This window comes from Dysidea avara, chromosome 3 (genome assembly GCF_963678975.1).
Source record: "Dysidea avara chromosome 3, odDysAvar1.4, whole genome shotgun sequence".
Taxonomy (NCBI): domain Eukaryota; kingdom Metazoa; phylum Porifera; class Demospongiae; order Dictyoceratida; family Dysideidae; genus Dysidea; species Dysidea avara.
In genome coordinates this window covers 6,677,851-6,733,212 of record NC_089274.1, presented here as the reverse complement: position 1 = coordinate 6,733,212, position 55,362 = coordinate 6,677,851, and the positions used below count along the sequence as shown (strand labels likewise).

At 36.6% G+C, this 55,362-nt stretch overlaps 5 protein-coding genes across 11 annotated transcripts; all 5 read left to right on the top strand.

The window, feature by feature from the left end:
- The first annotated feature begins 1,045 nt into the window (after positions 1-1,045).
- LOC136249104 (TNF receptor-associated factor 3-like) lies at positions 1,046-3,151 on the top strand. Its single transcript, XM_066041033.1, has 4 exons — positions 1,046-1,251; positions 1,304-1,355; positions 1,793-1,885; positions 1,951-3,151. The coding sequence occupies exons 1-4, from the start codon at positions 1,094-1,096 to the stop codon at positions 2,920-2,922; spliced, it is 1,275 nt and encodes a 424-aa protein (XP_065897105.1). The 5' UTR covers positions 1,046-1,093; the 3' UTR covers positions 2,923-3,151.
- Positions 3,152-9,531: 6,380 nt separating this feature from the next.
- On the top strand, positions 9,532-22,765 carry LOC136249120 (probable ubiquitin carboxyl-terminal hydrolase MINDY-4). Of its 4 annotated transcripts, none has more exons than XR_010698054.1 (18): positions 9,532-9,626; positions 10,796-10,859; positions 11,057-11,717; positions 13,557-13,635; positions 13,980-14,167; positions 14,849-14,934; positions 16,885-16,959; positions 17,081-17,132; positions 17,185-17,250; positions 17,843-17,907; positions 18,337-18,400; positions 18,479-18,562; positions 18,612-18,686; positions 19,985-20,085; positions 20,265-20,338; positions 20,390-20,465; positions 20,711-20,835; positions 22,573-22,765. XR_010698054.1 is itself a non-coding variant. In XM_066041057.1 (17 exons), the coding sequence occupies exons 3-17, from the start codon at positions 11,451-11,453 to the stop codon at positions 22,619-22,621; spliced, it is 1,401 nt and encodes a 466-aa protein (XP_065897129.1). In that variant the 5' UTR covers positions 9,540-9,626; positions 10,796-10,859; positions 11,057-11,450; the 3' UTR covers positions 22,622-22,765. The 4 variants fall into 4 exon arrangements, 1 of the variants encoding a protein (XP_065897129.1); XR_010698057.1 differs by having other exon boundaries at positions 20,680-20,835; XR_010698055.1 differs by lacking the exon at positions 22,573-22,765 and adding an exon at positions 20,886-21,035.
- Positions 22,766-24,612: 1,847 nt separating this feature from the next.
- Positions 24,613-26,498, top strand: LOC136249103 (TNF receptor-associated factor 3-like). 2 transcript variants are annotated; one of them, XM_066041032.1, is made up of 5 exons: positions 24,613-24,899; positions 24,961-25,012; positions 25,066-25,158; positions 25,251-25,418; positions 25,477-26,498. In XM_066041032.1, the coding sequence occupies exons 1-5, from the start codon at positions 24,739-24,741 to the stop codon at positions 26,389-26,391; spliced, it is 1,389 nt and encodes a 462-aa protein (XP_065897104.1). In that variant the 5' UTR covers positions 24,613-24,738; the 3' UTR covers positions 26,392-26,498. The 2 variants fall into 2 exon arrangements, with proteins under 2 accessions (XP_065897104.1, XP_065897103.1); XM_066041031.1 differs by having other exon boundaries at positions 24,946-25,012.
- An 8,060-nt stretch (positions 26,499-34,558) lies between these two features.
- LOC136249102 (TNF receptor-associated factor 5-like) lies at positions 34,559-42,124 on the top strand. Of its 2 annotated transcripts, XM_066041029.1 has the most exons (7): positions 34,559-34,799; positions 35,047-35,302; positions 37,277-37,328; positions 37,522-37,617; positions 38,972-39,136; positions 39,191-39,265; positions 40,911-42,124. In XM_066041029.1, the coding sequence occupies exons 2-7, from the start codon at positions 35,160-35,162 to the stop codon at positions 41,817-41,819; spliced, it is 1,440 nt and encodes a 479-aa protein (XP_065897101.1). In that variant the 5' UTR covers positions 34,559-34,799; positions 35,047-35,159; the 3' UTR covers positions 41,820-42,124. The 2 variants fall into 2 exon arrangements, with proteins under 2 accessions (XP_065897101.1, XP_065897102.1); XM_066041030.1 differs by lacking the exon at positions 34,559-34,799 and having other exon boundaries at positions 34,925-35,302.
- Positions 42,125-46,098: 3,974 nt separating this feature from the next.
- On the top strand, positions 46,099-50,874 carry LOC136249118 (TNF receptor-associated factor 3-like). Of its 2 annotated transcripts, none has more exons than XM_066041054.1 (6): positions 46,099-46,310; positions 47,784-47,835; positions 47,990-48,085; positions 48,861-49,025; positions 49,083-49,157; positions 49,490-50,874. In XM_066041054.1, the coding sequence occupies exons 2-6, from the start codon at positions 47,806-47,808 to the stop codon at positions 50,408-50,410; spliced, it is 1,287 nt and encodes a 428-aa protein (XP_065897126.1). In that variant the 5' UTR covers positions 46,099-46,310; positions 47,784-47,805; the 3' UTR covers positions 50,411-50,874. The 2 variants fall into 2 exon arrangements, with proteins under 2 accessions (XP_065897126.1, XP_065897125.1); XM_066041053.1 differs by lacking the exon at positions 46,099-46,310 and adding an exon at positions 46,331-46,892.
- The last annotated feature ends 4,488 nt before the right edge of the window (positions 50,875-55,362 follow it).

Sequence of the window (55,362 nt, the reverse complement as noted above, 5' to 3'; positions counted from 1 at the left end):
CAGAACATCACGGAGACAGCCACTAGATTGAGGCCATGAAGAATTTCTATACATATAATGGTGGCAATGAAATTGGTATTCATATGGACTATACTGTGCATATATCTAGTGGAATTGCATATAACTAAATCGGTTCAGTATGGAACAATAATTCCAAGGATTTTATGTCAATGCATGTAGAACTGAAATTGAGCTATAAACTATATTGCAAGCCTGCATGGTTGTAGTTATATAGTTAATTATAGTCCAGCGGCGGAGGAAGTAGTTGATATGAGGGGGGGCTGGGCTGAGGTAAGGTGAGACCAAAAAAAAAAAAAAAAAAAAAAAAAAAAAGGTCACAACCAACTGACAAGAGCTTTCCACCGCACCAGCTACCATTTCTAGCTGATAAACTACATAAAAATCCTTACATAGCTCGCTACACACCGAATACTTTATTAGAGTGACTGCTCTATTAGAGTATCTCGATCTTTATCACGGTTTTCAGCCCCACTCCAAGAAAGATAATTTCGGTGTGATATCATTCTGAGGGGGGGCTAAGCCCCCCCTCAGCAGACCGAAGGGGGGCTTTAGCCCCCTAGCCCCCCCCCCCCCCCCCCCCCCTTCCGCCGCCTATGAATTATACTGAGGCCAGTCTGGGAATATATATCTTGCTTGGCCATGCAGCTGGGTAGCTAGCTACCGTGCACGGGGAACTTAACGATCAGAGTTATGTAATCAAGACGAAAATGTTTCTAGCGGGGTGATAAGTCCCACTCCCGATGAAAATGCATGCAAAGGCGAACAGAAATTTACCAATATTCATCCTCTACAAACTAGAGTGCAGTTACCACATGCACAGATCCTACATGTCTAGGTTTTAGAGAATTCAGTGTACTCTGCTTGCTGGACTAGCATGCTCCGGCACTAACTGGATTCAGTATCAGCTAGTGACTATATTTGGCTTTCTTGTAAGGCTTCTATTTTACCATGAAAATCGTCACATCCTGGCATGCGGTCAGTGATACCATAATGGTGCAACTGACCGGGCTATATAAATACAGGGGAATACGAAGTAGCGCAGGTTTCAACCAGGTTTAATGTGAAATTTGTAATGACCACTTGGCATGTGGTAACACAAACTCCGCTTGTCCATACACTGGACCAGCGATTACAATGTGTTCGTTGTGGCTTTTTACTAAACGGACCCCTTCAGCTTCAGTGCGGCCATCGAATATGTACTCCGTGTGCTATGAAACTAAAGCAACAAAGGTAATAACCAGCTTAAACAAGTGATATAGTTGATCTTGTATATACTACGTAGCTCACAAACCTTCTTCTGTGAAAAATGTCAAAGAAATGTTGATTTCACTGGGGTAAGCGGCTAGCTATCGAATAACTTACTTGTATGACAAGGGGCAGTCACCTCCACACCACCAATTGATGCACTTGCGACCGGGATCAAGATTTAATCAAGTGATCAAGGGGTATTTTTGCAGTGAATCAAGCGATTAAGGCGTCCGTAAAAGTGGGGATCAAGCACCTTTGGAAAGCTAACTTTGGGTAACACGAGAATTTACTAAGCTTATACGGTTGACGATCAAGAATCAAGACTCATGGAAAGATGAAATCAAGTGATCAAAGCAATATTTTGGCAATCAAACTTTTTGATCCCGGTTGTGAGTGCATCAATTGGCGGTATGGAAGTGACTACCCCTTGTATGAATATAAATAACTGCGTACATTGCCACTTAAATGTGTGCCATTAGATCTGTTAGGTTTGTAACCATTGAAATATCTTCTTTTTTTACAGTACTTCCATGACAAGGCAATAGCCAAGGAAATTGATTCCAACATAGTCACCTGTCCTCATTGTAGCTGGACTGACGAGTATCGACACTACCAGGTATAGCACATTGTACTAAATTGAATGCATCAAGCGTTTGACTGTATTATATGCTGTATTTACAGAAACATTTGAAGGAAGAGTGTCGACTAGTCGAAGTATCACGTCCCAATGAAGGTTGTAGTGAAGAGATCACAAAATTACAACTTGATGATAACTTAGAATGTTCTTTTGGTTTTTTGGGCTGTCGCTTTAAGGGCAGGAATGATAAAGAATTGGCAAGACACATGGACGAATGCCAGAAGGATCATATTCTCCTAGTTTGTAAATATCTATCTTCCCAAAAGTCTCAATCCCCTCATTCGCTTCAAAAGCCAAATGGCATCACCAGTATCAGTAGCCTTAATAGTTTGGAAGATATGGAAAAATTAATGCATTCAGAAATTAGAAAACTAAATGAAAAAGTAGACGGCAGTAACCACAAAGAACATGTTTTACAATTCAATGAAGTTCAAAGCAAGCAAAAAGACATTACATTCAGATTAACAGGAGTTGAAGATCTACTAGCCACCCTGCAAGCAAGCATCAATGAGATCAATCATACTTATGAAGAAGTGTCTCTCACCTTGCAAACACTTCAAGCTACTTCATATGATGGTCACTACATATGGAAGATACCAGATATCACCAGACGTAGAAGGGATGCTCTACTAGGAAAGACTGTCAGTTTATATTCAGCACCATTTTACACCAGCAGGTTTGGGTACAGACTGTGTCTACGTGTGTATTTAGATGGTGATGGTAGTGGCAAGGGACGTTACATATCTTACTTCCTTACCATCATGAAGGGAGAATATGATGCTTTACTAGAATGGCCTTTTAAGCATATGGTGACAATGACATTAGTGAACCAGAAAGGCAACAACAATATTGTACAGTCATTCCAACCCAACCCAACCAGTACTAGTTTTCATCGACCAAAATCAGACATGAATGTGGCATCTGGTTGTCCTAAATTTGCTCCACTATCAATACTGGATAATCCTGAATTTGTTGTTGATGATGTGGCATTCTTCAAGTGTGACATTAAACTATGACACTCTTATATTTATTATTTTGAAATGCATATACGTATATTATATAGCTAAATAAAATTCATCAATGAAGAATCATTGCAGTATTATATTATATCATGTATATATATATGTAAACTGTACTAAATGAATGAAGAGAGATTTAATTACTTATAGCTATGTATTTATACTACATTTTTATTTTTGTATGTACACTTAAGAAATTATTATTATGATTATCATTGGAAAGCCACCACAGACATCTGCATGACTCTCCTACTGATGAATCCCAAACTTTTAGTTTGACTATGGGTGAATGCATGGCATTGTAAGGACAAGCCTACTTTATTATAGTAATCTCTTCTAGCCTTATGGTATTGTTTGCTTGCAAGGATACAGCTAGGTATATGTGATGTCTTATTCAGTACTGACAGTTTATAGACATTCTACAATGTAGTATTCTCACTGCAAATAGTTTGCAACCATAACATGAAGCCATGCAATAGCTCATTTAATTTGAGAGTTTGGCGCAAAAATTACTGAGTGACAATATATTTTGAGCATATCAAATTATATCAACACACAGGATGGCATGTATGCATGATAAATCAGTCAGTATCTCAGGTTGACAGGCCAGAGTTACATGTACCAGCGTATATAATATCAAGAGTTTATAATGGCCCTACACCATTATAAACTCTTGATAATATGTATAATTGCTAGATATCACTAGTGGATTCATGTGGTTGTATTAGATAGATGGCATAGTGGTTGAGATGTATATATATAATATTAAAGATCACACTTAGGTGTGTTATTGTAGAGTTGTAATATTTGGTCTACGATGATAATATAGTTTTATCCCTTATAAGGAGCACAGTACATTCAAGGCAATCAAGCAAGCACAAAGAATAAGTAAGTATAATATGATTCATCACAGCTATCCTCACATATGATGGAGTTCGCTAAAGCTCACCCCCAATAATAATAATATAGACATGCACAGCTACCTTTTAGTGTAGCTAATTGTAATCTGTGATCACACTATAAACACAGTTTTACATCTACCGTATACCCAGATTGTGGAACAGCTTACCATTAATTGACTTATCCCAAACCCTCCTAACTATCAAATTCAAACTCAAGAATTATTTTTGGAATCATTTTGTTAACAATTTTGACAGTAATAACCTATCTACTTTTTATTTCCGTTGCCCCTGTTCCAAATGTTTAAACATTCCAGCTCCTACAAACTATTTTATTCTTTAACTTGTACTCTTTATAGCTACCCCTTGTAATTATTATTTGTAGTTATATAGCTTATTGTAATTTGTAAGTAATTAATTATGGCTACCAGTGCAAGACACTGGTAGACCTTCAGTTCTGTAATTTAATTGTTATAAGCTCTTAAATATTGTTTAATTTTGTTTATTGATCTGTACAGTTCTGTAAAGTATTAATAATAATAATAATTACATGTGTTACGTAGGTCAAAAAGTGTCTTGAGCAAAAGTAAACTAAAAATAGAAAGATGAAGCATATATAACACTAAAAACCATGCAGTAGTTAGCTGGTTACTATAACTACAACTACTAACAGAAAAACTGCAGCTCTAACTAGTTATTCACTGCATTTCAACTGTCATCATTAATGTTGTCTGAGAATAGTAGCGGAGGATTATTTTGAAATGTATCAGTTTTCAGAAGGTAACTGATTGCTGCCAAACCAACCTAGAAATTAGTTCAAGTTATCTATGGTGTCCCACAAAGCAGTCTTGGTTATACTTAACACTATCATCATAGTTTTGCAGGTAGTGCAGGGGCGGTGGAGTAGGCCAAAGAGTGAGGGGGTCAGGCCAGCTGTAAGTTGAAGACCAAAAAAAAAAAAAAAAAAGGTCACAGCCTGCTGGTAATAGCTGCTCTCCACTGATTATATCTCCTTATTTATAACTATACATACATACGTAGCTAAGTTACTTGCTACACTGCTTCTCTGAATACTGTGACTGCTCTATTAGAGTATCTCGATCTTTTCTTGCAAACAGTGTCCCATAAAAGTGGGGGGCCATGGCACCCCGTCTCCACCGCCTATGAGGCAGTGTAATCTCACATTCCTTAGCAATTGAGAAAAGTTATAGCTAAGTGTTATATCGTCCATGTCAGATGGTAGAAGCCATCAATCAAGTGTCTATCATACAAACTTGAAAACTGTATTCTAAAGTCAGTTGATGAAATAACATAGTTTAAACATATTCCTAGCTGGACACTGAAACCATACTCTATGTATTACCAACGTCTATCAGCAGCGTGAGTCTCCCAAACTGTCCCTAAACTAGAATTTTCTCCTACAGTCAGTACTAGAGCCAGAACTGAAGATATCCAAATGGTTGAAATGGTTCAGCACAGTGCAGCATGCTAGTACATATAACCCTAGTGTCACCACAATTGTTTCAACTCAGATGGGACAATCTACAAGAACAATGATCTAAGACTTGTGTCATTCTTGTTTATAGAATTGTAAAAGAATAAATTATGTATAACATCCAATCATCACGAGATAACCTTTAGTGCCCCACAATGATAAAAGAAAAAATACAGGTTGGCAGACGAGACTATGAGATCACAAGTAACATGGTCACATGCATGCAGTTTACGTTGCCATGTCATACTATAATTGTAGCTATGCACAAAATGTGTGGAAAGCTTGTATACTAATTGAAAATTACATAATACAACTATAGAGCTACAATTCTGAGGGTCTACCAGTGTCCTCCACTAGCAGCCCAACCAAATGACCAGGCTGGCTGGCAAGACTAGTGGTCTCATGCTGACATGCATGAATTTGATTTACTATCACTGTGGCAAGGGCAGGGGCGTAGCCAGCCAATATTTGATGGTTGGGCATAACATCAACTTAACTACACACACAAGAAACACGCTCACTTTCATGTGAGACATTATCAAAGAAAAAATTGAAAAGTGTATGCACACAAGGCCGTAAACAAATGCTGCTTGCATGCATGCAAACATTTACTAGCTATATGCTATTCTATTAAACTTGTAGGGCAGGCATCCACCGACAATCGTCGTAGCCGAGCATCACGTGACATCAAACTGCTGAATCTACAAGAACCAACAATGTAAACAGTTCATCACATATTTACTACAATCAACTGGCAGTATAGCTTACAGACCAACCACCACAACGATATGTAATGCATTTTAAAGTAAACGCCACATGGCCCCAAATAAAGGCCGGGGGTGCTAATTTATGAACTATAATGAGTCTTATCACAAATATCAGCATGCCAAGAATGCTTCATCCCAGACTTATAGCAGCCAATGTACATTTTGCATGAATCTGGTGCCAACCACAACTCGGTTAATCAGTACAAATTGTGCACGTGACAGTGGTGACACTTTATAATGACTTGACCTTTTCTCCATTTCCAGTCGTCTGCCATTATTGTTATCTAGAAGAGTAGGCTTTCCCGTTTCCTTTCATCAGCAGTAAGTTAGGCTATACGGTACTTTCCTTATTGTATTGTATCGGTGCTTTACAGTGACCAGCACTAAAGGTCTGACAGCAACATGTGCTGCAGCCTTAGGATTACCTAACCTAATTTCAAGGACTTAGACTTAGTGACTTATAGCTGAAAAGGTGCAACAGAAAAGGGGCCAAAGTAAGGAAAAAAATCCCTCCAACCCCAGGATTCGAACTGCAGGTCACCCAATGTCTAGTCAAAAATAATACTGACGCTTGACAAGTCCACTGAAACGAAATCTTTTGCTGCCAGCACCATCCACACTGAATCCTACTGACGACTGTAGCTTAGAGATACGGTCATGGTTCAACAAATGAGGTACACGTTTACGCTTTACAGTATTAAAGTAGGATTGTTTTGTGTGCTGCTGTGAATCCTCGCGTGAATCTTAAGCTACTTGTGATGGTTGGGCAAAAGTTTGTGATGGTTGGGCAAAAGTTTGTGATGGTTGGGCAAATGCCCGCCCATGCCCACCCTTGGCTACGCCACTGGGCAAGGGTTCTGATCCATTTCAGTGTATATAAATGTAATATATACATGCATTCTTGAATCTTCCTGTTAGAAAGCCACATTATGGAATTCATAATAAGGCCAATCCAAATAAATTCTCCGTTTCCCGTCCACTGCCCACATCTGGTTACTGCCAGCTCTTAATGTTCCATTATTCCATGTTCTTCCATTATTTTCCGGTTATTCTTGCATACTGATAGGCTCAGTATCTTGAAACAGTGTCAGCAGTGCTATCAAGTCAGTACAAATTTCACGTTTGAGTTATTTTTGCAACTTACAAAGAAAGGAACAAGCTTAAGCATGTTTTTATGCAGCCTTTTTGGCTGTGCCAGGTAAATAATGGCTTGAAAAGCTAGCCAATCTTATAATGAAATAATGGAAATGGACCGCCCACCCGCATACAAATATGCCTGAGTCCAGGACGGGAAACAGATAATTTATTTGGAGTGGCCTAACCCTGTGTAAACTGTAGCTACATACATTTGTGCATGTGTATGGCCACCACATAGTATTACCACTACTACGTGTTAAATGTAGTCAACATCCACATGAGCGCTGGACTAGGGGTGATTCTAGGAGGATTGTATACGAATTTATTTACTGACTATCATTTCACTATTTATGCAAGTCTTGCAGCTAGACTATTAGCTATTTGTTGGAACTACTAAATGAAGACAACTACAGTGCCATATTGCCAGCTGCAGTGTATGCACCCACACTGTAACAATCTGCATGCTTTCATATACATATATGTCGTATGTGGAACCAGTTTATGTGGACACTTAAAAAATGAACACAACTGCATATTAAATACACAACTCAGGTTTCACTGTATAACGGTATACATAGTGTGCTGCTGTACTGATTTCGTACATGTGAAGCCCATTTTTGACTAACTAGATGGCTGTGATGCCATTGGTTGTCTGCCTCGGCTGTTGTATAAAGCAAAATTGTGTGTGTGTGTGTGTGTGTGTGTGTGTGTGTGTGTGTGTGTGTGTGTGTGTGTGTGTGTGTGTGTGTGTGTGTGTGTGTGTGTGTGTGTGTGTGTGTGTGTGTGTGTGTGTGTGTGTGTGTGTGTGTGTGTGTGTGTGTGTGTGTGTGTGTGTGTGTGTGTGAGTGTGCCTGTAGTAAGTATGGTTAAGTATGGTTAAGTTGTGGCATCTCATGTTGGAACTTCGTGTTCGTCCACATGCGCTTATCAAACATGATTAAGTACGAGTAATAGGTACGTATGTGCTTAACAGGTAATATATATGTGTGCTTAACAACCAGACTCTACGGTAAAATTTAAAATCATCTGCTATTTTGACTTTTGGTAGATGACAAACTATATTTGTGACCGGATTTCATATAACAAGGCTTCCACACACACAAAATCAAACTTACGATTTTACCAGAAATGGATTGCTGGTCTAATACACTATCATATTTCACACTGTACTTCCTTCAGCACTGGCAAGTCTGGTTTCTGTAGCAGCTTTCTTCCGACCCTGTCAAAGCCACGAGTGTGAGATTGGCACCATTAAATGGCCATGGCTTTGTGATAATGGTGTGTAGTGAGCTGGGACTTCACAGAGAGCTCGCCAATAGTGTTCTCAGTCAATTTGGAGTAATTTGAGGGCCATGGAGAGCCCAAACTTGGCCTCTGGACTCCAATCGTCTTCTTACTCCATTTTATACCCGTATATTAAGACCACCGTCCACCCCCACCCTCCCACCCTTAGTACTACCCCCACCCTCTCACCCTTAGTACTACCCCCACCCTCCCACCCTTAGTACTACCATCTGTGATATTATTACCCGCTCGAAAAAAGCTGCTCAAAACGGCAAATTTTGGGTATCAGAAATGTATACACCCACTCAGTGATAGCTAGTGAACAGATGAACAATTGGTGCAAATTTTGTTTGCACAGCTGTAGGCACTGGGAAGTTATTACACAATGATTCCTTAAAATCGCCATATCTCCTAACAAAGCTTTGTGCGTCGAAGCCTTGTTTTGTCAAATTCAGTCACATTTGTGGTCTTACTATGAACCTATCAGTTTCATTCTCCTAATTGATGCATTAGGCACATGAATTTTGGATAGGGACCCGCCGATTATGCTGGCATAATATTAAATGAGCATAATAGGTGCCTGAAAGCATTGAGCATAATGCTAGCATAATAGGCAGAACACTTGTGCATTACCATAAATTCTTACTTATCAAAATACATATCACAGAAAAAGATCGATATACTCTAATAGAACAGTCAGAAAATAAGACAGCTGACTGTTCTATTAGAGTATATCGATCTTTACCGTGACATGGATTTTGACAAGCAGGGATTTAGAGTCTATGCTTCAGCAACTTACTGTTTTCTCATAAAGTGCAAATTTACTAGAAAAACACGAGAACTGAGGTATAAATATTGAGCATAATTTGAGCATAATAGGTAAATATTGAGCATAAATTTTAGCATAATAGGCAAAATTTTGAGCAGTGCAGCATAGCATAATAGGTAAAATAATGAGCATAATCGGCAGGTCCCTAATTTTGGAACTTGTCTAAAGTAAAATGATCAAGAACCACAGAAAGCCTGTGCAGTACATTACCATAACATCACTATAATTCTCTAGGGCCTGAAAGCTACCTTAGCTAGCATGGATGCTGAGTGCCCTAGGACTGCAGAAAGGTAAGATCTTGAAAGAAGGGTCTCAGGGGCGGATCCAGAGTTTCGAAAGAGGGGGGGCACCTTTCTGAAAAACAGTTGAAGACCAAAAAAACTTGCTGAAAACCAGTTGAAGACCAAAAAAAAAGGTCACAACAATAATAGCTAGTTATCCTTACCTACTATATCACGTCTGTTATGTAAAATAAAATCCTATTTGTAGCTTCATAGGTAAGCTACACTGCCTCATGAACATTGTGACTGCTTTATTAGAGTAATTGACTGCTCTATTAGAGTATATCGATCTTGTATGCAATTTCTTGAAGGGGGGGGGGGGGGGCATTTGCCCCAAATGCCCCATCCTGGATCCGCCACTGGGTCTATCCATGTGTATACTATTTGTCATGTACATGTTAATTGTTATGTTTTCTGTATTGATCAGTAATAATAACCACATGCCATCTTTGCTATCACTGATGGTACATTACTGTGTTTTATTTTTATTTATTTATTTAAGGCTTTACAGCATAAGTGCTGAAGGTCTGTAGGCATCTACAGACTGGTTAAAGGTGTTATATGAAAAGCTGAGAAAAAAAATAATCCATAACTGGACCTGGGTATAGTCCACATATCCACACTTTTGGTTTAATACATATTTATTACAAGAAACTTTATGAGTTACAAAGTACGCAAGGGATTTTTAAGCACCACAATTTACACATTGTTCATATTTGAAGTTTATTGAGAATCGGGACACTGCACTTCAATATAAACAAGTTTTGTTTATATTGAAAGTTGTTTTAATTGATTTTAAAAGCTTACACACAGGAAAAATTAGTTATAGCTACAGTTTTGCAGTTTCTGTTGTTTATACAAACTATGTGGTTACAATTCCAACCAAAAACAAAGCAGTTCACAAATAAGGAATCTGCGATAGTCTTTAACATTCATTCGTACTCATAGTATTGTGGTGCTCACATGCACTGACCTGTAACTGTGTAATTGTTTACTGTATGTCTTTCTATATGTAGAAGTTGTCACTATGCAGTAAGTGATATGGGTCTTATAGTTGCACTAGTTAAACATAATGAACACTGTACTGTGTGTGTGTGTGCGTGCGTGTGTGCGTGCATGTGTGCATGTGTGGATATGTTGTTTATGTAGACAGGTTGTTTACCAATTTCGTTTTTCAGCATCAGCAGCAGAACACTGCTATGTAAAGAAATACATTTGGAGCGTTTGATGAAGAAGAATAAGGTATGTACCATGGGTATATTTTGTTATTGTAGTGTAATATTCAATCAAAAGAAAATTTCCTCACAATTATCAGTTCTTTGATACCTGTAGGGAAATATCACACTTGTGCAATAAAATTTATGAAACAACAGTTTATTATTACCTTGAAATTGATTGTTGTATATTGATCATTAAGCAATGTTTATTTTTTTGATCAGGAACAACCATCCCCCTTCAAAACCATCATAGAGGTGATCGTAGGGTATTTCATGGACAGGGGGAAAAAGAGTGAAGAAAAGAGCATAACTGAAGTGAAAGCAGTTTTAATTGAGAGACCTACTCCACCTCAGGAAGAAGAGACCACTATTAAATCTGGTCTAACTACCAATCAGACTTTGCTTGATAATAAATTAATCCACTTAACATCCACCAACACAAGCCATGCACAAAATATAGGTGCTGTCTATGATAGCTTGCTACAAGAAGAGACTGACAAGCCAATAGCTATTGAAACTACATCTGACCATAGTTGTTATCAATCCCCTAGAGAAGTCTGATCCTAGCAAGGCTTTAGCTACATCATCAGTTCGTCATAGTAACAGACCCAGGGATATGACGGTGACTCGTACTGCTCAACCAGTTATTGTTAAGAGCAAGAGAACTAAACCATTACGCATCTCCCACAAGGTAAAGGACAGGATAGAACAAGGCACAACAGTACCACAATCTCCCACGAAAACATCAGCAAGCATTCCAACAACTGGTGAACCTGCTGTGTTGATCAGTAAACAGAAGGGGTTGACTAGGGAAGACATTAAGCCAACAACTGTTGACAGCATGGTTAGCAGCAGTGCAACTGCTGTTGGACAGATGAAACAGGTATAGAGTTATGTCAAAACATGTTATCATATGACAACAACAGTGTAGTAAACCATCATTCACTCTGCAATAGTGTAGAGTTTCTTAGAACCTAAAGCAAAGTGTTGTTTACTCTGTATGGAGATGCATAATATATCAGTATAGTTTTACTTTCTAGCAGCAAAACAACAATTACTGTACTCACCTATGATCTTTGACATTTCCAATCACTGAAGTGATTACATGACCATCACTGAAGTGATTACACGGCATATACCACAGTGTGTGTGCGTGCGTGCGTGTGTGTGTGTGTGTGTGTGTGTGTGTGAGGTCCTTGTCTCGTTTAGCAGTGTTGAGGTCATTGTGGAACTTTGGGTTCTGCGATCTCTCCGTGAGACCTGGACAGTCCTCCTGTGAATTACTAGCCCTGCCCCAGGAGGATTTGCCTGCACAAGGCTCAAGTGTCTGAGTGGTACAGAGGCATCCCAGTGCTGGTTCGCTGGGCGGCAATAGCTGTGTTTTGTTCAGCTGCTGTAGGCTTTTTGTGTGTGTGAGGCAGTATAGCCAAGTGGCTAGAGCATCGGCCGGGTAATCAAAAGGTTCCCGGTTCAATGCCCGGTTGTGTGTTGTTGTTGTTTCCTTGAGCAAGAAACTTTACTCACATTGCTCCAGTCTACCCAGCTGTATATTGGGATGGTGTCATCTGGGGAAGCATATTTACTGGGAGAGCAAATGCCCAACTGTCCTTGCCTTGCTTAGTAGTGTTGGGGTTGTTTTGGAACTTCAGGTTCCACGACCTACCTCCATGAGACCTGGGCAGTCCTCCTGCAGGTTACTAGTCCTGCTCCAGGAGGATTTGCCTGCACAAGGCTCAGGTGCCTTAGTGGTACACAGACATCTCAGTGCTGGTTCGCTGGGTGGAAATAGCTGTGTTTGCACGTATGGCTGCTGTAGGCTTTGCTTTTTTTTGCTTTGTGTGTGTGTTGTGTGTGAGTGCGCACATACATGCATGTTTCTGTGTACCTCTAAAATAATAGTAATGTACGCATACATACATGGTACGCCTGTATTATGCAATTGTTCACTGTAGTAACTATTTGTGTTAGAGAAATCCCAGGGGGATTGATAGGTTATGAAATCTTACTGCAACATTTCTCACTGCATTGTGAATCCAATACCAAATGTATTGCTGCATGTACAGTATACTAAGTGTACTCAAGTTGAATCTTCACAGTAGGTAGTTTTTGATAGGAATCCAATTCTAATCTGTTAAAACTATCTCCATGAATCAGCAGGGTATTATACAGTATGAATTTATAAGAAGTACTATAAAGAAATTGCTTCTATATCTATTCTAAGGTTGACACTCTATGCATCCTATCAATAATGGAAACATTGAATATTCACTTATCTTTTTTATTCAGTGTTTTAAGTGATAATAATTCTGGTTTCTGGTTCCGTAGTGTTAGTAATATGTAACACTAGGTTTTGTAGTGTTAGTTAAAGTAAATACATGCACAACACAAACTCAGTTACATACACACACCTTATTACCCTCATTATTTGTATCAAATAATAGTGTACAATACAATGTACTTACGATATAGTAATTTTCAAAAAATTATTGTGTCAAATTATTTATGGTTCTCATTGTCATGTCTTTTTTGTTGTAATTGATTAACCATTGCATCAATGTGTTTTACCTCAGCTTATATTTGTGGCCAGAATTCATTCACAATAGTATGCAAATTAATGTAGTATGTTGTTGAGAAGTTACCTACCCTGGCATGTTTATACTTCTATGCTACAACCACACTGTAGCTACCCACTACATGTAGGCATGTACTCTAATTCCTGTAGCTTCACAATTGTGTCATGGAGTTGTCGCTGGAAGATGTTGATGATAGTGACATACAGCATCTCTCTACTGTGACCACAGGTACGGTTTTTTCAAGGGGTTATACATTGGCAGCTATCTAAGATCATTTTCTTGGATACCTTGGAATTCAGAACTCGATCAAAATGGCATGTTAAAGTGTTATATGCATAAAGATCCTGAAAAAAATGAAATTTTCCCCTTTTGACGTTTTACCCTCGAAAACAATCCACCGTTTGGGATTAAGTCATCTACATTTTTTGTCATATTTGTGTTTCCTGTTTTACATTTTTGGAATTCTGTTTGTATGTAATAACTCTTGTTTACATCCTTGTATGACTTATTTATAAACAACTGGGGATATTTCTGAAAGGTGTGCTATTTCTTTGAAATGTTATTTCATGCAGCTTCCTTGGTTCCTTCTCGAGAAATGTTGACATCGTCAGAGGGGAAGTCAATTACAAAGGAAACAGTTAAGGGTTTAAGAAAGTTATTGTTTGGCTCATCGAAGGGATCTTTTAATGATGAATGGACTGGACAAAATTTTGTGTTTTCGTCAGTGCCAGGTTTGGAATATGGCCTGGTGCAGCATAAGGTAACGGATATCCTGCAATTTTATTATTTCCTGCATGTATATATTTTATAGTTATAACATGCGATTGAGGCATATGACTAAAATATATGCAGGATTCATGAGAGCGCGCATATAGTCATATCCCCAGTAATCGTGTTATAACTTTTATATTCTACACCCCAGTAGATGAAATGATTATAGATAGCAATTTATAGTGGAACAGCACCTGTTGAAGTTGGAAATCAGTAGACTTTCTTGATGGATCAGACATTTTAGACTCTTAACGGTGCCATGCCCACTTAGTCGCAATTAGTGAGTTATCCATGAAGGAGACAAGAGTTCATTGAAAATCGTTCCAGTAGCTGAGGTGAATAATTGATGGTTGATTTAGGCGCTTGTTATTAGAGATTTGTTTACTGTTTAGATAAGGATTTCGCAGAATGTGTGAAGTTACACCATATATGGTAATCGTAGCCATGAAGCATGGTATATCAGTTATATTCCACAGCACGGCACTTTTGATCTCAACCACAGGCGTGGTACACACCCCTATACTGTTTACCCACCAAAGATAAGAATGGAATCATAGTTAAAAAGTTGTGTTAATTGTTAATACAAGAATAAATATTTACCAGTCTGTGTGAATGTTGTGTGCTTATTTCTTTACAATTACATATATGTATTGTGTTAACCATTAAACAGGGAGGCCCCTGTGGTGTACTCGCAACTGTGCAGGCTTTTGTTTTGAAACATCTGTTATTTGTGATTGAGAGCAGCACTCCCTCAGTGTAAGTAAACCTGCACAATGGGACTGTTTATATGTATCTCCATACGCTACTACACATAACAAAAACTTTCAATACATATTAAAGTTTGTGTGGCTATCTTTCATGGTGGCATGCATATCAAACCAAGCAAATCATAAAAGCAAGAGCTATAAGCCCCAGCCTGAGAAGTAGAAGCACCGATATGGTTATTACTTTTCATAGTTTAGGCCAAGCAAAGTTAATTATATGTTTCTGGACCTCCCGATTCCCCAAAATTGACCAGGTGACCAAACTTTTTTTTGGAAACTTTTTTATGTGGTACACTACATTTGACAAACAGTACATGGAATTATAGGGAAAAACAAAGTTAATGCCGGTATGAAGTTAGTGCATCTTTAAAAGAGTGCATACAAAATATGAAACCTTTCAACAGATATAAGATATTGTAAATTATTGTATGTTGGGTGATTGCAGAATTCATTCAGCAAAAAAAAATTACCAGGAAGGGAACCAGAAACATATAATTAATATTTCTTGGTCTTACATATCATATTTATTCATAATGTACATATATCCATGTGCAAGAAATTTCTTTGATTTTTGATTGTCGGACATTTTGTTGTTTACACCAATGTACAGTATATATTAATATTTATAATTCAGGATATTGGTTATAAATCATCAATGTAATCATAAATCCACATCCTACATCCTGATTGTTTTGTAATGACCAGATGGTGCTGGAGTAATCAAAATGATCCTCCATTAGTGTGCTTTACACTTGGTACCCTGGTAGTAAAATAACAAAAAAGGTACTCTATTCTGTAGGGGCATATGATATCACAGATCAAGGGTTAATTGAATTTTATAGCAATCCGTCTTACAAAAAAGCAATGGTGCTATTATAAAATTGTAAACGTGTACTATATATATGTGTGTGTGTATCTATTCACTGGACTGGACATAAAGTTTGAACACTTTTTAACCACTAAAAGTGATTAGCTGTAAGACCATTACTTTGTATACCACACACTCAGCTTGTCTTGCATATTGCAGGCATATATTGTAGTCTAGTTTTAGGTGTCTATTAAATGGTGTGAATTCATAATTAATAGTTTGAACTTGTTACACTAAATGTAAGGCCACCTTATTGTGTGCATTGGAAAGCGTTTCTCTGGTTCACTAACGCTGCAAACTCATTGCTATTTACAAACGTTATAAACCAAAGGGTCAACAAATATATAGTGAATACATAGACTGCTGAAAGTTTTGGTGATGTTATATCCTTCCTTATGTTACATATTGTAATTCCATGGTGTAAAACTGGCTGAATTTTTGTTTGTGATTTAACAGAAGTTGGCTAGAGAAAGATGCATTGGCACTGCTAACCATACACAGTGCTTGTATTATTTTTAGCAGTAGGCAAATTATTTTCAGTAGTGATTTATACTGAGGTTTTAGTGCTGTCTTCTGTGGTTAAGTCTGGCTATATAACAACAAAACAAAACAAAAAAACGTTTGAGTCCAGTAGTCCAGTAAAAGTAGTCCAGTCAAGTGAATGGATATACCTTATATTGCAGTCCTAATGAGTTCATATGCCAGCTACTCCACTGTGAAGCATTGTCATGGCAGAAACTCCACCTTATGAAATAATGGATGACTTGTATATGGTTTCTACAGTGACCTACTGAAGTCAGACATCATGTGAAAACATTTGACCTACTTTGTAATAGCAAGTGCCCTTAAGGGGTAACTTGATCAAGATTTTGTATCAACTAGGATTTAGCCATTGCTTTAAAGTTTGACCTTTAATCCTACTAATACTACCAGCTGCAATGCTTGACAGAATGCTGCTTGCATATGGTAACACTGTAGCTTTGTACTTAAACAATGCAACTAGTCAACATATGTATGTAATACATGTGATATGTATGTAATACATGTGATATGTATGTAATACATGTGTTCCAGGAATGATGCTTTAGTTAGTGGCATGGTGGATGTATTATGGAAAGCCAGGTCAAGTACCTATGCTATCGTGGCACTGTGAGTATGCTACAGTAGGTATAGTAATACTAAGAATCCTAGGACTAGTGTGCACACTGTATGTTTGACAACGCACAGACAGAGAATACATGCATGTTTTGTATTTTGTTCATTCTTATAGTCCTAGTGTTGTTCAACATTCAAGTGGCTTAGCTGGAGATGTGATAGATGAAGTACATTAATCTTTGTAACACCATCACATGAACATGAATGTGTTTCTTTTAGCTAGTACTTCATGAAATAAGAAGCAGAAATGAATTAAAAGTCTTCCTTCAAGCAAACCTACAATTTGTAAGTAGCAATGTTGAATAAGATATCCTGGTCACCTATAAACTAATATTCCAATTTTACTAGCAGTAAAACTACTGCATTGTGAAAAATGACTACTAAAATAGGGCTGGAAACTGAATAAGTGATGTAGGTTTTCAATTTTGGAAGTATATTAACTATTTTGACCTATGTGCACTTCTGCTTTTTCAGTCACTGAAATTCACATTGTTGTTTAATTAAGGTCACTTGTCATAGACATCCTGTGTCTATAAGAACAAGACCTTTGCATCCTTCAATGACCTTTTTGTGTAGCCAACATGCATTTGATATTGTACTTATCGCTAATGACACACTAGTAGTACACATTGTATGGGTTTTTTCTAGGGGGAAACATTTCACAAATCACTATATACCATCCCAAAATTTTGATGGGGGAAATTTTATCTTCTTCAGGATCCTAAATGCATTTATAATGCTTACACAATGCCATTTTGATTGAGCTGAAAATTTTGGAAAACTTTTGCTTAATTGAGCCAATCCATGAAAAACATAATTTTCCCCTCAGAGAAAACCTGCTGTGTAGTATATTGTTTTAATAATTTATTGTGATTAGTTCATTAGGCACTCTGGCTGCATATTACTACTAGTTTCTGTAATTTTAACACGAAAAATACAATGGTATGTGCACACAGTGAATAAACTGTACGCATAATAAATTGTGTATCAATTTAGCAGGGTATTTTAGATGTATTGGATGAGCCTTTGTGTGTGTGTGTGTGTGTGTGTGTGTGTGTGTGTGTGTGTGTGTGTGTGTGTGTGTGTGTGTGTGTGTGTGTGTGTGTGTGTGTGTGTGTGTGTGTGTGTGTGTACAAGTACATAAGTATGTGTGCATGGTGTGTGGTACTTGTGTAGCCGTTTATTTAGATCATGTCATGCATGTACGATTGGTGGTCTAATATGCATTTAATTTGAGATTTGTATGTGGGTATTTAGTTTACTAATTTTGAGAACACACACACATGTTGCTTGCTACGCACACATGTTGCTTGCATATTGTGGTGTAATTGTTTGATGATATGGTCAGCTTTTATGTATAATGCATCATAGCATCATCAATGAGATGGATGAGCCTACTAATAAACTCATTGGACATCACAGCTATTGCACACAGGTTTGTACAAACAGTTTGTACACACCTAGACCACCCTGATCATAAGTACATGTGTAATACGCTGTATCGCTTTTGTAGGATCTAGTGAATTTGTTTCTGGTAGGTAAAGCTGTCTCCAACACTCATGATGGAGTGATTGCTCTGGGAACTGGTAGTGACAATGTTAGTATCTGTACATTTTGTTGATGTTTTTATTATGTTTGTACTACAGACGCAGCTCAAGGGATTAGACTGCCAAAGTGAAATTGGATTTTTAAGCCTTTTTGAATACTATAAGAGTTGTACTGTAAGTTTGTGTGCATGTGGTGTAGAGTATATCTTTGTATTAGCGTAAGTCGCCTATTATCAAACAGTATGTATTATCGAACTTAATATACTAAGTGAGTCACACAACGGATGAAGGCTGATAAAGGCTAACTGAAGACTTACTGAGCTGTAACAGCCAACAATACAACATTTACCTTCAGTGGCTTCTATTGGTAAAACACTCCAGGGGCACTAGTGGATACTTGGTGGCATGAATCGAACAAAATTTCAATCAATCTAACAAACACCTGTAATTTCTCATCACAACAACATGCATACTTCCGGTTTGGACCTTTCAATAGAGTGATCTTTGTTCTTCCTGATTCCCAAATTTTAACTCTGTAAATTTTCATTTACAGATTGTTATCTGGTAGTTAGATATCCCATAGAAACCTCAAAGTGGCAGGGTAATTCCTTAGTGAGTAATTCATTGGAATGTGTGAACTAGCTGTTTGAAAATTGGTCATTGAGTGAAGTACTTCTGTTCGAAAATTCGTATGGGTGTTCGAGAAATGGCAAACGATGAGGTTTGTGGTTTAGCCCATAACTCCCAGCGTGCTAGTGTAATTTACTTACAACTTGGTACCCAAAGAGACCAAAGGCTGCTCTATCGAGTAGTCCAAACTGGAAACCTGTTGCAACTGAAGACTCAGTATACCAAAATGTTGTTCCATGATGAACATGTATGAGTAATTCTGTTATGTTTAGTATATGGTTGTGTATGTACTGCACTTACATACATATATGTAATTGTACTTTTCACTTCCTACTATAAGCAATAAATATAATGACACCAACTCAGTATCCATGTAAGCCATTACCTCCATGTGTGGTCGCAACTATACTAGTGCTCAGCAGTATTGAAATTTGAATACACGGTGTTAGTAACAGGAAATATCGTGGTATATCGATATAGTTAACTTGTTATTGTATCATTTCTTGGGCCTAGTATGAAGCAGTATGCATCCCAAAAACCAAAAAATATATAGTTCAGTACAAGTAGGCATGTGTTGTAATGTGAGAACCTCAAATTTTTGTTTAGGGCATGTCCTGGGTTAAAAGCAATCCTATACTGGTATTCATCGATATACTGGTATTTCAATATATTGGTTATGAAAGAATGTAATGGTATGATAATCAGTTATGATAATTTATCATGATAAACGTTTATTACCAGTATATCGCAGAGCACTAAACTATACCTTTGTGGTTGATATTGTCTGAGTTGGAATGCAATGTCAAATATGCTGTGTTTATTGTAATGTTGTCTTTTTACAGGTAGGCAAGTACTACAAACAACCTAGATATCCAATATGGGTTGTGTGTAGTGAGAGTCACTTTAGTGTTCTCTTCACCCGTAGTAAAGATTTCTTTGTCAGGTATACAACAGGTTTATTATGTGTACATATAGTGATTGCAAACATGCATACACTGTATATGTGAAGACTCAGTATATAGAAAACAGAATCCATATGTATGCTCATAAGAGGATATACAGAATGTAGAAAGGTACTTGTTGCTGGTAAGGATTTATGTGCATTATGTCTGTTTGATATAGGCAACCTGCTCACTTCGACTTGCTATATTTTAATGGATTGGGAGAGCAAGATGAAGAAATAAGATTAACTATTGGTATATCGGTTTATTATATATCTAGTCATATATACTATTGTACACATACAGATACTACTCAAAACACAGAAATTGTTACTGAAGCTGATGATCTTGTGTCCCCATTGGAACTGTGTATTAGAACTTGGTTAGTGCTTATATACATTAGAATCATTGCTGGTTTTTGCTTAGGCCATAGGCCCAATTGACCCATAAATTGAAAATTTCTCATAACAAACTAGATATCATTATACTGTAGCATGGGCATTCAAAGATGCCCCTCACCAGTTAAAAGATACGATATGCTTTGACTCGTTATATTGAGTGACACTGAGTGTTTAATTGTGGGTTTTGGTCTACAGATTATGCTAGTGGTCCCTAAGTTTCGACTAGTTAACAGTTACTAAATGAAGAATGATCAGTAAAATAATCATTTTGGGAATGCAAGGATGCATATTTCTACCCACCATGTGTCAAGCATTGAGCAGATCACGGAACAACACAAAGAAGACATATAGGTGAGTAACTTATGGTTCTAACTACATATAATAACTTACTACCCCAATAGTGAAGTTAGTAGGTCAATGTAGTACAAAATCCTAAACTTAAAAGAGCGTATATACCCCACAATTGCAAGTAAAGCATAATGACATATGAACAACGTTCTAATGGCTAGTAGCCCACACTATTAAAACCACTATCACTGATGTATAAAAGAAACAGTGTAAGTGCTCTGTAGTTCTTGCACATATCAGGTGAGTGTGCCTAAAGTGTATATATATATATATATATATATATATATATATATATATAACTTATACCACAACTGCGTTGGGTTTTGCTGACATATACACCCCTAGCCCTAGGGCCTGTGGCCCTTGTGCTTTGGGTGTATATATCAGCATATCCCTCACAGCCGGGTATAACTATTAAATAAACTCTGTGCACAAGTTTTGTAAACACAAGTACACCAAAAAAATTGGAATTTTCAACTAGAATAGGGACCATAGCACATCGATAAAAAGTGCTGAAATAAGCTGGAGTAGTGCACGATAGTGAAACAATAAGAAGTGTTATATCCCTACTGTGCATTTCCATTATGGTATCTTGAGCACAGTAGGGATATGACACTTCTTATTATTTTACTGTGACTAAATATCGTGCACTACTCCAGCTTGTTTCAGTACTTTTTATCAATGTACTATGGTCCCTACTCTAGTTGAAAATTCGGTGTACTTGTTTGTTAACTTCTTTTGTAAATAATTATTATGACTGGTGTACTCACGCATACCGCATCTGTAATGGCGCCGCGTGCCCCAACTATACCAATTATCGTCTGAAAAGTTAAGTATCCATTACCCTTCGTTGTCAGCTATGTTCAACCCATTACACAACATTACAAATCAAGAACTATTCAAAAAGCACCTCTGCAATCCACTCATATACCAAAAGAAAGAAATGGTGCCGTGCGCCCCAGTTATTTCAATTATCATCTGAAAGTGAAGTATCCATTACGCTTCGTTGTCGGATATGTTCAACTCGTTAGCAGTATGAATCAAGAACTGTTCGAAAAGCACCTCTGTAATCAAAATAGCCACTATGAAAAACAAGGACGATTTCCGTTATGAAGGAAAGCCATCATGTGCTACTGCCAAATCGACACTTTTCGCTTTCAGCAAAAATGAATGAATGGGACACAAAGGAGGACACTTGTAAGTCCATGAAGAATGCATTGTACGTACTGCGGTATGCCAAAGGGCCAAAGCAACGTCGAACAGTGAAAAAATCAAGCCCATAGCCTAAGCTGTTATTGAGTTATACACTTGTCTGAAGGCATTAGTCAGTTACTTACTTACTCAGTCAGTAGAAAATTCCGTTAAATAATTAAAAAAAAAATTCCGTAGCAACTTTTTGAAGACGTTTCGGGTTGGTCTGAAAGCTTGTTTGGGCTTAGTTTTACCTAACCAATACTGCTTCATCATCTGGGAAAATTGAGGCTGGTTTTTGGGTGATGTTATTTCATGGGTCACGCCTACTCCTTTGTGGTCCCTACTATACAGTACTATCGTACTGTATGAACTGTATGATTAAAAAATGCTACAGATGCAAATGACAATGCTGTTTTGACCCCTTACGTACTTATATTTAGTTATTTCTGCACTCCTTTTTTGTGTTGATTTCTGTTTATATATTTATATACCAATCAACCAAGTAGCCATTTCTGAATATTTTGTTTTCAAACTCATTTACTGTAGCTGGAAGAATGCACGTGTAAATTGGAATGGATCAGAGCCATTGCTGTGATAGTCAGGCGGTCATCTTAAACTGAACTGTACTGACGTACACATGATGTCACACTATGCAGTAACCATAAAGGCATATTTGATTTTAATTTTTTTTTTACTGCATGTGTCTATGTTGAAAGCTAAGTGCTTTCTTTTGAAAGGACCAAGGACAGAAAGGTTGTGAACAACTAAGCAAAACTGGTGAATGAAATAGTGTGTATGGGTTGTCTGGCAATACTAACTATTTCATCTGTTATGTACAAAATCTAGTCATGCACTATTTATGTAGCTAATATATTATATACATGATAACATTGCGAACAGCTGTATATGTGTGGCGCAGATTGTCACTGGTGCAACTTTGGCATGTGGATTTTGATCACACGCATATTTTTTCTTTAAAACTACAATATTAGCTATCTGCATGCATGTACATGGATACATGTGTATCACAGAATTTTTGTCGGATTCGGTTAATAACAGTGCCCACAATACAATATAGCTGCATGCATGGGTGTGGTCTGCAAGGGCAGCTTATCTATAGCCTAAGAAAAATTATATTACAATGTCAAGTGGAAACTTTATTATGAATCCTCCGAATCCTCACTTAGCTAACTGACTCTCCGTCACAGGGAACGACCACCCATTAATTGATATGCAGATCACGGTATATATTATATAGATTTGCGCATGCATGGATGATATACTACAGTCGTGCCAGTCACCTCTGTGAGTAGACTGAGCCTGGGCGAAAACTGAATTATACTGCATGGTAGCTATAATGTCTTGCATGGTGATGACTAATCATGACTTGTATATTTGAAACATAGCTATAGTTCAGGTCTTCCTCAACAATTCTGCTGTTTTCTATAATACCAGTGATTTTAAGAGCTCTGGCTATAACTACTAAGGGAACAAAGTTGTTCAACTTGGTTTGTAGTCTAGCTAGCTATACGCTAAGAATTTAAATATTTGGTGTTGTTTCAGCTGTCATAGCTAGAGGCACACAAACTGTCATGCATGCAGCAAACAAACAAACAAAAAAAGTCCCATTGGCTGGGACCCCCAGTGTGTGAGCCCAGGGTCGTAGCCACTGTGCTATAGCTAAGTAGCTCCCAGGTATGCACCTCATTTAGTTTCTTTTCTGTCTTTAATATATGTCTCTGAGTAGAGTAACTTCTATATATTGAAGACTAACAAAGGTGAAGAAGAAACCAAAGCTGAACCTGAGCCTATAACCCTAACGGCTGTAATACTGCTAAAGAGTGGATAAAGCAAAAGTAGACCAAACACCGAATGATTCACATACTAGGGGAATAAAATCACCTCCATCATTGGTAACAGATTCTAAAGTATAGTGCCCTAAAGTTGAATGCTCAGGGCAACTACTAGTAGCATGCCCTAAAGTCGAATACTCGGGGCATCTAGACGTGTGCCCTAAAGTTATTATTATTATTGTGTACAATTGTAAACCTCATATATGCATGGGTATAATACAAAATGTTAGTTAATAAAGTTTGTGGTAACACTTTGAAAAAGTCAAGAGATTGTTATAAGGCTAGGCCAAGTTGATTCACAGTTTATCGTCAGGGATATTTGAAAAAGTCATGCGGGCAGGAGGTCATTTTTCATACTTCCTAACACTTTTAACATGGAAAAACATGATAGCTAGCTACATACCTTAACAATAATTTGATTACGTCACTATTTATACTTACTCGTTTCATACAATCTCTCGGCTTTAGAAATCCATTTTATTGAAGGTTCTAACGAGTCCCTGAGGGCTGGGATAATCGTTACGTTTGTTACATTGTTGCACACACCATGTTTCAATATACGAAAACGAGTAAGGGAGCGTAAACAATGATTATCACGTGAGAAATAAAACCCATGAGGGCGGTGACGATAAACTGTGAATCAACTTGGCCTGGCCAGGTAAGAGGAAATTACCACATAATGACGTCATTAAGTACCAGTGTATAAATATAGCTAGTTCGAAAGCGCTGACTCATTTTAGCTTATTGGTTAACCACACTAAAGGGTAAAGTTGAGGCATATAGGCAAGGGGTATTATCTATTTCATCATAATTTGATTGCGAAATCGCCACAGCGTACATATAAAAACTGAACTTTCACATGTCCGGGAATGCAGTGACTAAGTCACCACTTGTCCAATTGAAAATATTGGACGAGCGTTTGCAGTGTATTCAGTGCCATTTTTTACTGAACGGACCATTGCAGCTTCAATGTGGTCATCGTCTGTGTACTCCATGCGCCGTGAAACTAAAACAACAAAGGTATGTGTAGCTATAGCTCATATTAATGTTTTGTTGATCTTCCCAGTGAATATTTCTGTAGCTCTCAAACTCTCTTTTGTGATAAATGCCAGAAATACGTTGAATCCAGTAAGGTGAGGTATACTCTCGTTGTATACGTGCATGATATGATTTTGCTTTCCAATAGACTTTCCACGACAAGGCAATAGCTAAAGAAATTGAATGCAGTGTAATTACTTGCCCTCAGTGTGGCTGGACTGGAGAGTATCGAAATTATCAGGTAGAGCTATAGCTGCTGGCTATATCTGGTTGTATTACGTATGTATAGATGCCAATTGCTTAAAGCCATATAAATTTTATTCTATATCATAGAAACATTTGAAGGAGGGGTGTCAACTAATCAAGGTGTCATGCCCCAACGAAGGATGTGGTGAGGAGATTATTAAATCTCAACTTGATGAACACTTACAACAGTGTTACAGAAGGCAACTGTGTCAACTATGCAAGAAAGAGAGCTGTACTTGCCGGGACCAGCACAAGGTAACTAAACATTTTCAATAACCAGCAAATGTCATTGTTATAATGTTCTTCTTTGTAGATGGATCTTCATCTAGGCACTCAAAAACGCAATTCGTTTGGTAAAAAGCAAACACTAATGAAGGATTGCGAGTTTCACTTTTTAAAGTGTTGCTTTAGGGGAAATGATGTAGAATTAGAAAGACACATGGAAGAATCCCAGAAAGATCACCTCCTTATGGTTCGTAATTATCTATCCTGTAAATCACCTCAGAAGCTAAACGGTGTTACCAGTATTGGCGACAATGGTCTCAAACTTTTACTGTACACTAAATTAGATAAGATAAATGAAAAATTAGGTCGTAATGAAAACAAAGAGAACGGGTTACAAATTGCTGAGCTGCAAGGCCAACAAAAAGACATTACCTTTCGGTTAACTGGCGTTGAAGATCTTCTGGCCACTTTGCAAGCGAGCATCAATGAGATAAATCGTACTTATGAGGAAGTGTCTCTCACCTTACAAACACTTCAAGCTACTTCATATGATGGTCACAACATATGGAAGATACCAGATATCACCAGACGTAGGAGGGATGCTCTACTAGGAAAGACTGTCAGTTTATATTCAGCACCATTTTACACCAGCAGATTTGGGTACAGACTGTGTCTACGTGTGTATTTATATGGTGATGGTAGTGGCAAGGGACGTTACATATCTTACTTCCTTACCATCATGAAGGGAGAATATGATGCTTTACTAGAATGGCCATTTCAGCATATGGTGACAATGACATTAGTGAACCAGAAAGGCAACAACAATATTGTACAGTCATTCAGGCCCAACCCAACCAGTACTAGTTTTCATTGTCCAAAATCGGACATGAATGTTGCATCTGGTTGTCCTAAATTTGCTCCAATATCAATACTGGATAATCCTGAATTTGTTGTGGATGATGTGGCATTCTTCAAGTGTGATATAAGTGTTAATAAGTCATGATTAAAAGTCGAAACTCATCATTAATTTATTTGCAAAATTAATATATTTTTGTATTTAGCAAACATGTTTATTTTTTACAAAGCACTTTATCATTTGTTAGTGAAAGAGCTATATAGATCAGACAATGTTTTATGAACTAATTTCATTTCTACTTTTGTACAATCATGCTATTATGCATTAATTTAGCAAATAAAATTGCTCAGATACATACATTAAAATTTAATGTTGATAGCATCAAACATGCACAAGTTGTGATGCTGGCTATATCATTGTGTAATGTATACTTCTCATGCATGTGTACACAAAGGAATCCTGGTATGTATATACCCATAATGATCCCATGCATTAGTTATAAATATGCTCATCTGTTTTATGTATTCTGCATGTACTTACAGCAGCTACTATAAGTTGTGTTTGTGTGTTTATGATTACTTCACATATAGAAACACTTATGGATGGCAGGTTTTATATATATGGTAAGTTTTCAACCACAGTGTTTATCAACACTATAGTAACCAGTGGATATTAAGGTTGTGGTTGTTGATGACCACACCTAATATCTGTATTATGTATCTTGTGGTATTAATGGTGGTCTGCAATGTTTGCCAACAGATATCCACATACAACATTAACACTATACATTCCAACACTACAGTACTGATACCACAATAGTTATTCATTATAACATACAACTTATGCACACATAGATTAGAGTTTAATTGTTTATTTATGTAAAGGGTCATATGACATAATGTCAGAGCAAAATGTGAATGTTATTATGTGGTATCCCTGTACATGGTTATGTGGTGGCCACACAAATTGTAACAATGTACATTGACACAATTATATATGTGGTGTGAAGTATAATTGGAACCTGCATTGCTATAAAATATAGTGTCCCTTATGCTTACATCACACTATTTTTAGATGACCTTTTTGCATTGTTTATTAGCTGACATGTCATGGTAAATACATTTTCAGTTACTTTATATGGATGTGTGACATAGCAGACTAGATAGACGTAAACAACTATATGCAGATAGTTTACTTAAAAAATTAAAGTTGCTAAATGTGTGCAGTGAAACATGTCTAATTTGGGTTGTGTTAATTTGGGCCAAAATTTCTTGACTCTATAATCAGGTGGCATACACAAATAGCACATTTGAAGATCATTACAATGTAGACAGTTATTATGCAGTGACCTGATTAGGCAGTATTGTTACATCACTCTCATGGCTTTAATCACCCAACATAAATGAGGTGTAAGTAGGTGGATTTTATGCAAATTTATTTACTGAATATTCTGCCATTAATTTTATGCAAGTTTTACAACTAGAATGATACTTGTTGGAACAGTTAGTTCGCTTAAAATGATTTGCCAGCTGCAGTTAATGGAGTATACAGTAGGTGGCTGGTATGACTGAACTGGTAACTATATGCATGCATGGCTTAACATAATAGACATGCATTCACAGTTTACATGTACACTACAACCAGAGAGGCAAATTGTTAATTGCTTCTCTTTGATTTGGAAAGCCAGATGTTTTATATGATTTATTGGTTGGTCACAAGATATCTCGAAAAATGGTATATGCAGTGTGCTGTTATCGTTATATGATTATTTGTAAAGCCCATTGTCGACTAACTGGTTATATCAAACCATTGGTTTGTTTGCTCTTGTATGAAGTTCAGTTAACAATGGTATGTGTGCACATGTGCATGTGAGTGTGTGTGCAATTTCTGTGTAGCTATTTATAAAATACTCTAATAAAGCAATCACTTAATACTTTGATTGATTGACATCTTTAATTTTCAATAGTTACAATAATTATTACATTTTGTATAGATACTTTAAATCATAAAACGTTTTTTGCATCTTATGCAGATTTACTATACTGTACTATGATGGTTTGCTAGAATTAATACTTTAGCCCAAAAACAAAATTAAAGCACCAATAAGAATTCTAATATATATATGAAGAATACATTACAAAATTCAACTTTGGTTGTTTGGCACAATGCATGGTGAGCTAGGGGTCAAGAAAAAGTGGTTGATGTCAGCTTATATACACTTCCTTAGAGCCTAACAGAGCTATCTTTTGTACAGTCTATTAGTCTAAGAGTACTTGACTGTTCTATTAGACTGTTTTGATTATAACAACACTATTCTAATCATCACTCCAAAAATTAGCTACCAACTCTCATTGATTCTTATAAGAGCTTAGTCTTTTCCTTTGTTTCTGTACTCAGTTTTAGCTTCCTACCTTGCATGCAGTAAAAATTTGAGATAGGGGTGCTAAAGCCACTCCCATCCCCAAAAGCCCCTTATGATTTGTCTAAAAATCCAATGCATGTTACCTTATAGATGTATGTGACAGCATGTTGAAGTTGACCGATTTGATTTGATGTATTAGCACTATATAGCAGACCCAACAAGCTATAATATAAGTGTGAATTGTTGGCTATCCTACTACAAACAGGGTAGTCCACAAAAAAAAATCTATATAATGACTGACCTGTCTGGTATGAGTTTGCTGTATTTTGTGATCGGTAGAAGATCTAACTGAAGTCCTGGAGATCATTGTAATTATGACATGGGCAGCATTCTTTACCATGTATGTAAGTATTGTATTACAAGTATTCTGTGAATGCTATCTCACTAGGGACCTGTGAGAAGGCCTAAAGCCTGTTAATACAGGGAGTCAGAAACATGTATATAACTAAGACCAGAAAAAATCCCAGACCCTTGCAGTGGTGACTTGATCCCCAGCAACATGCAGCTGTAAAACATGACTGCATCTCAACAAAAGCCTCAATACTTATGATAATTATAAATATAACAATTATTTGTCGTATTTCTATACCAATCGTCAGCAGTTTTTTATTCCAGTCAGAATTTTATGTTGGAGTACTGTGCATTGCCGACAATTGCAAAACTTGCATGCAATTGTTATGTCACAACTTAAAGTGAGCTGCGACATGCTAGCTATATCAAGAAACTTTATTGACTATCACATGACTATTTATAATTGCTGACTATGTGGCAGCAATTATAAATATTTCAGCATAATTAATATATGTGCAAGAGACATTTAGAAGACTGCATCAAAATATATCTAACTTTAATATTTATATAATTATATATGTGCATGTGGAATTTTGTTTGGGCTGGCCCCTAGCGTAAGCTGCATATTTGTGCAGATATTAATTCAAAGATCAAGATACTCTAATAAAACAGCCAAAATTTATATATATATATATATATATAGCAGCCAGACATATTTTATTTTGTGAGCATAATACCCTCATTGACTACCTTGGAATTAGGGAGCAGAAATTGCCTTAACTTTTAACTGACTCACAATAGTATGCACTTATATTATGTTGCATCTATAAATCCAGTGCCACCAGACAATTTGACAAAGCCAATATTGAATTTAATTATATTCTCAGATCAGGATGGAGTACAAGAGCCATTAATAATGCAAATGAGATGAAAGAGGGAATGGCTCATAAGGAATTAGCTTTTTTTCATGCAAGATCTATCCACCTTCTTTTATACATGCCATAGTTGAAATAAGCTGTGGAAAGTAGTGCATATATAAATTAGCTCAGGAGCAGTGAAACAAAGCAGGTTAAAGGGTGAGGGGCCATACCAGCTATAAAGGTTGCAGCAGAGTTTGACATGAAAGATGTTATTTTGGTGGAGGCCTTAGGGAATGCTCCCAGAAAATTTTCAGATTAATTTCTATAGGCAAGGGAGCCAGCCACTTTTATTGATCAAGGCATGTCACGAAGATTGAGATACTCTAAGTTAGCAGCTAACTACGCTAATAGAACAATCACATTTTTTATGTTTGTCTAATTTACACAGTGTTTGTACACTTGTAAAACAGGTGTTAAATAAACGTATGTAGTGTTCACTTCTGTGCTATAGTTGGATGTTGAAAACCAGTGCTCTCACCCATTGCTAAAGATCTTTCATGAACCACGGTAGTAGTTTTATGTTTTTGGCCAAAATCCTAATTTAACACTCACCTAAACACCACCTTAGGAAACTCCCCCAACCACAAAAGAAGTCTTAGAAGTTAATTTGGAAGAAGTATGGGTCCACTGGAAAATATGAAATCAAAAGGAACCAATAGGAAGTACTTTTTAAAATAACTGAAATATTGTTAACTTTTGGGGGATAAAAACTATATAGGTTGCCTTTCTATGTCTTTCTTCTTGCCCATAACCTATTTTAAACTGCATATTGCAATGATAACACCCAATATGTGGCATTCTCAAGCAAATTTGCTTCACCTCCTCATTGATCTGATTTAGTCTCTGCAAGGGTAACCAACGTGTTATAATGTGTATTCATGATAACATGTTCATTTGGAAACCCTATATATCATTACCTATGTTTTAACCACAGTACAATAAGTTCATACCAGAGCAGCGATGTTGTTGTGTACCACTGCGTACTTGACTTATTGTGATATATCAGTTGGATATATCAAGGCTGAAGTATACATTCAATTGTAAGGAAACAGTACATGTATACTGGTGTTTCTTAACTCTATAATAATTCTTAACAGCTGTGTACTGTAGTACATGATGACTGACTCGATAAACAGGTTTAGTACTGTGTAATATCATGCACCACCAGCACGGGTGTATCCAGCATTTTTCCAAAGGGGTTTCCAGATTTGGTAGTGAGTTTGATACAGGAGTCTGGGAACCACTGACAGATTTTGAACAGGAAATGCCTCAAAATTTACTAGCTCATGCTCTATGGATAATACAAACTATTATAATACAAACTATTAATATTAAGCTATCTTTAATATAATTATGCTTAATTAATTGCTTAGCTCCCTTTAAGTTAGTACGGCTGGTCAAGAGTATTGTTAAAGTAGTTATCCAAATAATAAAATTTTATTTTTCAAGCTAGTACTAGCATTATTCCTTACTAAAACTATACCTGCAATCTGTTATGAGTGTTCTATTTGAGTATTTTTGACTGCTCTATTAGAATACATCTGACTGTTCTATTAAAGTATCTTGATCTTAATAGTTAAATTCATACTATTTTTCTCCCTAAAATCTTTTAGACAAGTTTCTTATCACATGCACTATAGCTCTGCTCTATTCCCATCTTTCTGTATATTTGTGCAACCAAACTATGATGGTTTCACTTTTTGCAAGCCCACAAGTTTAAATTTCAAAGGGGTTCAGGAAACCCCCTAAATATGCTGCTACATATTATCAAGAGTACATAATATAAAAAACAACATAAATTAGTATCTAAAGTTCGACATTCTTTCTTTTTTATTGTTATGTACTCTTAATATTATGTTAGCTATCCATAAATGGATTTATAAAAAGTAAACCAACTAGTGAAAAATAATTTTAAAAATTAAAACATGGGAATAGAGTTAGCCGAGAGTCAAACAAGCCAGCATGTTAAACACAGAGATCTCTCTTTAGACTCAAATAAACATAAAGTTTATACAGAAGCATTCTCAGTACATATATATATCTGTCTCTGATTTATGGAAACTGCTGTTTTTTTCTTTGGTCTCTACCATATCCATTGAGTCTAAATAGAGATCTCTTTAACATGCTGGCTTGTTTGACTCTTGTTTCTTTCTTTACTTTTTTCAGCGATCTCACTCTATTCCCATGTTTTAATTTTTTTAATTATTTTTGCACTTCCGCGTGTGGTCATGAGTGACAGGAGTTCCCATAGTATACGTAGCTAAATTATGTGATTTACAAAAATGCACGAATGAGAAAAATCAGTGGTGTGGAATTTGCTGTTGGTTATATAATATACCTAGTAACACCTGATGGCTTCCACAAGAATCATCAGTAATTTCTACAGTCAGTGGATTGATTCTTGTACTGGTCTTCAATTGTAACACTGCATATGGAACATATATTCTGAAACAGGTTGTAGGACCAAGTGTCCTATACAGACCTTCAGCACTTGTGCTGTAGAGCCATAATAAATAAATGCCTGAAAATGGAGCAGAATAACCAGTTCACTTTTCAGTAATTGATAGTCAGCTGGACACATGTTTGATTGCAATTTCCATAACTCATAGTTGGAGCACATGTACAGCCACTCAATTGACTTTCTGATTCTTTTTTCTTTATGCATAGTCATAAATCAATTCAAAAAATACAAACAAGTGTAAGGAAATGTTGCTCAGGAGCTCTTGTCTGATAAGTGTAACTGGTTTGAAATCAAGAGTTCAGATGATTATAACTTTCCTGGGACAACATATCCTGAGGTCATAGAAAGAAAAGGCAGTGAACCAAGGAAGCTAGGTCATCTACATGCCTCAGGGAATTATGATCCAATTTTTAATCATTATTCTATCCGAATTTCTCCAAAAAAGTTATCATTATGCTCTTATTATTCCCAAAATGTACTCATTCTCAAAATTATTCATAAAAAATGTTCAACTTGTGCAATTTACAATGTTTAGCAGTAAATTGGTACAATAATTATGTTGTTCTATTAGAGAGGAAAGATAGCTTTTAGCTGCTAAGATGCTTAGTCACTGTTGCAATACAGTAAACAGTGGCGGATCCAGGATGGGGCATTTGGGGCAAATGCCCCCCCCCCCCCCCCCCCCCCTTCAAGAAATTGCATACAAGATCGAGATACTCTAATAGAGCAGTCAATTACTCTAATAAAGCAGTCACAATGTTCATGAGGCAGTGTAGCTTACCTATGAAGCTACAAATAGGATTTTATTTTACATAACAGACGTGATATAGTTGGTAAGGATAACTAGCTATTATTGTTGTGACCTTTTTTTTTTTTTTTTTTTGGTCTTCAACTGGTTTTCAGCAAGTTTTTTTGGTCTTCAACTGTTTTTCAGAAAGGTGCCCCCCCTCTTTCGAAACTCTGGATCCGCCCCTGGTAAAGAGTATTCCGCTGACTGTTCTATTAGAGTAGGTGACTGCTCTATTAGAGTATCTCACTCTCAACTTACTCTTAAATCATTTCACAATGCCAGAATAATTTCCTATTCTTTTATCCCATCATTATACTCAAAATTATGCAGGCATAATTCCCTGACCCCTACGGCTGCAGCTATACTAGTAGACTTAAGCTGGTTAATAGCTGGTAGTGTTGTGCAGTGGTGTGTTAACTGCTGAGAGTACTGAACACAATTCCTATAATTAGTAGACCTGTTATCTTACTCCTTCAAAAATTTTATTTTGAAAGTCTTACTTTAGTGCTAGCAAATTGGGTAGTGTTTCCGTTGTACTGTTGAAGCTTATAAGCTTCTAAGCTTACATTGAGAAGCGTGAATCAAATTTCAAAGAGGATTTTCAAAAATGGGGCGACTCCCACAGAAAAATTCATTATTCCTGTATGGGAATTACCATGGAGATGCTGTAATTCCCATTTGAGAATGCTACAATCCTCATCATGTGTATGTGTGATTCCCATGATGGGATTTTCACAGTGTTGGGGCAATTACTTTTTAAAAGTAACTGATACATATTACTTGCAACTACAGTGAAACCTGTTAATCAGGACACTTGAAAATGAGGACACCTGTGTAATCTGGACACTTGGCAATGGTCCCGAAGTATCCCTTAGCATGTAAACTGATCTGAAAAGCAGGACATCTTGATAATCAGGGCAGTTTGGTTAGTCCCAAGGTGTCCTTAATACACAGGTTTCATTGTAAAACTATTTAGTTACAGTTACATATTACCCATAAAATAAAGTAACTATAATAATATTACATATTATTTTACTTTGTGTCCACAGCCTTAAGCTGTCACGTGTGCAACTACCTCCTTATCATGTGACATGATAGCATTGTTGGACAATGTGTAAATCTTGATTATAATTGTATTGAAGTGAAAGTAACTGATCAATAAGCTTCATTCATTAATTCGAGGTGGGCTTAGTTACTTCATTGTTGCTATGTATTACTCAATGGATTAGTAATGAGATTAGTAACTTTGTTATAAAATTACTTAATATTCGATTTGTTACAGCAACTTCATTAATAATAGGATATAGCTACACCCAGTAAAAAACTTTAAGGAGTGGGTTTAGAAAGCTTCTTGTTAAATTGATTGGTGACACTGAGCTGAGCCGGGCCTATATAGGTGTGTTGCTTTAAAATCTCAAGCCAGTTAAATAGTCTCAATCAGGTCTCCACGCGCTCTCATCTACAGTATAGTGAGTAAATATTTAGATTCTGGATGCGTTCTTGGTAAGATAGATTTGCTGTAAATTGTGGGGTATCAACTTGATTTTGTAGCACCGCGGTGCTGAATTTTCTCAGTCATGCTAGCTACCCCGCTACTGACTGAGGACGGTGAGACGACTAGAAATGGTGGTACGTGACGGCTGAGCTATCTAGATTACGTGAAGATAAAAGGTGAACTACTCAGAACTACTATAGTTTCGTATAGTTTAATAAGTTAGTTCTAAATACAGCAAAGTATAGATCATGTGACATACCTTAGCGGGTCACTGGTCACGGCGTTCTCGAACATACCCCCCGCTTCCGGCACCTGTTCTATTCCTTTTAGGCTAATGGTCTATTCTTAGCCGCTCTATAATAAAACATTGAGTAATAATTGAGCCGGTATAAAAGCACGTGTGTTCTTGTACTGATTATGTAGAAAAGATCAAGAAGTTACTGAACCAGGCTGAACTAGTTTCACAGCTACATAGCAGTTGCACTGTTGCAGATTTTTTACTGAGTTAGCCACAAAAATAGAACAGACCGAGGACTATGGTATCGATAATCAGTTCACTGCCAACATCAGAGGAGAGATTTCAATGTTCAGTGTGTCACTACCTTCTTAGTGGACCCCTCCAGTTTCCTTGCGGCCATCGGATATGCACCCCATGTGCTAGGAGGCTCAAACAACAAGGGTAAGTTGATCAACGGAATAATTGTATTGATAGCCTACGATACGTATCAATATGAGCAGCTATACAACAAGCTTCAATTGAATGTAGCTAGATAGTTAATCCATGCACAGTTTGCACACTGCCAACAACCATATGCTTAAAAATTTGAACTTGTAACTTGCTAGCTATATAGTTAAGTAGCTATAATAAATACCTACATGTTGATGTTTGTTGCTAGTTTAGATATTGTTTGCATATCACAAAATTTGTCAGGGTACCCATATGTTAGTTTCATGGCATTTATATGGCTTTGCATTTGAGCTTTGTGTTTACCAATTAGTTTGGGAAGATTATTATTCATGACACATTAGCGAATTGATTGATACCTAAACAGAGCAATTACCTGTATGAATAGCGAGATGAATAGATATGTCTACAAAATTATGCTTTTTCCAATAGCAGTTAACAAATTACTCAATAGACAATTGTATATAGCTATAGCTGGTGTAATATGTTATTATCAACGACCAATTTCTGTTTGCCATAGCAGCGTTATCAAAATGATTTGGGTAGCATTAGAAAGAACAATGAAAGAGCTTCGTTTTATAGTGTAGGTTGCTGTAGAGATTTGGAGGAATAAGGTCTGTAAATTTGCATTTTATAACAATGGAAATACAGCTGATCTTTTGCTGTGGTGCATCGGCATGTAAAGGAAAGTTATGCAGTAACACCTATTACAACAGGTACATAGAGATAGTAATTGTCAATTTCCGCTTTTTCTTTTTGAACTTGTGAAGTAGTACAATGAGTGGAAATTGGATTCTATCTTTTGTTTATGCTTTCTTGTTGAAGGTCATGCATGTGGTACACTGCATTTTAAAAATTTGCTTTGATTTGCTTGATGGCTCTCAATTACATTTTTGACATGAGATGGTGCATTCACATATAGACTGGCATTTTGGCTTGTCATTGAAACTACAATTGGCTGAAACCATTCACATAATTATATAATTGCTTATCAACCTCTAGTTTCGTTTAGTCATATAATATACCAAAAAGTTTAAGGGACTGTACCACCTCAGATATAGGAGTTTGCACTTGTTTGACATTCACATAAATGTGTGTTTTGATAGATGTGTTTCATGTGGATCTGTTAGTGCTATGGTTGCTAAAACAATCGTGCATGGCAATTTTCAAAACATGTATATCTGGTTGTTCTGATAGTATATTTCCTATTCTTGGATGATTTAATATATGTGACATCATTATAGAATTGATGTATATATCAGTGTTGTCATCCGGGCCAACCGGGTCACATTTTCTCTGGGTCATCCAGGTCCGACCCGGTTTACAAATTATCCGGGTCTGACCCGGATTGGATCATGTGAGAAACGAAATTGTTCGTTTGACGATGTGGAAACTTATAAACGCTATCGCATAGCTCTTTCGTGAGCCACGCCATTACAAACATACGCTCAGACATGCCCATTTATTAGTAAGTACAGTACATAGCATGAAACTGTGTCCGTTGGCTGTCTGCAAGCTTACATGGAGCCACGCCCACTAATCGATTATTGTAAGAGTTGTGTATAGTCAAGTCTTGCAGCAGGATAAGTGCTTTTGTGAACCATACCCACTTCAATATATTGGGAAATTGTAAAACTGGGTATGCACGAAGCCACACCCAATTGCTGTCTGTAAACTCGCAGTAGCTACGTGGAACCAAAACCCACTGACTGATTTTAAATTATAAACTCACCAGCTTAGTTATCACATAACTACTCGTTTACTCGACATGAATCGAACGCTCAAAACGTAGTCTCGCTCACTCGAGACTAGCCGAAACATAGCTCTTATCGCACGCCTCGGCTTTAATTAATCCGGGTCAGTGGGTCATCCGGGTCAGCAGTAGTGACCCGGTTTCAACACTGGTATATATGTTACAATTTGTGTAAACATTTTGTGCAAGCAGGTAATAGTTTATATTATATACAGTGTCCAGATATTCTTCTGTGAAATATGCAAGGAAACAGTAGCTTTGATAGATGTAAGTCAATTTGATTGTAAATGTCAACTTTGTCATGTGTACATGTTTATTCTTTGCATGTCCACAATTCTGTGATTTTTTTGCATGGTTGCAAAGTATAATGAATGATTATGCATGCACTAATGTATACATTGCCCATTGATTCAAGCTCTAAATGATACTGATATATTACTCTTTTATTTTCTCATTGTAGTGCTATTGTGACAAGGCAATATCCAAAGAGATAGATAATCTGATGATTTCCTGTCCTTACTGTAGTAATTGGACTGGTAAATATCATCATTATCAGGTATACATGATTGTCACTGTCATATGCCATGCTATTGTAATTGGTGTCAATGCATGCATAGATCAATTCATAGGCGATTCTAAGGGGGGGCCAGGGGGGGCCAAGGCCCCCCCTGTTAAAAAATAACTTTTAAAAAATCTTGGGGGAAAGTTGCTGTATAGAGTGGCATTGTTATTTTTAGCATTGTTCATGTTTTTAGAACAAATTTTAGGCTGTTTTCAAGCCTTTAAATTGCAAAAATCCTGCAGCTTCTGGGGGTTGCACCCCCAGACCCCCCTGAAAATTCTACTTTATACTATAGCCAAACAACAATAGTTATGTTGTTCCCTACTGGGCCCCCCCTGTAGGTCAGGTCTAGAATCGCCACTGGATCAATTAGACTAAATATTGTTGTCCTGAATTGTGAGAACTATACAACCTTACTGATGATTACATTTTTATCATCAGTAAGCGCTATCCTACCATATAAGGATTTGCAGGAAAGGAGCCTGTATATGCAGGGAATCAGAATCTTTATTTTGAGAATATACAATAAAAATACTCTCAAGTTTAATTGGCTGCTCAGTATCTAAATCCTGTTGACCCCTTGTCTCCATCTCAATAGATCCCTGTCTCTGGGGTGATACAACAAAATATAATTATGGTAATTATTTTCCCATAGCACTATGAGTGTTATATCAATAGTAAAGGTTGGAAGTGTAATGAGCTTGTTTCCACTAACAATGGTAAACCAGAGGAGGACATCAAATAATTAAATCATTTTCGCCTCGAAATCTAGGGGAGTTTACAAAACAAAGCACATTTTCTTATTCCTTATGAAGTACAATCTTGATATTTCCCCATTTGCTAGTTTTTGTATTGTGACTTGAGGCTCACGTGAAATTTCAAGCCAAAATATGCAATTAACGTAATATTTTAAGTAGTGCTTGAAGCACTTCCAACCTCCTCTGGTGGTATACATTTGACTTTAGTGATGTCACAATATCTATGTTTCAAGAAGCTGTAAAGGTAGTGATCTAGACTTTTGAATACATACCTTAGATCTTACAGCTCCCGAGCATAGCGAGGCTACCACAGCAAAAAGCTTTTGGGTTATCCGTAATAACTTTGTGTTTTACGGTGCAGAAGAATGTCTCATATTGACATATACAGAAACCTTTACATGCATCATACTATTATAAGGAAACAGACGGAATGATAATAGAGATTTGGCATATGCATAATGTGTATACACAACAAAAGGAGCAGCTAATTTCCATAGAAAACATTTGACTGTCATGATGCACATAATATATAATAATTATGGTATACCACACCTGAACGCTAGGTTAGATGTTTTAAACTTTTGATACAGGATCATATAAAGGAGGAATGTCAACTGGTAAAGTTTCCATGTCCCAATGAAAGTTGTCATGAGGAGATCACAAGATCACGACTTGATAATCACTTACAACAGTGTCAGTATAGAAAACAATCATGTTATTGGTGCAAGGAAGAGGTCCGTTATGATCAACAGAAGGTATTTATATATTTACCACACTATGATGGATATTATGAACTTTTTTTGTTACAGGAACATGAAGGAAAGTGTACTGGTATTCCAATCAAATGTCCCAGTGGATGCAATAGTTCTGTTCCTAGGAGAGAAGTGAGTTGTACTGTATAGTTGAGATCAGCTGTATTGTGCAGGTGAAGTAAAGAGTGAACCTAGCTTCTGTGCATGCTATACAGTTTAAAATGGGCTTTTGTTATAATTAGAACACTACTTATGGCCTATCTAATCATATCAATAAATGGAGCTAATCAAATCATCTCCTGTTGAAGGTACAGTATAGAATTTCTGTTCAAACCCAGAGGTAATATTTGGTGATAGGTTAAAAATTTACAGTTTCTAACAGAATGATGTAAATGTTATAATATATATAATTTAAGTGCACATAAATTCTAGCATCAGAGTACGTCTCTTCGTTTTTTTGAATAGTTGTATTGTGTGTAAAGCAGCATTGAAACCAAGTTACTACTGGTGACCTGGATGACCTAATGACTCAGATAGCAATCCTCAGATGTGACTTGAATTAATTAAAACTGAAGCATGTGGCAAGAGCTACATTTTGGGTGCTCCACAAGTTAAGTAAACGGGTAGCTAGTTTGATCAGTCAGTGGGTATTTTCACGTAAGTTTGCAGACAGCAAAATACGTCTCTTATAAGTGGATGTGGCTTTATGCATACGTACAAGCTTCAACACTGATAAATTTGTGTGGCTCCATTTATGCACAAACAGTATCATACATTCTTGGGCATGGCTCACAAACAAAAACAAGGCTGGAGGTCTAGCACTGGTAGCCATACTTATAAAATTTCAATTAGCTAACTACAATATATGAGAGGTAGAAAGGATAGAAGATAAAGAGTAAAATAGTCTGTAGGAGCTGGGATTTTGGTATACATGGAAAGGGAGAATAATAATTGTAATCAATTAGTGGGTGTGGTTTAACATACATGGATTTGTACATACCAATACACATGCTGATAAATGGTGTGGCTCCATCTATGCCTACAGACAGTGGGCATGGCTCAGAGCTACAGTAGCTCTTGACTATGACAAGTTCCACATTACAAAACTGATTAATTCTGTGATACAATCAGGGTCAGTCAACAAAGCGGGTCAGACCGTGACCTGCATGACCCGGGTAACCTGACCTGCTTTCTGTGCTGATGTAAAGAGCATTATCTCTTGATACAACATATTGGAGGATGTTACTAAATTGTGGACTGAACTGCTGGGGATAAGCACTGGGTTTGACTACTGGACATACATAATTGAATTTTAAAGTTTCAAAACTTTATAGTTGAACTTGTTAAAAGTCATTGTAGTCCTGGATCTAGATCTATTGCCTGTATATAGTATTATGCACAGTGTTTCTTGCTATATATTAAGTTTGTTTTCTCATGTACTGCTACAAGTAGCTCTCAGCACATTAAGCCATAAAGTATTAGACTACAAAATATCAAGTTCAGTATGCTAGTAGTCATGTCTATCATTGAACAGTTACAGCAAATCTTTGTTCTGCTGGACCCATTCTCCTAAAATAAAAGTCAGTCATACAGGCTTATAGTGAAGTTCATCCACATCAAGGTACTTGTCAATGAGATGAATTTCTGGAGTGCATTATCAAAGGTAATCAAATATACGTAGCTGCATAGAAGCTGGGTTATAGTCAGTATTCATATGGTGTACTAAGGTGTACTATATATATATAGCTATGTTCTAATGCATTGCTTTTAATTTCAGATGGATCTCCATTTGGATCCTAACAATGAACGTGGTTGTCCACTGGTCAGCAAACAAAAATGTATTTTTGCTTTTGTGGGCTGTCAGTTTGAAGCAAGTGGCATGCAATTGGAAACGCACTTGAAGAAATATGTGAAACATCATCTGTTGATGGTGGGCCAGTATTTGTATGATTTCCATCAAAAGAAACAAACTAGTGGCAGAATCACTGGCAAAGATTATGAAGAAATAAAGCAACTGTTGTATAATGAGGTGGAGAAGGCTAATAAGCAGTTAGAGACATTTAATGACAAGGACAGAGAATTGGCTTTACAAATCACTGAATTTCAGGGCAAGCAGAATAACATTGGTTTCCGATTAACTGGAGTTGAGGATCTTTTAACATCCTTACAAGCTAGTATTATTGAGATCAACCATACTTATGAGGAAGTGTCTCTCACCTTACAAACACTTCAAGCTACTTCATATGATGGTCACTATATATGGAAGATACCAGATATAACCAGACGTAGGAGGGATGCTCTACTAGGAAAGACTGTCAGTTTATATTCAGCACCATTTTACACCAGCAGGTTTGGGTACAGACTATGTCTACGTGTGTATTTAGATGGTGATGGTAGTGGCAAGGGACGTTACATATCTTACTTCCTTACCATCATGAAGGGAGAATATGATGCTTTACTAGAATGGCCATTTCAGCATATGGTGACAATGACCTTAGTGAACCAGAAAGGCAACAACAATATTGTACAGTCATTCAGACCCAACCCAACCAGTACTAGTTTTCATCGCCCAAAATCAGACATGAATGTGGCAACTGGTTGTCCTAAATTTGCTCCAATATCAGTACTGGATAATCCTGAATTTGTTGTTGATGATGTGGCATTCTTCAAGTGTGACATTCGTTAAATATGACATAAAAATAGGATGAATGGTTCTTACTTTGTACAGACTGTATATGTTATAATTTTGTAGCTATGCATATTTAGTTTCTTCCCTGTCTATTATAGTTACGTAAATATCAGCAACTTACCTTTTAACCCAGGCATAATTTATGTAACAATGAGATCATCATTTCACAATTGTAATATATCAATTATAAGTGATCACATGGCAGTGAAGTAATGATACACATCTTCACACTTTACCTGATATACTGTAGCAGAGGTACAGCCTAAACTGTCTTAAGAAGTGTAATTACACAGAATTGATAAAGTGGATATAATAACCTAGTGGAGTTCAAATACTATAGCCCTATACATACTATACAAGTACACAAAAGAATTTCAACTAGAGTAGGGACCATAGCACATTGATAAAAAATACTGAAACAAGCTGGAGTAGTGCACGATATTAAACAATAAGAAGTGTTATATCCCTACTGTGCATTTCCATTATGGTATCTTGAGCACAGTAGGGATATAACACTTCTTATTGTTTTACTGTGATATAATATCATACACTATTCCAGCTTGTTTCGGTACTTTTATTGATGTGCTATGGTCCCTACTATAACAGAAAATTCCAAATTTTTTGTGTACTTGTTTGATCAATTATTGTCTGAACAGTGAAGTTTCCATTACACTTCATTATCAGCTATGTTCAACCATTACAAATCAAGAACTAATTGAAAACCATCTCTGCAATCAAAGTAGCCACTATGACACTGTGACCTTTCACTATCAGTGAAGATGAATGGGACACAAAGGAGTACACTGGTAAGTCCATTAAGAATGCATTTTATGTACTGTGGTATGCCAATAGGCATGTGTGACGTCGAACAGTGAAAAATCAAGCCTGTATCCTTATGAGTTATGCTTGTCTGAAGACATTAGTCAGTTAGTTAGTCAGTCAGTTACTTAGTCAGTTAGTCAGTCACTAGAAATATCCGTTTAATAATTTAAAAAAAAAAAATTCAAAACAGGGTTTCAGGTCGATCTGAAGAGTTGGGTTTACCTAACCAATACTGCTTCATCGTTGTCAGGGAAAGGTGAGACTGGTTTTTGGGTGATGTTTTTTCATGGGCCATGCCTAAACCTTTGTGGTCCCTACTATCGTACCGTATGATTATATTATTATTATTTTTTATTACTGTGCAAGACCATACTCATACCAGCTCCATCTAACTACTGTTTACGAGGCCACCAAATGAGGCTGTTACAGCCAAACACAAGTGCAAACTCATGACTCATTCTTTCCATCAAGTATAAAGATCTGGAACAATTTACCCAATGACCTCATCACCTGTTCAAGTTTAGACCAATTTAAAGCAAGGCTAGCTGAACATCAATTAATCACATAATTAATTTTGTTGATTCATTGTCTGTGCTTGTACGTACTCTTTGCAAGAGGTTTTGCACAGTAAACAATAATAAGACCTCTACTGTATATGTTGCTATATGTGACTGGCCAGACTTATCGAGCATGACAGCAGATTTGATTTTCACCAAGAACACAAAGCTATATATGTGAATAAACTATCGAATTTCATTATTAAAATCAGCTAGACTTGAGTGGTCTGCTTTTGCTGGCTGCTTTTCCCAAGCACAGTGGCAATCCATACAAGCTTGATATTTTCACTGTTTGATGTTGCTTCAGCCTGACAGGTGCCTTTTGGCAATGGCTAGGGAGAGGTGTTGATTCACAATAGCACGGTAGCTTCCGGATTATCAACTTGGTCATTCTGCCTATTTTGATGTCTCTGTCCACAGCACTACTCAGCCTGTTCATATTTCTTCCTCCGCTTTCTGTGCTGGAGTGGTTGCTGCAGCTAGAGAGGTGGCTAAGGATGCAAAGCATCTCACTATTGTGGAGAAGGCGGGAGGTTATTTCATTCTACTAGTTGTGGAAAGTTTTGGAATATGGACACCTTTAGTTCTTCATTCTATTGCTGATTGTACCACCACCCATAGTGGTATTTCATGCACCTAAAGTGGCCAGAAGAAATTTACTTCAACAACTTTCTGTATGTTTATGGATGAATAATGCTCGAATAATTTTAAGGTATTGGGCTCTGCAAGGTGGTAGTCATGACTTTCCCTTTTCCCCGTAGTTGTGGTTGTTGTTCCCTTTTCCCTGTCAATGTACTTCTTTGTTGCAGTTAAAGTTTGTTTTGTAGATTCTAATTGTAGCATTTGTTTATGTTTTTCTTCAAACAAGCATTATTACTGGATGATTCTTTTTCCTGAAAAAAATATCCAGGGTGACTGGATTGATTGCAGAGGCGATTCTTCTACTCTTCTTTGTTTGTAATGCTGTGAAACGGGCTGAAAATACATAGCTAATAGCAAAGAGTACTGGTCACTTCAGTAATTAATAGTTGAGGCATATGAATCTTGCGTGGTGACTGGATTGATTGCAGAGGAGCTTCTCCTATTGTTCTTCATTTGTAGTGCTCTGTACAGGCTGAACATAACTGAAATGGCTACTTTACTTTTGAGTCAGTAATTGATAGCTGGGGCACACGTTCAGATGAAAACATCAAATCTGGTGCCATCCTTTCTTTTGATGTGGTATGCGTGGTTTCACCAGTTATAATGATGTTACAAAAAAAGTAAACACGTAAGTATAAGGAAAAATTAGGAATTTTAAGTTCAATTAAGGATCATAGTAGGAAAACAATTAGTATATCTGCAACCTCCCTTGTTTTCCTACTTTTTTCTATTATCCCTAATCACACTTAAAATTCCTAATTTTTCTTAATACCTGCACAATATAAATGCCTCTGTTGGCCTCTTTCTTCTGAAATCCTAGATCCGAGAGGAAGTACAGCACACATTAAGCACTATCAAAAAGATTACATATTAAAAGTTTGACTTCTGATCATGAATCAATGCTTAGCATGGGGATGCGGAGACATCTTATATACAATTTCCAGTGCTATTCTCTTCCATTGTTGCAGTTTGCCCTTTGTTTTGTGCGGTAAGCTCTTCATCACATGATGACTTCTTCAATCTCCCTCAGCACACGGGGTTTACCACACCATTAGACATAAGAAAAGCTTTTGATTGGTACCTACAGTAGTTTTCAATGAAATCTTCCTAAAGTTAATTGCTCCATACAAATGCTACGGGGCTCATGTGAGTGTCAGTGTCATGCATCCTCTGCCTAGATTAACCCCTGTCTAAATCTGACCCTGTGTCTGAAACACAAAACATTATAGACTGTATTGCATCTAAGCTGCCATGTACATAGCTAATGCAAAATTAGTAATTAGTGGTTTGAGTATTTAATTCTTACAGCTTATTTGGCTAGCATTTTTACATGGGATGCATAGGTGGCTCCAGGGTTTTTGGTGACTGGTTTCTGATGAGGAGTAAAGCTAGACTGTTGGTGAAGACCAAAAAAAAGGTAACTGCCTGCTGAGCCTCGGATAACTGAGGATAACTACCCTCTACTAACTATATATTTATGTACCGATCCCCCACTAGATCCCCACCGCAATCAGCGATTCACCTCATGTGTATAAGCATGTGAATGTGGGCTGTGGCCTGCACAAGAGCCTGCATTCATTTACAGGCGCGTGTGTTGTGAAGCTTTTGTTCGTAAATCTCCCTACAATCCTCCTACTTAGCCCGTACTGCATGCATGGGGATACTGGGGGTTATAAATGATAGGTGCATTTAATATGCATACATTACAAGGCCAAAAAGATTATTTTATTTATTAACTCCAGATGTAAGATTACAAAAGGAAAGTGATTGTACAAAAATAGTGTAGTGATGTTGAGGGTCAGATGGCAACATGTTCCAACTGCCCAAACTAATTACTTATACTAGTTAGTTACTTAACTATTATATACAGTACATGTAGACAACATACAAAAACACAAACTTAGCTACATAAATGATTAAAATTTACAGGGCAAGAGAGTTTAGAGCACTTACAATACAAAACGACACAAAACTCACTTTAGTTATATCTAGATGCACTTCTACGATGATCAGTGTACTGACAAACACCATATAGCGTTTTTATCCCCATAGGAACTTTGATGACGGAAAACCCGCATGTTGTTATTTTGTGCCAGGTCTACTGGAGTTTTTTTTTCAGTATTTCTGGGATACTGGAGTGATACAAGATTATTACATCATCGGTGACACGTGATCTATCGTGCATGGCGAGTCATGATAATTCTGCTGACTCATTGTAAGGATAGCTATAAAATAGCTGGTATATGCATCGGTAAATCACTGATGTACCATGTGCGTGAACTGCCGCGTTCACTTTTTTTCGCTTGTAGCATGGTTTGCTGTTGGCTTGGTTTGTCGCTCTACTGCTGGGCAGTATAGCTACTGTTTGAGAATGTCTTTGCCTGGCTTTGAATGACTGAGCTACATCAACACTGATTTTCCAGGCCAAGATGCATCATAATGCTACATGTTAATTAGCTATTTGCTGGTAAGTGTGCATGCTTGCTTGTTGTCTATATAGTGCATGTATAATGACCATGCATGGAGAGTGTATTATTACACTATTTATGCAGCTAATACCAACTAATGCACGGTTATAGCTATAACCATATTAAATATCAGCCAGTCAGCCGTGACAGTATATGCGTGCATGCATGCGTGACTGAATCCTCACTCACTAGAGAGACCTATATATGGTTGATACTGAACCAGAACTATATACAGTAACCATAGTTATTTTTATGGTCATACGTATATGGCTTCAGTTCGTCATCATATGACTGAACTTATGATGTCATAGTAATAAATAGCATGATTTCATCTATAAAACCTGATGATCTCATTGTAAGCTATCAAACAGCGATTTCGAAATAATTAGTCTTCACGAGAATTCGAAGATGTCAAAGCAGCTAATGCAAAAGAGTTTGATATCAAACACACTTGCTCAGCTCCCGGCTTTGGACGACAGATTACAGTGCGCGATATGTTGTTACCTTCTCACTGGGCCACTCCAATTTCCCTGTGGCCATCATATATGTACGCCATGTGCTATGAAGCTCAAACAACAAAGGTAAGTTATAGTATTGTTACAGACACTTACTGCATGCATGTGTGTCTAGGGGGGTATAATGCATGTATTACACAACACTTTTTTTAGCTTGTGACATGCCAGCTAGTGTATCCATACACCATGATCTTACAGTGCTATTTCATCTGTTAAAATATATATTGGGTAGCTAGCTATTTGACAAGCTTATAGGACAGGCTACTTGGCTTAGATATAGCTAGCTAGACACTATGTATGAAATCATTGACATGTAAATGCATGGCTAACCTCCCTCCCTGCAAAGCTGTATTAATCTGATGTTTGTATCTTTTTTCCCATCCAACTTTTATGTTTACTGACCTTACTGCTGTGCATAAACACACACTGTAAATTCACAAGTGTGATGTTCATACTGATGGTATGACTCCTGCGGTCGCTTAGTGTGATCATCATACTTTTAATTCACAAATGTGATGTTCATACTGATGGTATGACTCCTGCGGTCGCTTAGTGTGATCATCATACTTTTAATTCACAAATGTGATGTTCATACTGATGGTATGACTCCTGCGGTCGCTTAGTGTGATCATCATACTTCAGAAGTATGATGACCACACTAAGCGACCGCAGAAGTATGATGACCACACTAAGCGACCGCAGGAGTCATACCATCAGTATGAACATCACACTTGTGAATTTATTGCAAAGCAGGGAAACCTAAATAGCTACCATGCATGTACATGTGTAAAGTATACATTTTTTGTCATAGCTATGTATGATGCAATGCTTGCTGAGAAAACATAGCTATAGTTGATTAGAATTAAATTTTCTTGTTGGTGAATGCGGATAATTATTTAGTTATTTTGTTGAAAAATAATTACTATAGATTGTATGTGTTTTGTTTTGTATGTACAGTGCTCAGGCCTTCTTCTGTGAAATGTGTCATGACACAGTGGCATTCATACATGTAAGTTGTGAAGCCGTTACAAACATGTACATTTTGTTAGCAGCACGTGAGAATAATTATCACAACTTAATAAGTGTGCAGTTACAAGCAATAGATTGTGTGCATGCAAATGTGTAACTATATGTACTATTTAGCTGAATATATTTGTTTCTAGTACTTTCATGACAAGGCAATATCTAAAGAAATTAACTACCTGAGGGTGTCTTGTCCTCATTGCAATAATTGGACTGGTGAATATCATCATTATCAGGTTAGTGTACGGTTGTCACAGTTGCCATGATCAGAATTATAATTGATAATGTGATAAACATTATGTAAAGCCATGTAAAGCTATGACTATAGTGGTATTTCTTCTTAGGCTAAAATGTGCCAGCTATAATGGTATAATATAATCCATTATTTTTTTGCAAAATATTTGTTGTTAGTAATATATACTTTGCCGGGTATAACAAATAACAAGATTACACACTCAAGCTCCTGGCAAATTCCATTTTATTCTGACCTTATACTTTCTTCCATCCCTAATTTTGGTAAAACAAAAAGACTACAAATAATCCTATAACAATCATTTCAAATTCTATTGCCTAGATAGATTACCCTACCATATATATATCTGAATAAACACTAGGGCATTATATATTGTAATCTACTTATGGGACCTACAGCTGAAAAATCTTGTTGCTCCTAGTAGGAGCTGCTGTTGATTCACGAGTTTCATTAGTTGTAGTAAGGCAAATTAAGACATTGTAATCTTATGATTGACCTTAGTGTCCCCTGGTTAGGACCCAGCATTTATTTGATCCCAAGTTTAATACAGTAAATCTCGTGATAAACACCTATAGTATTGCACATACAGATTATGGAAAGTGCCTATGTGAGCATGCACATACCTGCACATCGTACTATGCCATAATACACATCAATGAATCAGTAAAATATGTAATTTTCACTGTTGTTTATGTTGTGGCACAAGCTGCATGCTGCAAAGCAAATTTTTGTGTTATTGTCGTATTGTATTTATGCAGAATCACATAAAGGAGGAGTGTCAACTAGTCACGGTATCATGTCCCAATGAAGGTTGTAGTGAGGAGATCAAAAGATCACAACTTGATGATCATTTACAACAGTGTCAGTATAGAAGGCAATCATATCAGTGGTGTAAAGAAGAGGTTCCTTATGATCAACAGAAGGTAATAATATATAATCATCATAAAATTTTGATAAATATTAACAAATGTTTGTAACAGGAGCATGGAGCAAAATGTAATGGTGTTCCAGTAAAATGCCCCAATGGATGTAACAATACTGTTTCTAGGAGTGAAGTAAGTTACATACTTATAAAATTTCTTGAGTATAGCTAAATTGTGCAAAAAGTAAAGAATAAAGATTGCCTTATATGCACATCATAGCTTTAATAATAACAGAACAAGAGAACGTCATTAGCTGTTCAGGTATATTTGCATACAGATTGACTAGAAGTACGTATATGAATCTTTAATCAGTCCATGCACAGATAATGCTTAATAGCATAAACCTGACCAATTACTACTCTTATAGCTATGTGTGAATGATTAATAGAATACAACTATACATGTTACAGTGCTATTTACAACCCTGTGTAGTCAGAGTTATTAATTGTGCTATAACTTTACAGACGGACCTACATTTAGATCCAAACAATCAGATTGGTTGCTCTTTGGCTAAAGGAAAGATCAACACACAAGAATGTCTGTTTGCATCTTTAGGTTGCCGGTTTTTAGCTGGTAGTTTGGAATTAGAAGCACATTTGGAGAGGAGTGTACAACACCACTTGTCATTGGTCAGTCACTTTTTATTAGAATCCCATCAGAAACAAAAGAGTGTCACATCCAAAGGCTATGAGGCCATGAAGAATCTACTGCATAGTGAAGTTGATAAAGCTAATAAACATTTAGAGACAATTAATGATAAGCATAAAGAAGAAGCATCACAAATTACTGAATTACAAAGCAACCAAAATAAAAATAGTTTCCAATTAACTGGAGTTGAGGATCTATTAACATCCCTGCAAGCTAGTGTTAACGAGATTAATCACAATAATGAAGAAGTGTCTCTCACCTTACAAACACTTCAAGCTACTTCATATGATGGTCACTACATATGGAAGATACCAGATATCACCAGACGTAGAAGGGATGCTCTACTAGGAAAGACTGTCAGTTTATATTCAGCACCATTTTACACCAGCAGGTTTGGCTACAGACTGTGTCTACGTGTGTATTTAGATGGTGATGGTAGTGGCAAGGGACGTTACATATCTTACTTCCTTACCATCATGAAGGGAGAATATGATGCTTTACTAGAATGGCCATTTCAGCATATGGTGACAATGACATTAGTGAACCAGAAAGGCAACAACAATATTGTACAGTCATTCAGACCCAACCCAACCAGTACTAGTTTTCATCGTCCAAAATCAGACATGAATGTGGCAACTGGTTGTCCTAAATTTGCTCCACTATCAATACTCGATAACCCTGAATTTGTTGTGGATGATGTAGTATTTTTTAAATGTGACATTATGGAAAATAGCTAATGCCATCTATATGCTATGCCACGTAAACTGTAGCTGATTTTAAACAGTATTTCCATTAGGTATTGTTACTATTTTGTATTCTTCCCCATACCTGCCCCCATGCATGCTGTTAGGAATTTTGTATGTATAGGAGTAAACTTTGTAACTGTATAGTGACATTAAGCAAACATAGTCGAAAATTTATTTATTTATTTGTATATAGTTTTTTAGCACATGATAAAATGATAAATTAATATACATGTACATGCAGGATATGATAGAATTGTAAAAACTGAATTGTATAAACTGAACATGTATGTGTAACTAATACATTATGATAAATTTATTCACGTACAATGTTGTATATGAATAAAGAGTGTAAGGAGTATATAGAAAATTGTGTAACATTTGTATATAATGAATGCATCATCAGTGGATACGATTTTTGTTATGGTGATTAGTGGCTGAAAAGTATATACACATGTACAGATCAAGATACTGTTCTGCATCTAAGATGTTATTAACAGCCACCTCTACAATTAAGTGGTCGGCAATTTATTATGTTTGAATGACAGTTCATTGTCTCTATAATAATAGCATGAAAGAGGTCATCTAATTATAAGGAGCCAACATGCAACGTGGTTATTGTGGTACACTAGCATGCAGCTTCAACATTTACACAGAGATACCAATGGAATGCTGGCTGTCTAACTTTTGATCATTAATCAGCTGATCATAATTAGTACCCATGGCAACAAACATATTATACTACTGTTTGATACTTATTGCATACACAAAATATTGGGAGTTCATGTATAATACTATAGCCTATTGGCAATATGTAATTAATTACAACATTAATTTGTGGTACCTTCCACTCCAACCTACACATAATTTCATACAAGAAACTAGTACAAATCTGACCTATGTTGTTCCCTGTGAACAAGTATAAACACATGTACAATTAAGAAAAGAGTAGCTAAATATTGGCTTACATACATGGATTAATGTATCTTTAAAGATCGATTAAATGTACTTGTTCATTTCAACTGAATTCTCTGCTGTATACATGTTGTTTGATCAGACACTTCTAAATTTAGGACATGATGTGCTACTAACTCAATTCATTTGGTGGGCAACCATTTAACCACAATCTTGACATAATTATAGGTTATTAATTGTGTGGTATATGTGACATAGACATGTGGACACACACATTCACAACTTTATTATTTCTGATATTCTATGGTATACCATATAATTATTAGCAAGCTATACCTTGTGCAGGATAATGAATTATGCAAGTAATATCCTGAACCTGTAATCCTACAAATACATATAAACATTGTAATATAGATTGGGATATGCATAGATGCCCACCCAATGAACTTTACATTACATTTAAAGACTCTGAACACAGTTTGAAAATTTTCAGTGAACAAATGTTAATGATCGGAAAACTGAATAAAACTAATAGCTGCAGAATTTTTTTGAGGATGCTAGTATTAAGTACAGAATCATGGCTAATAAGATTAGTGTCAACTGACTCTACAGTGGAACAGGAACAGTCTGAAGAAAAAATGTGATAATCATTGCTTTATATGTGACTGGATTTGGCAAAACCAGGCTTCCATACACATCCAAAATTGTGATTTTGAAGAGTATGCCATCACTTTGAAATTTTGACCTGCTATTTTATATTGCTATCGAAGCAATGTGTGAAAATAGCTATTAGGCCAATAGCATACTGAGTGGTCAAGTTACAGTTGTTTAAAGTTAAAGCATTGGATATGTGTGGAAGCCTGGTTTTGTCAAGTCTGGTCACATATAAAATTACAAATGGATTAATAGATGTTTTGCTTCCTAGTACATAGTGCAAATAATGTGTCATTTGTGATACAATCATGAAACTTTCCACATAAATTACATTCCTTGGCGGTGACATTTATTTTTTTGATGTAGTTCCATTACAGATTTGACCTTTGGTGACCTCTAATCAGGTAGTTTTGCATTGAAAATTCATCATCTTTCCCAGGCATTGCAATGGTTTCAAATTAAAAGTCTTGCTGAAAGAAACATCTTGTCAGTACTTTTATTTGAAGTCAATAGGTGATTTAATTCCAAAGTCATGAGCTATCATCACGAGAACACGCAACAAAATATTTGTTAAATTATGCAGTTGATAACTATAAGTTCAGATTTTTCTAATGATGATTTCTCAATGGAGTGTCAGCACACCAACTCTAGAGCAATTTTTGACAGTTGTACACCAATGATCACTTCACTTAGTTAATTACCTAGTGATTTACTTATTTATTACTTATGTGCGTTAACCAATTATTAATGTAAATAGGAGATATAGGTTTTGTGATCAATAATTTTGACCTCATGCAAAGTTATAGCTAGTTTGCCATTGCTTGATAACAGTGGCACTACATGTATGGAATCTTCATTATATCAGCTACAGTATTGCTGATTTCACTAGGTTATAATTACTTATAACTATATGTAAGAGGCATTTGTATAACTAATTGTGTGGTTGTGTGGTATCATTTATCAACTGCCACTATGTACATATACAGCTTATGTGCGGTTTACATGAATGTTGAAAGGTGTGGCAATAATGTAAACTATATGCAGTTTAACAATGTCACATGGTTATATGTCTTACTTGAATCATTTCTATTTTTAGTCAGTTTGTTCATTGATGGAGTTTAGATGGTATGCTGTGTGTGCCATCATGTGACAAAATATTTTGCATGCAAAACACACCTTCCAAGAAGCAGGGTTTGCTTAGCGACTAATATGATCAGAACACACCTCTAGCTACACTAGAGGAATTGAGGATTGATTTGAACTAGTTTTTGAATTTAGGTAGCACATGCACACTGAAAATTGTTGTGTTATGAATACATTTGTAATAATGCACTTTAAAAAGAGGTCTCTAAAGAATAGCAGTGATGTCTTAGGTGTTAAATCTCACTGCATCAAACATTCCATAGTTCAGCCCATTGAGTATACGCAATCTCCATGCATTATTAGTATGTGACACTAAACAATCATGATGTGGCCTAACATGCCCACACGTCCACTCCATTGGCAATGACATGCAAAGAATGACAGGCGAGTTAAGCAATAATACACATCATTGCCAGCGTCCTTTCCATTGCAGGTATCATAATAAGAATGCATACATATGTGTCATTCATATTTAAGGATTCTGACCTACTAGAGTTTAACTTCCATTCCAGCTGGGGTTTAACTATCATATACTCCTACTTTTTACTTTGATGTAGGGCTCCAGTGGGATAGAAGTTAAGTAATAGTGCATGGTCATATATATTATAATAATTACTGTATCTACAGTATCTGCTAGAAGAAAAAAAGAAAGGTCAACTAATATCTATGACATCAATCATTGATGTATTTCATCATGTTCAACTGTACCACATATCACACAGTAAGTAACCTCAGATAAGTTATAGCTAAGTGTTATATCGTCCATGTCGGATGGCAGAAGCCATCAATCAAGTGTCTATCATACAAACTTGAAAACTGTATTCTAAAGTCAGTTGATGAAATAACATAGTTAACTCCTGAACAAACCATACTCTATGTATTACCATGCAATATCTATCAGCAGCGTGGGCCTCCAAAACTGTGATATGCATGCCCCTAAACTAGAATTTTCTCCTACAGTCAGTATGGAGCCAGAAAGATATCCAAATGGTTGAAATGGTTCAGTGCCATACAGCATGCTAGTACATATAACCCCAGTGTCACCACAATTGTATCAACTCAGATGGGACAATCTATAAGAACAATGATCTAAGACTTGTGTCATTCTTGTTTATAGAATTGTAAAAGAATAAATCATGTATAACATCCAATCATCACGAGATAACCTTTAGTGCCCCACAATGATAAAAGAAGAAATACAGGTTGGCAGACGAGACTATGAGACCACAAGTAACATGGTCACATGCATGCAGTTTACGTTGCCATGTCATACTATAATTGTAGCTATGCACAAAATGTGTGGAAAGCTTGCATACTAATTGAAAATTACATAATACAATTATAGAGCTACAATTCTGAGGGTCTACCAGTGTCCTCCACTAGTTATGGCCACTACATAGTACTACCACTACTACGTGTTAAATGTAGTCAACATCCACATGAGTGCTGGACTAGGGGTGATTCTAGGAGGATTGTATGCGAAATTATTTACTGACTATCATTTCACTATTTATGCAAGTCTTGCAGCTAGACTATTAGCTATTTGTTGGAACTACTAAATGAAGACAACTACAGTGCCATATTGCCAGCTGCAGTGTATGTACCCACACTGTAACAATCTGCATGCTTTCATATACATATATGTCGTATGTGGAACCAGTTTATGTGGACACTTAAAAAATGAACACAACTGCATATTAAATACACAAGTCAGGTTTCACTGTATAACGGTATACATAGTGTGCTGCTGTACTGATTTCGTACATGTGAAGCCCATTTTTGACTAACTAGATGGCTGTGATGCCATTGGTTGTCTGCCTTGGCTGGTGTATGAAGCAAAATTGTGTATGTGCGTGTGTGTGTGTGTGTGTGTGTGTATGTAAAGTTCTATTTATAAAATAATCTAATAAAGCAATCACTTTACACTTCGATTGACAGCTTATAGTTGTGCAAGCTTGTATGCCATAAATGCTTTTAATCATAGAATGTTTTTGTAGGATACTGTAAAAGCTAACTTTTATAAAAGTTTAGCTGTTTAATGAGCTACAATGACATTGTAGCTAAAACTGCCAATGCTAATAACAGTAATAATAATAGCTATTGCAATAATAATTGTATCTTTCATATATAACAGCTAAATAATAGCAGCTAATACTTGTCAAAGCAAGTAGTTTTTTGAGTACTAATAAGGAAATTGGGTCAGCTAATATGTTGCATAATTTTCAACTTTGGGG

Excerpts from the sequence above, each read along its gene's own strand:
- LOC136249104 (XM_066041033.1), top strand. The coding sequence starts at position 1,094 with ATGACCACTTGGCATGTGGTAACACAAACTCCGCTTGTCCATACACTG. Across the intron at positions 1,252-1,303 it reads ATGAAACTAAAGCAACAAAG|CTCACAAACCTTCTTCTGTG; the intron begins GTAATAACCAGC and ends TATACTACGTAG. Across the intron at positions 1,886-1,950 it reads ACGAGTATCGACACTACCAG|AAACATTTGAAGGAAGAGTG; the intron begins GTATAGCACATT and ends CTGTATTTACAG.
- LOC136249120 (XM_066041057.1), top strand. The coding sequence starts at position 11,451 with ATGACGGTGACTCGTACTGCTCAACCAGTTATTGTTAAGAGCAAGAGA. Across the intron at positions 16,960-17,080 it reads ACCTATGCTATCGTGGCACT|TCCTAGTGTTGTTCAACATT; the intron begins GTGAGTATGCTA and ends TCATTCTTATAG. Across the intron at positions 17,908-18,336 it reads TTAACACGAAAAATACAATG|CATCATCAATGAGATGGATG; the intron begins GTATGTGCACAC and ends AATGCATCATAG.
- LOC136249103 (XM_066041031.1), top strand. The coding sequence starts at position 24,739 with ATGTCCGGGAATGCAGTGACTAAGTCACCACTTGTCCAATTGAAAATA. Across the intron at positions 25,013-25,065 it reads AATACGTTGAATCCAGTAAG|ACTTTCCACGACAAGGCAAT; the intron begins GTGAGGTATACT and ends GCTTTCCAATAG. Across the intron at positions 25,159-25,250 it reads GAGAGTATCGAAATTATCAG|AAACATTTGAAGGAGGGGTG; the intron begins GTAGAGCTATAG and ends TCTATATCATAG.
- LOC136249102 (XM_066041029.1), top strand. The coding sequence starts at position 35,160 with ATGGTATCGATAATCAGTTCACTGCCAACATCAGAGGAGAGATTTCAA. Across the intron at positions 39,137-39,190 it reads TCCGTTATGATCAACAGAAG|GAACATGAAGGAAAGTGTAC; the intron begins GTATTTATATAT and ends TTTTTGTTACAG. Across the intron at positions 39,266-40,910 it reads GTTCTGTTCCTAGGAGAGAA|ATGGATCTCCATTTGGATCC; the intron begins GTGAGTTGTACT and ends TTTTAATTTCAG.
- LOC136249118 (XM_066041053.1), top strand. The coding sequence starts at position 46,720 with ATGTCAAAGCAGCTAATGCAAAAGAGTTTGATATCAAACACACTTGCT. Across the intron at positions 47,836-47,989 it reads ACACAGTGGCATTCATACAT|TACTTTCATGACAAGGCAAT; the intron begins GTAAGTTGTGAA and ends ATTTGTTTCTAG. Across the intron at positions 49,026-49,082 it reads TTCCTTATGATCAACAGAAG|GAGCATGGAGCAAAATGTAA; the intron begins GTAATAATATAT and ends TGTTTGTAACAG.